The sequence below is a fragment of the Nuphar pumila genome, chromosome 11 (assembly GCF_984573655.1).
Source record: "Nuphar pumila chromosome 11, dmNupPumi1.hap1.1, whole genome shotgun sequence".
In the NCBI taxonomy this organism is placed as follows: Eukaryota; Viridiplantae; Streptophyta; class Magnoliopsida; order Nymphaeales; family Nymphaeaceae; genus Nuphar; species Nuphar pumila.
The window spans coordinates 115334516-115406604 of record NC_143259.1 but is presented as its reverse complement, the minus strand read 5'-3'; the positions used below and the strand labels follow the sequence as shown (position 1 = coordinate 115406604).

General features: G+C 38.3%; 1 protein-coding gene across 1 annotated transcript; it reads right to left on the bottom strand.

Annotated features, from left to right (window-relative positions):
* Positions 1–42640: 42640 nt before the first annotated feature.
* Positions 42641–45884, bottom strand: LOC149822977 (putative GPI-anchored protein At4g28100). The gene is made up of 2 exons (XM_089981346.1): positions 44131–45884; positions 42641–43202 (listed from the first exon to the last, which is right to left on the bottom strand). Exons 1-2 carry the CDS (start codon positions 44728–44730, stop codon positions 42870–42872), a joined length of 933 nt encoding a protein of 310 aa, XP_089837472.1. The 5' UTR covers positions 44731–45884; the 3' UTR covers positions 42641–42869.
* Between the last annotated feature and the right edge of the window lie 26205 nt (positions 45885–72089).

Here is a 72089-nt window from a genome sequence, read left to right as displayed (position 1 = left end):
CATTGTTATAGGTTGTAATGGCGACGTAGAGTTAAGGCCGATAACGGTGACACAGAAATGTCACCGTTATAGGCCTGCAAAAATAAATTTTTTATATTAGTTTTAATTTTTTTTTACATTACATTAAACAAAACAACATTCATTCAAATATGCACTTCAAACATCATCAAACATACATCCATTTAAATATAAACATATACTTCAAATATCAATTTAAATATAAACATACATGTCTCCAACCTCCTCAAACATTCATCCTCTCCAACCCCCTCAAACATATATAAACATACACTTCAAACATCAATTTAAATATAAACATACACTTCTCCAACCTGATCCAACATTCATTCTCTCCAACCCCCTCAAACATATATAAACGTACACTTCAAACATCGATTCAAATATAAACATACACTTCTCCAACCTGATCCAACATTCATTCTCTCCAACCCCCTCAAACATATATAAACATACACTTCAAACATCGATTCAAATATAAACATACATTTCAAACATCAATTCAAATATAAGCATACACTACTATTTATACATCCTGAAATATACATTCAAATATAAACACACAATAAAAAAAAAAATAACACACTTTAAAAATAAACATACAACATCTCCAACCCCCTCCCCTACATTCTCTCCCAACCTGCAACAAATACACTTTAAAAAATAAACATACATCATCTCCAACCCCCTCCCCTATATCATCTCCAAACCTGCAATAAACACACTTCAAAAAATAAACATACATTTTCTCCAACCCTTGCACTACATCTTCTCCAAACTTGCAACAAACACGCTTCAAAAATCAGTACAATCTGATAATTCAAAAAAGAATTGTAAAAAGCAATAATTATGATAATGTTAATAATGATGATAGCTGTATCAGAATTCAGTTTGATAACTTACAGATATTTTAATCACAATATGATTGAAGGCTCAATAATGCTTTCACATTTTTTGGCACTTTAATGAGAATTTGAAAAAACATAAAGATAAGATTAACAAAACATATTTTCACATTCAAGAAGATATCAACTTCAATATATATATATATATATAGAATCAATTTTAAATAATAAATTAAAATTAGTTTATATATATTTAAAATCAGTTTATATATATAAAGATAGCATACATCTATTCAATTATAAGCATACACTTCAAACATCAATTAAGAGAAAAAAATATTTAGCACTATACTATATGAAAAAAAAACTTAGAGAATAAGAAACTTACCCTCATATAGATCTCTAGAGGTACGAAGATGATCCACTAGTTTATAGAACGTACTTGTCATCAGTTTCTATCCATCTATTTCAGTCTGTATATAATAAATTAATAATTTATTAGAGCCATCATGATAAGCATTATACTATATAAAAAAACAAACTTAGAAAATAAAAAATTTACCTTCGTATGATAGCTCTGGAGGTACGAAGACGTACCAGGCTTGATAGTTTTTGAAGCCTTTTGTTGCTTGATTTGCTTTTGATACATGAAGGTCAGTCTGATTGTAGTTAAGATATTTGAATTAAGTTGTAATCTTTATCTTTCACAAAATTATGCATCAGAATATTTATCAATCATCCTCTGAATCATCTCGGTGTAACTGCATGAGATCTTTGTCAATGGTGTGGGGAGCAATGAATCAGCCCCTCCACAATTGTCCTCCTGATATACATTGTTGTTATGCTATTCATTTGGTTCAGATAAAGAAAATAGAATCTCATACACATTTTTTGGTATTATCTTCTTCGTTATATGCATTTTGCTCTTTGTAGGAGCTCTAATATCAAAATACTTACATAGCTTGAGAGGCTAAAATAAAGGGATTCTCCTAGTATGTTAGGTAAGACATGTTAACACATGTAAAATATTGATTCATATTCATATATGGTGACCCAACAATATTCAACAAGAGAATCTTTTATCAGTGACATTTATAATTAAAAACACAAATTTCTAAAATTCTATAAAATGCTTTTAAATTCTAAGTTTCTAAAATTCTAAAAAAATCAAGCGGCAATGGAATAAGAATTGCAAACCTAGAATTCAATGGCATAAGATAGATAATTAAAAGGTAATATCTTCTCTTCTGCAAGCCTTAGTGCAAGTAATCCCTAGATGCTGACGACTTAAAAATGAAAAAAATAAATATGAATTATTCAAACTAAAACTATCATATGATGCTTGAATAGAGATAAATTGAGAAAACAACAACAACATGAATGGCTATTCTTCTTTAATGAATTTAGCATATTATTGCTAAATAAATTGTTAAAGAGATAATAATCAATATTGACTGACCACCTTTCAAATTGTTATTAAAAGTTTTGTGACATCTTGGTAGGCGGCTGATTGTTGAAAACTCATGAAAATGAAGTTTTTTAATGCAATTTGGGAATTCAAAGTCAATTGTTAAATAAGATGATATTCAATCAAGACCATGAGGGCTCCGCTGATTTAGTTAGGTTGAAAGGACATTGGGAGATTGCATTGTGACAAATCTCACAAAAAATTAGAATACACAAAAACATATGAAAAGAACTTTATTTCTATCTAAACGATCCAAAAGGTCAAAGAAGATAAATGCAAGCTATAGTTAAATAAAATTTTCTATAAATATTCTTAAGCAACCAAAGGAGAAAAACAAGGAGTAAAAAAACCATTGCAGTTAAACAAAAGATAAAAAAACAAGAAGATATAAAAAAAAACATCAAGGATTAAAAAAAAAATTAAAATAATAAGCTAACATATTCCACCTAATCTAAAATCCTAACTATCATCAATTCTCATAGTTCTGATCCATGAAGAACTTAAACAAGATATTTTATGACTATAAAAATTCAGATAAAAGAAAAAATAACTCCTCTATTGTCATAGTTCTCACCCACCCTCTGATCAATCCAAATACAACAATTTGAACACAGAGAAAAGAAAAGCGAGATTGACACTTACCCCAGGAACACACACAGAGAGTGAGTAAAAATGACATGTTTCTCATGTACAGTGATATTATTGCGCGAAAAATAAAAATTCATACTAATATATTGTTAGTTTTTATTTTTTGTTTTTTGTTTTTTGTTTTTTTCAGGTGTGGAGCCTTGGATGTGCCAATCAAGTAGCTGCCAAACGAAAGGCCACTCTACCTAGATGGACCCCAAAATCCTTTGCAAGCCATCCACTTTCCATATGAACAACACCCGGTCTTAAAAATGGATGACTATTATTTGTTTAGAATGCCTTTCATTTGGTGGGCTCTTGGGTGTTGTTTATCTTGGCCATGAGGGACATCTGAGGCCCCCTCGATGGTTTTTTTTCCCAAATAATCATAAAACTAATCATCTCTTAGAGAAAGAGAGAGGTACCTTGCAGGGAGGAGGGACGCGGTACTCCGGCAAGTAAAGTGTAGAGATATTGCATAGAGAGGAGCGAGTAGGCACTACGTTTCGAATCTGACAATGGTCCAATGATAGTGCAGAGAGATTGTAGAGAGAGAGAGAGAGAAATCAAGAGAGAAAAAGAAAAAAGGTATGTCGGGTCTTTTTAAAATACTAAGCTATAACGATGACATTTCTGTCATTGTCAAGGCTATAAACGCGACCAACATGTCATAAAAGTTTTTGTGTCACAGTTATGTATCAATAGTGGCGATATTATATGCTCGTTAAATATTGTCATAAAAGCTTTTTAACAATAATAATTAACGGCCATCTAATGTTGTCATTATCGATTAGGCTATAACAAACGCGATTTATATCATGCTGTTATATATCAATAGAGGCAATATTATATGCCCGTTAAATATTATTGTATAAGTTTTTTAACATCAATAATTAACGGCCATATAATGTTGCTGCCTATAATGGTTGTAGGTATGTTTATAACGGTGATATATTTAACGATCATATAATGTAGCCATTATAAACATACCCATAACGATGATATATAAAGGCATCATTGTGGACATGCCTTTAACGGCGACATTCATGTGGGGCCAAGGCATTGACGGGCATATCTAAAGTCACTGTTATTGCTAATTAATCATAGCGACATTTGTTGTCGCCATTATAGAGTTGCTGCTATTGACCCTCATCCTCGTAGTGTCTTGTATGACCGAAGCAGTTAGTACACGTCACCTTGTGTAGGGACCCAACCCCAGCTTTCAATGTCACCCTAAAAAAAGAAGAAAATATCATGGATTTGAAATCGGATGGGGAAGGGTCAGACTTCAAATCCTTGGCTTTCAGACCCTCGGATCATTCAAATGTGTCCTCATAGTTATTTTAGATCAGGACAGCCTCGCCTTCCTGCTTAAGGGTGACCGTGGTTTGTCACTTGATATGGGACGACTATAGTTCAAAATCCACAGGGGCCGTCCCTTGCTACCAGGTCGAAGCTGGGTGTATTCCGCAGTTGACAGTGGCCAGCCAATGTACAGTCAGTGATAGGGATTTTCCCTTGGCATTTCTGACCCAAGCCAGCCTGAGCCCAGATAGGTTGATCAAGTATGGACTAGGTTTAAATAACCCGCTTAGTTCCAATCCGACCTGACCTGGACTTGACCTGACCCATTGCCTGCGCTACTTGCACACAAACACTACGGTGAGAGTCAACCCAAAATTCCTTGGGTGGTTATATGGCAGTTGCTCAAGGAAATGACTGGCCGTTAATTATGTCCATGACTCAAGTCTGATCCAATTTTGAACCATGAAGTCATCTCTCTCTCTCTGTCTCTCTCTCAATTCGAGCCATGACTCATCACTGAACCAATTTTGAACCATTAAGTCCCCTCTCTCTCTCTCTCTCTGCCAATTTCCCATGACTCACCTCTGAACCAATTTTAAACCATGAAGTTCTCTCTCTCTCTCTACCACAAATTCAGAAAGAGACAAGATATCTGGCGATTCGAAACTTTTCTTTGTCATGTATTTCGGTTGGTAACGGTATTTTAAAGGTTCCCTGTTGCTTTGCTGCTCTTCTTTCCATCCTCTATTCTTTTCTCATTCTTCAAGTTATCATATTTCTTCCCGAGACCAACAATGTTATTCCTCAAACTTGTCAACTTTTTCATTGTCATTGAAAAGCCCCTCTCATGAATTGATAGTTTTTCCATGTTTAATTGTAAATTTCCCTTGTAATATGAACTCTTCAATTTTTTTTGCATTACAGAGTCAGACCCCGTGTTTTTCTTCTGTTGTAAATTAGTTTTTATTCTTTGTCAATTGGTTTTTATTTCTACTGTAACTTTTAAGTGAACCAGTCAATCTAGTTAGAGGATAATTTAGATCAAATCATGATATTCAAGTTAGGACGGCAATTGGCCAGCAACGGCCTAAACCTGAAAAATCCATTGATCTTCCGGAGATGGGCGCGTTGTGTCTATCTTAGATGGGAAAAACCTTCTGTAAATTTTGTTAAACTGAACTATGATGGAGCTGTTAAAGACAAACCAGCCAAGGCGGGCATCGGTGGAATCATCAGGGATCATGAAGGAAAATTCTTGTTGTGCTTCGCCGAACCGATCACAAGCACTACGAGCATCATGGCTGAGATGTTGGCTGCAAAGCGGGGAGTCGGACTGGCATGTGAAAATGGTTGGTCTAAGTTATGGATTGAAGGAGATGCTAAGACAATTGTGGATGTCATCCGAGGCAAGAGAACCAGAGACATTGAGTTGGAGAAGCATGTCAATGATGTGCAATGCCAGTTTTCTCAGCTTGAAGATTACAAGTGTACTCACATCTATAGGGAGGGAAACAGGATAGCTGATACACTAGCAAATATGGGACTCAGAATGAAGGCGGGTCAAGTGTGGTACGGTACACCACCTAATCAGATCTATAAGCTTCTTCGTGAGGAAGCAACTGGTGTCATCTTCCAGAGAAGAATCAAATGATTGGTGCAAATATTGTGAACAACTGATCTCAGACCTATATGTTCATTTGCAATAAATTGATTGACTGAACAAACTTGTAAGGATTCTTTCATATTCACAGTCAAGTGTTACTAATAAAATCCTTTTGGATGGTCCAAGAGAGAAACCTGACATCACCGACCACACATTGGCTGGCCTCCGGTTGGTAAAAACCTTGAGGTCCCCTCTATCCACCAGGGATTACACACAGCTTTGACCTTAATTATGGCAAGTGATGTCACCTGTGGGTTTCAAACTTGTGACGTTGGTGACATTCACAAGTCGCCCCTACAAGATGAGCAGAACCCTTGTGGGCATGTTACTATTAAAATTGTTATTTTGCATTTGCTAGAGTTATCATGTGTAGCTGACAACTCTATTCCTGAAAATTGGAAACGAATTCAAATGAGGCCATTGACTGCAGAAGGTTACTAGGGACAAAATATCATGTCTAGATTGCGAATTTTGGCACAGTTGTAGAAGGATCATAGATTACTGTAAACATCAAACGTATTGCAGTTTATGAGCATGGACAAGATACCAAGTTATTTATGAGAAATGATTCACTACAAGAAAAATGCTAATTAGCGACGGATTTTTTACGTCGCAAAGTGGCGACGGATTAGCGAGAGAAAACCATATGTCGCTAACATTTGAAATATTTATGAAATTAGCGACGAAAAAATTTCGGTCGCCAAATCCATCGCTAAGTAGCGACATATTTGCGACAAAAAAATTATGTCGCAAAACCCATCACTTTTAGCGATGGATGCGACGACGAAATATTTTTCGTCGCTAGTTAGCGACGATGTGTTCGACGGAAAATTTCATCGCTAATTGTCGATGTAAAACGCTTGCTAGGTAGTGACGGAGTAGTGACGGAATGTTCCGTTCGCCCATCCATCGCTAAATGTCGATGTAAAACGCCCATCTAGGGCACAAAATTATTTTTTTCCTGGCTCTCTCTCTCTCTCACCTGTGTCGCTCTTCGTCGACCGCCCCCTCCCTCTCGCTCTTCGGTGACCACCCCCCTCCCGCTCTCCATCGACCGCCACCTCCATCTCTCCGGCTACTGCCCCCTCCCTCCCGCTCGCTGTCGACCGCCCCCTCCCTCCCTCTCTCCGATCGTCGACTGATCCCTCCTCTGCTCTGCCTCTCGTCTCTGGCCCCCTTCCTTGCGAAAGCCGGTGATTGAAGCCGCCGGTGGCCTCCGAGCTCGGCAACTCATCGCCTCCTCCCTTGTCCCCTCCCTCTCTCCGGCGACCGCCCCATTCCTCTCTGGCGTTCTAGCGCACGCCGACGGGAGATCCTTTCACCTTTTTTTTTTTTGCTGCAATAGGCCCGTGATGCCTTCTATGCTTGCCTGGAGAAGGAAGCCGACAAGAAACCCACTGAAATCGCTTCTGTCGGCCTTCTCTACTCGGCTGATTGCAAAGGCGCTCGCACCGAATTCGTAAGTCAGTGTTGAGCGACATGGGTAAGCGCATCAACACCTTCCCTCTGGTGGTTTTTGCTTCTATTGCTTGTTCGGATGGTCATCATAGTTACGTTTGGTCGAATCGATGTTCTGAGGAGTTTTTTGTTTTTGTTTTTATTTTTTTTATCGGCCCTCTCGCAGTTTTCTTTAGTGTTTTTGTTTGTTTCTTCTTGCTTGTGTGTGAGAGCGTGGACCTTCGATTGAAAATCAGGTGAAGCATTTTGACCGTCAGTATTGTGCGAAGAAAAAAGTGTAGAGGTTGCTCGATTCCGACGATCCGAGAAGGGGGTCGATGACTCTTCCGCAGCCTTACACGTTCAAGCCCTGATCTTTTTGCATACTTTTTGGGGATTGCGATGGTGGTAGGTTGCGAATTCTTTGATCTATGAGTTGTTTTTCTTGATGCCCTTGATTTTGATGCGATTAGTGTGCCTTTTTTTTGTTTTAGAACTGATTATGAGCTTGTTCCTCAATGTCTTTGTGATTCCAATGGTCGGGTTATCAAATGAGTTATATATGCAACCCATTGCTGCTATTCTTGAATATTTTTCAGTTTTTTTCGAAGTCACTTTACCGGTAAGCCAAAAAAAGCCTCTTTTATCTCCAAAGGCAATTCCATATATTGCCATTCTGTTGCACCAAGGGGGAGTCAGGAAGGTGCAATCTCCAAGCTTGTCAGCAAAAACATATAATCAACTGAGCAGAGAACAACATCATGTTAGCATATCTGGTTCGTGGTTTTGTTTATCGATGCTAACCAAGTGAAGGTAATGGTCATTGATGAAGGACCTGCCTACTACATCGCCATCTTAGGATAAGTGAAAGCCCCTGGTGCAAAGAGTTCTCTTTGACAGGATCTCACTGCCAAAAGAGAAAAAAAACTATTCATACATACATCCTTAGGCTTTGTTGCCAAAAGAGACTGCAACTGTGAGTTCTGTATATAGTTTTATCTTAATTTTTCTTTCCAGTTGCATTTTACAATCGTTCTAACATAATTAAAACTGTAATGTCAGTTGTTGGAAGAGGAAGAAGTGGAGGTGCCAGTATCACCTGTCAAAGCGCCTCGAAAGGAAACAAAGGAACCCACTAAAATGGAGACATATGATGTTCCAAGTGATGTTGCTCCTGTGGCCAGTGGCGGTAGCGATGTAAATATGCTGGATGCCAAAGCTTGCAATGATACATCTGGTTTGGGTGTTGAAAATGGTGTTCCAGAGTCTGATGACAAGCCCACACAGATGAATACAGATGCGAAACACAACCTTTTATTACTACTTGTTTTTTCACAATGGGATTTTCTCTGAATTTTACTGCATACTCTTTTGATATGTAGATAACAAAAAATGAAGCCAAGGGAGGGGTTATGCAGCTAATAGTTGGTGGTGGAAGGACAACAGATTGTCCCGAGTGACGTGGATCTGTCATAGTTGGCGTTCGCACTGTGAGTGAGGGTGGCAGAGTTGGTATTTTTTCAAGGGAGCAGGTATACTCTGCCTTTTTAGAATTATGATCAGAGAATAAGTCCAATGTTAATCTGTTGCTTTTTAGATTGCTCTATGTAGAATTATGCATATTTTGTTTAACACATATTCTTTGTTGAATCAATGGCTTTTTTGTTATTGCTTAGTTGTTACCTCATAGGATTTTTGCTCTTTCAGCAAATAGCATAGCAATTTTTCTTGCCTGCTGTATTTGTGGTTTGTTTTTGTTCTTTGAACTAGATGAATATCTTTATAACAAACCGACATAGTGTGATTAAGATTGTGACTAATATCTGGAAGCCCTGTAGAATTCATCTGAATGTCATGTTTGATACTTGTATCCATTCAACTGTTTTTGATGTGTTTGGACCGTATTTTGGTCAGTGTCCAAAATCTTGATGTTTGTTTTTTTTTTCTTTTTCCTCTCCTTTTCTGAATGGTAGGTACTTTGCTAAGCGTCCAATATCTTGAAATATTTTTTTTTATTTTTCATTTTTCCTTTTCCTTTTCTCCCCTTTTTTGGAAGATAGTTACTAGTCCTTTTCAATATACTCAGTTTCAACATGTCTTAGTGAGACTATACTGTGAGTTGCAGCCTATAAAGATGCCTATGTACCATGTTGGTTAAAGTTCAACAAAGATATATTTTTTTTCATGATGATGAAACTCCTCAATGGTTATACACATTTGGGGTTGCTAGATTCCTTCATTTTATATGCGTTTTACCCTTGATGAACAATCTAAGTTGTCATTTGAAGTGCATAAAACATCTACTAATTGGTTATAGTTTATGTCATGCAGTTTTCTATTAATATATATTAATATAGTATGCTTTTGTGGTAAATCATAGATATCCGACTAATGATAGTTGTAATTCTCTAATGAGTTGGTAATGTTGAATACCCTAGCATAAATTAAATAATTAAAATATGGGTGCCAATTCTCATTTTCTATGTTCATGTTGCTTTAATTATCTACTTGAAAATACTCTTTTTATACATGATTTGATCTGGTATAACTCTTCTGTGTTAATCATCTAATTAATTGCTCTTTGGAGTCAACTGAGGAGTTTATCTGCATGAAATTCCGGTTTACTCTACGATATGGTGGGATGTGTGCTGCTTTCCAGCTACTGCATATGCTGCTCGAGGTAATTCACCTTTCTAGCAGAAGAATGGAGTTGGCAGAATGAAGCTTTATTCAAGTTAAGGGAAGTTCAGGTAATCAACTAGGATTTTCTCTCTTTGTACTGTGGTCTGTCACCTTTCCATTTCATCATGTTTGGTCTCTTCTTCAATATGAAATATTCCAAAGTTCCATGCACAAATATCATATACCTCTTATTGTCACTGAGAAATATTGAAAGACGTAGCCCTTATAAAATATGTTCAAAAGAATAGAAATTTCTGACAATATATGAATATGGATATTTTTAAATCAGTGGTAGGAGGAGATATTCATTTCTTGTAATGGCATAACTTTGTTTACATATGTCAATGTAAAATATTATTTTTTTGCATCACTTTTTTTGTAGCTCTCATGTGATCTTGGTCTAAGTAATCAAGGTATTGTTTGAGTGTTTGGAAGGGGAACATATTCTATTCAGATAAGCTCTCGTGTGATCTTGGTCTAAGTAATCAATGTATCTCAGTATTCTGTTGATTTGAAATGTTACTTTCAAACTCTCAAATGGTATTGTTTGAGTGTTTGGAAGGGGAAGATAGTGTGCCCGATATAAATTCATTGTGAAGTTCCTGCATCATATATAATTTTGTTCCTCAAGCGATTATGCAGGTTATTGGGTGGATTCTATACTGAAAAATATCCAAAAAAATAGCATAGTATGAAAAAATCTCATTTTTAAATATTTTAAGCATATATTTTCTATATTTTTTGTTTCTTTTATATTTTAAAATTTTCTAAAACTTGTTTCTTTATATTTTTGCAAGAAAAATCATGCAAAACTATTATTTTTTTATTTTTTTTCTTATTATTTATATATTTTTAATCTATTTAAACTCTCGATATCAAATAGTAGTTAGTTTTCTCCTTTCAGAATTCAAATAGAATTTTCCGTTGAACATCTGTAAGTGAAAAAAATAGTGAGAAATAAAAGAATAAACTTAGTATATTAGACCCTATGCTCATGGAGAAACACCTTACTCAGACACCACAAAACTAACATGTCACACCAGTTAACCAGCTGAATTTTTAATATAAGACTCGGTCAAAGTTGTGGAGCCTAATTCAGAGTTTTTTTCCTTACAGGAGGGGGGTCCGGGGGTTCCCCCTGGCGCGGGCCCTGATTTATTATGGATCATACCTGGTTTATGTTTGAGACCCATTTTTTTTCTTGGGCTTATGTTTGAGACCCGATTTATTATGGATCATGCCTGGTTTTTTACTAGCAACTTAGTTAAAACTACGTAAAAAAACCTTTATTTTTGGTCAAATGAAGAGTTTGACCATCATTTGATTAAAAAATTCAAGGCATGTACGCCTCGGCTTGATGCGTGTGCCTCAAGGCGTATGAGGCGCATGCCTTGGGGCTCTTTTTTTTATTTTTTATTTTAAATTTGTGATGGATTAGCGACAGATAATATCCGTCGCTAAATGAATTTTTAGTGGTTTGCAATGGATTATATTTCGTCTCTCATTTCGTCGCTAAAATAGCTATAGAATTAGCGACTAAATATGATCCATCGTAAACCCAAATCGGTGCTTATTTCGCGATGGACTCGCGACGAACATGATTTGTCACTAACCCGTCGCAAATTAGCGACAGAAGTAGTGACAGATAAATTTTGTCGCTAATTAGCGACCAAGATTATGTGACGGACGATATCCGTCGCTAACCTGTCACCATTTTGTCGCTAAATTGTTTAGCGACGGATATCATCCGTCGTTAATCCACGTTTTTCTTGTAGTGATTGTTCCAATTTCTGTTCCTTTTCTTTCAACCTTTGGTCCCAGCAGCGTAAAACTCCATGGGTGCCCCCTTACCCCCAGGGAGTCTCCGACTTCACCTTGCCGAAGGGGATGCCCGCATGGGGAGTCGATGCCTACCTTACTAATGTTGGTGCCGATAAAACATTAAGCCCTTGTTTGGATCCACATAGAATAACAAGTTGAGCCGTACAGTTTGTGTGAGAAAATTATTTGATCCCAGGTGTGAAAATTAACGATAAGAAATAGCAAATAGATGAAATCAAGAACATACTGATCTGGGGTTCATTCTCGCTAATAATTTTCTTATGCTTTAACCAACTTTAAATAAAATTATTATTCGACTCTTTTTCTTGCGAGCCGTGTAGTCAGATTAGTTGCTGACATCAAGTTGCCAATCTGTTTGATGGCTGGACTAGAGTTGGTCCATCACTGAATGAAACTAACCAAAAGTCTCCAAATAATTATTAGACAGATCAATGGATTCAGTTATGACGTATCCTCAGTATTTGGTAATGCAAGTAAACTTGACAAGGTGCTTAATAAAACATGCAAAGCTTAATTACATCCCCTAAGCCACTTAAATTCACAAGCTTACTTCGATATTCTAATGGATTCACGCTACTTAATTAGGTTCTAGGTGATTTTGATAGTGGGCTAACATTAATTGAACTAACCAGAGATGGCTGGCTGAATGGCAAAGTGCCATCAAGTCTACCAGTGGTTTGTAGTCTTCACAAAATCAAGAGCAATCTATGAACGCCACACATCTTCAGATGAATGACATTGAGAACGTCTCGAATGGATGGCTAAGAGTAAATACAAAATCCAAGGTGATTGGATGCCATTCATCTCATGTCTTGGCCATCAAGGATATCAAGTACACCAAAGTATTTGGAAGGTGTTTATCTGTCTAAAGACTCTAAACCATTAAAAGACCTCCCGTGGTCAAATTCAATAGGCAACACTAATTGATCTGGGTGAAAAATAACTCTTTAAAGCTTGGTTAATTAGGTTACTACAATTTGGATTAAACCAAAATAGCATTTGGAGGAGAAAAACTCTAATCATATTTGAATCCATTTGTGTATTATTTATGAACAGTAAAAGTAAATGCTATGCATAAATATTATTTATAAACAGAAAGAAAAAAAATTGAAAGATTGTTTGGATGGTACATTGTTTAAAGCAAGTTAAAATTAAAAACATGTTTGAATATCCCATATGAATGGATAAGCATAGATATATATATATATTTATTGAGTCCCCGTTTGTGTCCGTGTCTCTTTACATAGTTTGAGAAAGAAAACTACTGATCAACATTAAAAAAACAAAAAACATACCTTTGATCTCAGGTGGTTCTAACCAGACCCGACTCACAAAAAGCTGGCCAAGCCCAGATAGGAAAGATCTGAGCCAAGTCGACCAGGACCCAGGCCGGGTCTGGGTCAAGGTCAAAACCCCGAACCTATACACCTCCCACAGTAAAAACAGAGGTATCAAAAGTAGGGGTGGCAAAACCTGACACGACCCGCCAACCCGCCTCTTGGGCGGGTTCAGGTTTGGAAAAAATGAACCCGTTTAATAAACGGGTCGACCCGCCTAACCCGTTTATTAAACGGGTCGGGTTCGTGTTAGGGGTCTACCAACCCGCCTGACCCGTTTAATAAACGGGTTAGGCGGGTGGGTCAACCCGCCAACCCGACCCGTCAACCCGCCAACCTGAGAACCCATTTACCCGACCCAACCCATTTATTAAATGGGTTGGCGGGTCGTGCCGGGTTACCCGTTTATTAAACGGGCTGGGTTCGTGTTTGCCACAGCCGACCCGTTTAATAAACGGGTCGGGTTCGGGTTGAGGTATGCTGACCCGCCAACCCGACACGATTGCCACCCCTAATCTAAAGTGCTTCCAATTAAGCAGTTTGCTGTTTGGCTTGGATTAGACAGAATAGTAAGAAAAGTGGATAAGTGTCATAACAACGCTCCATATCCTCTCATAACACATGCCATCAATGAGCAATTCTACTCAAATTATTTAAAATCCATATCCTTTTTATTGGGAGGAAAGAGTTGGGAGTTTCACTAGCAGAACCGATGCCGTCAAAATAGATTTTTCAAAAACTTCAGTAAAATCGGTCTAAATTGAATCAAATCGGATTGTTTCAAAGATTGTTTTTTTTTCAATTTTTCTTTTGTGAATATATTTTTTAAAAACATGTAAGTGAATCGATTCAAGGTGGAATCGGCCTGTTTTGAATGAAAATCAGCCAATTTTTTAAGAGTGTCGAATTCACCAGTGCATGGTTTCAACAAAAGGGAGATTTCAGATCGATTTTAGCAAGCATTGAGCAGAACTCTTAGTCAACTACCCTCATCTCCAAGCTTCTGTTTGCAGGAAAGCATTGGAGTTTCACTACCAGAATCCATACCAAAACATCCCCGCACTAAATTCTCGATGGCTCTGATTTTGAAGATCTTGGAATATTGGTAGGTATTCCAATGATTGCAGATTGTATAAAACGGTGGGTGACATTAGTAATGTCACTCACCAACCACAACCACTAACCCCCGCCCCGTTCAAGTGGGACCAGACCCAACCTTATAGGGTTAGGGTTTGATGATAAAAATATGGTTCGATTAGAAACCGGGTCAAACCCAAAGGGTCCGATTAGTACATTGAGGTGGGTATGGTTGGCAAAATTTCATACCAGACACGGGTCTGACCCCGGTTCTGATTAAGGCCCGTGATTTTTCAATATGAAAAGATAAAAATTATTATTTTAATCGTTATAGGAACTGAGTATGGTTTTTCTTATAGAGGCCCCAATAGGACCCGGGTCTAGACCCAGTAGCAGCACCTCAAAGATAGATCCGATTCGGATTCACCTCCATCTAAACCCGATCCAACCTGTTGACACCCCCTAAATATTGCCCAGATTTCTGCAGTCTCCAGAGGCCAAACCATCAGCTGGAACAAAGAAAAGTTCCAAACAGCTCTCCAAGCTCAACCTTATCAAGCAACTGCTCCATTTTATATTGCTTAGACGTGACAGATTGATACCACATGTTGGGTTGGTTCACATTAGGGATGGCAGTGGACCTAGGGAAATCGGGGCCCCACCCCGCCTCGCCCCGTTTGGACCAGGGATGAAGGGTATGAAACGGGGATGGAGGCGGGGACGAAGGTTAAAATCCATTCCCGTCCGGGGGTGGAGGCGGGGATGGACATGCACTTTTCCCCGCCCTGCCCCGTCCCCGCCACGATCCCCGCCCCGACCACTTTTCCCCGCAATATCCCCGCCCCGCCTCATCCCCGTTTGAACCGGGGATGGAGGACATGAAACGGGGATGAAGGCGGGGATGGAGGATAAAATTCATTCCCCACCGAGGATGGAGGTGGGGGTGAAGGATAAAATCTTGAGGCGGGGCGGGGGTGGAGACCTTGTCCCCCGCCCCGCCCCACTGCCATCCCTAGTTCACATGAATCTCATTTGTATAAGCAGAGTGAATCTCATTTGTATAATCAGTCGAACATGAAAAGGTAAGCGGTGAGAAAGTGAATCTCATTTGCCTTTGCAAATGAGTCACTTTCTAATTTGCTTGAGATTCAAAATCACAAAGAGACCCCATGATTCTGAATCACATGTGATTGTGAATCATGTTTTGAAAGATCTGCCAAACGTGCCCATCTCTCTCCGATACCATGAGTCAAGCTGTTACTTTTTATTAAAGGAACTGAGATTCACCAACCCGGGCTCCGCTTGTCTGGTAGGAGCAGCTACGTGACCTTGTGTTGGGACGTTGCAGGTTCAAAACCCAATTGTATAGTTGTATAACTGGTAGGGTCTGCCTAACCCCAGCTTGCCTTTAAAAAAAAAAGGAACTGGGATTCGTTAAGCAGTTCACAAGAAGTTGTTGTCTGAATGCAGTACATGATTACCATGCTGCCAGTACTAAACATGTACATGCGAGGCCTGTTAGTAGTACCCAATGCAGTACCAACCCACCCACCATACATGATGCATCATATCTCAAACCTCTCAAAATTGCAAAACCTTATGAAGAATGAAAGTAACTGGGTTTTTTACAAATCTGCCAAACTACTTTTGTATCTGAATTAGATTCACCCAAAAGAGAGAGAGACTAGAGGAGCTAAAGTACTTTTGTATTTTTCAAATTCCCTTAGGATTCTCAACAAGAGATGGTACTGTGTACTACAACAAAATTTCTGTACTTTTTTACATACAATCAAGCAAGCATATGCATAAAGAACACCATGCCGGCAACTCCCGGAAGCATGCAAGATCGAATTTGGGAAGAAAAAATTTATAGAACCAAATACATCATTGAGTGCAGCGTTGATGAAGTTGGGTCCCCCACTCAGGGGGGGCCATTCTTTCACCGGCGCTGCACTCAATAATGATTTTGGGGTGTTGAATGTTGCAAAGGAGAATCATCCACCGAGATGCATCAATACTTTGAAGGTGAAGCAGAAAGGAAAAACCGAACTAACCAATTGTTTTTACATGTGATGCAGGAATTTCACCATCGGTGCACATTGAACTCCATTTTCATCTTTGATTTTTTGATAGCCGGAAGGCAAAACCGCCCATTCTCTGTTCAGAAGGTACAGTCGGTTTGCCTGTGCCCTGTTCAGGATGTCTCTTAGAGCAAAACCCCAAGTCCCTTTTCCCACCCGAGGGAGGATCAGGAGCGATGTGAGTGCACTCTTTTTAGTGTGCTGCAGCACCTGATCACCTGTCTTGTGACATCCGTTCAACTTGGTCGTCACGTATATTATCCATCTGATGATCATATTACTACCAAAAAATCTGATGCCTCTTCACCACCGAGGTGTTATCCCATGTGTTAAGCTGGGTCCTGTGTGAAGCTGAAGGCCCAAGATCGAATCCCTCTGACACATGGGGCGGCTGTTGTTGTTCTCGTAGGGATCCGCCTTACCCAGTTTGCCTTTCAAAAAAAAATAAAAAATCTGATGCCTCTTCTGCTTTGCAGGAACACCCAATGGATGAATGCTTAAAGAATTGGTGCCAAAGCTTGAACACTGCTTAAAAGAAGTGCATGAGAGACCCTTTTCCTGCCCCCACAAAGATAATAATATGAGAAGTATGCTCCATTTTTAGCGCTCACAGGGCGGGAACCCTCCTAAATTGGAACCACCGTGACCACATCTAGGCAAATCCTTTACCAAGAACGATACCAGCCAGATGGCGGTGGCTTACAAACAATAAGTTTAGAGTTCAAATCCTATTGCTTACAAGTTTGATGCAATCGTTTATTTTGTAAATGCGGTCATTCGAGCTTGGCTCGATAGATTTAGGATCCAAATTATACTGCTTTTGGCTTTGAAATTTTTTTTTGGGTAAATGAGCTGGCTCGTGGTCGGGTTGTTTAGGTGGGGGTTTTCATGAGCTCAAGCTCAGCTCAGCTCGACACAAGAGATGAGCCCGAGCTTGAGCACCCTTTGTTCGGTTCATTCCGCTTGTTGATCCAATCCAATCAAACCTACTATAAGAAAAACCATACTTGGATCCTATAAGCATTACATAAACCAAACCTGGACCATACCTGATAAAATAATATTTTTTTTATCTTTTTTTATATTGAAAATTTGTGTATCTGAGTCCGAACTCAGGCCAAGCCTGGTGTGAAATTTTATAAACCATACTTGGCTCCATATATTAATGGGACCCTTTGAGTCTGACCTGGATTCTAATCGGAAACTCCTTGTTTATCTCCAAACACTGACCCTATAAGGTTTGGTACAAGTTAGGACCCGGACAAACCCGACCCATTTACACCCCTATCCGCATCTCATCTTAAATTCAAATGTGTACTATTTGGATCCAACATTAATATGATTCAGATCTAATTCAGACTCAACTTGGAACTACAACTGATTTGCATTACTGCCGGGCTGCCTACATTCTATTGAACCCTTCAACTTAGGAATGTCAACGGGTCGGATTTATCTGGTATTCTGTTGAAGCTGACACCATTTATTAGGATTCAGTAACTAAAACAACAGCATCCAATTATGATCAGATTTAGATATGGTTTTCGATATTTGCTATCAAATCCAATGAATATCTGAATCCTACTACATGCAAAAAAAGAATTCAATATTTGTTTTTTTCTATCTAAATCCGAACCCAAATCCATTTAGCCAATATTCAATTAGTTAAATCTAGTTATGTCAACATCAACTCAAATCCAAATCGTTTGGCAGTGGCCCGGAGAACAACGGGGCCTCGTCTCGCCCCGTTTGGACCAGGGATGAAGGGCATGAAACAGAGATGGACTTACGCTTTCCCTCGTCTCAATCCCTGTTGTTCCCCGCCCCGCCCCATCCCATCCCCAATCCTTTAAGGAATGACTATAGACCGAGGGGAAACGGGGCCCCACCCCGCCTCACCCTCGTTTGGACCAGGGATGGAGGACATGAAACGAGAATGGAGGCGGGGTGGAGGTTAAAATCCATCCCCGTGCGGGAATGAAGGTGGGGATGAAGGTTCAGATTTTGAAACAGGGCGGGGTGGAGACCTTGTCCCCCGCCCCGCCCCGGTCCACTGCCATCCCTACTTAAGGAGGCGTTTGTTTCATGCTCTTTCATATGAAAGCAACTCTCTCTCATAGGAAATAGAGTCTCTTTCTAACAAACAACGAAACAAACATGTCTATAAGAAATATATAGTATGACCCACATAATAAATACAAAATTGCAGCAAGTAAAAATGACTTCATGCCTCCTCTAATGGATAAAGCACTTTCCCTCCAAAGTGGCTCTTTCAAAGTAAAGAGGTTTCTCCTTTGTGGGTGGGAGTTTTACAAACAAACCCCCCTAAGGGACCATTTCTTTTCACCCCATTTTTACAAAAAAAACATACCATTTTTATATCTTTCCATGTGAAAGAATTTCCAGAAGAAAACCATGCAGGCAGAAATTTTTAGAAAAATGTGCATTTTCTTGTGAAAGTCCATTCTCATCCCTTATCATGTCGCAAGAGAACCCAGTTTGCATGAGATGTGGTCCCCCGTTCACATTTTCATAGGAAACAAGCTATCTACTAACGAATTAAATCTTCATATTAACCCCACACCACCGGGGATAGTAATGTTTGGAAGGAAAGGCACTCCCCTTGTAACAAACGGGTCCTCAATCTATTTTCTATTTAGCTGACCCTCAAACAAGGCATACTCTTGAACAAGCTACTCATTTGACTCTTGGTTGGCTTCGTTGACCGAAGTGTTCAACATGTTCCAATGTTGATCCTCTCTCAACTTTCTTATCCGAATAATCTTTAGTTCTCGTCCACCCCCTCCCCCCTTTCCTTTGGAATAGGGATTAATATAAAAGAATTATGTACGAAAATAAAATTAAAATAGTCTACTTAAGTTACATACCATTTCACAATTTTCATAATTTTTGCATCCATAAATATGAACAGTTTCTTTATAGTATTAACAAACATTTTGCGACAAAAGAAATGTACTCACCTTGATTTCACAAACTCCATTTTCAAAACCGTTTAAAAGATGTGAAATGCTCATTTCAAGCATCGATTGTCCTTCTGCACAAGAAGGTGAAGCAGAAGTATGTTTGATCTCTATAGCTCAAAGTTCACTATCAAAAATTTTTGGGTCCAGGGTCCAAACTTCTCATGAAATGAAATGTGCAATTCATATCAAGAAAATTTATGAACACTTATACCAAAAATAATAACAACAAATATAAAACCAAAATAAAAGAATAAATGATCAAACGGATTTGAAAACTACGTTTCTCGAACTCTGAGTATGTTTGTCTTTTAGGCTCCAAATGACATGCTATTTTCAGCCAAGGCCAACTCTTGGGGAACGTATGACAATTCAATAGCAGCTTCTTCTTTGTTTAGTAGTACCATTATATATATGACAGTTTAGGAATCAAGACAAGAGAGAAGCAAAATAAGTGCAAAGTTGGGGTGTTCATTATCTCTTGAGAAAACACTCTGATAGGGAATTCTCAGTTATAAGGGTCAGTCCTTATTTATAGAAATTAAGAACAATATACATGTTAAAGAGATCTTAGGATTTAGATCAAATCCAAATAGATTAGTGGTCATCTAAAAGAACGGATAAAGTTATCCCATAAAAAGATTTTTGCTAAAAATACATGCAAAGGGGGTTGGCATAGCATAGGAATAAGACCTATAACCTATATATGTTACACCCTCTAAATTGTCCAATGTGGAAGATCTAGAGTTTGGACTGGTAGGAAGCCTCGGGCTGGCAACAAATTGATATTGCAGTTGAAACCCAACCAAAACTTGTGGATTGTACTTGTGATTTCTAAGCCTTGCTTGTAGATGACGTGTCTAGAGTTCTAAACCCTGACTGATATGATGAGGAAGTGGTCTAAGGTGTCTCATGGTTATGGGTTAGAAGATACAAAGATAGACTAGGTCAATCGACTAGCTAGTTAGGTGTAATTTGAGTTCGATAAGCGGTTCAAGTAAGAATTATGGTTCAGATATGAAAGGACTTAGCCCATGGGTTCTTGGGTTATCTACAAACGTGTGTTAGGTCTGATATAGGTTCTAAGGCTCAGAGATATCTGGTTAGGTCATGGGAGAAATTAGTGAGGTTGAGTGGGCCACAACTACGTGTTTTTTCAAATCATCATGGTGTAATTTTGGTGTGTCGTGTCCCAGACATGGGTACGATCTTAACTAAGGCTCAGATCAATTCTATGGGTTGTGTAGCAGGTCTATGGAGGTCTTTAAGGGGTCTACAGGTTAAGGTGTGGTCAAGATAGGTGCAAGAGATTAGAAAAGGCAAAATAGCCCGCAAAAGGAGATTGCATTGCTCTGTTGATACAGTCTTGGCCTAAACAACTTATGCGGCTTTAGAAAATATTAGAAATTAGTCTTAAGGTATGATAGAGGTTCATGAAGTAGTATAAATACCTAAGACACATTCATAAGGAAGGCTAAGGACTCCTACATCAATTTTTAAGATAGGAATCACTCTACAACAAAAATATGAGTACAAGAAGGGCTTGGGCCCTTGGAATGGATGAAAGATCAGCCTAAGGAGGCTTGGCTTCATGTGGATCATAGAAATAAGGAAAAACATAATAGAGGAGAGGAAGAGAGAAGAAGAAAGAGAGAGAGAGGAGAGGGAGAGAGAGAGAATAAGAAGGGAAGAGAGATGTCTAGAGGGAAAGGGACGTTTAGAAGAAGAGAGTGTCAAAGAAATCAATTTTTTAATCAATCCATAATCTAAAGAAGTTATCTAGACCTTTATTTAGAGCATGAAGGTTTACAATAAAGTTTTAATCGAACTAATTTATAAGATATAAAAGAGTCTTACTCTAAAACAAGAAGGGCAGTCAGGTACCTATTCTATAATGAGTCGGACTCTTGCTTTATATTAAGTAAAGGTGGGCATGGGATCATTGAAAATCCAACGGCTGGCACCACCATGGTGGTACGAAACCACCATTTATTCTCCCTTTAACTAAATATAATGGAATTCGTTTTTACATAATCACGTCTACATTCTTATTAATTTCAAAAGTGCTCTCAAATGTGAAGACTCGATGCTCAAGGCCTAAGTGGTTCAGACCATGTCTCAAAGTCTCAAATTTTAGGAATTTCCCTTCATCAAAGCTTTAAAAGCAAGATGAACACTGTCATGTTCTATTTTAAAAAGGAAATTTTCAAAAACTAACCTAAGTTTTAGGAGATAATAAAAATATGCCTAAACTTTCAATATTGTTTTTTTTATGACAAGGAACCCTCACTGAGAACCACTGAACTCTTTAATGGGCCTGCCCCCTGTGAGATAAACTCTGGGTGGGGGTCACCGATACCGAAGCACTTACAATTAGGGATGGCAGTGTACCGAGGTGATGGCGGGGACAAGGTCTCCACCCTCGCCCCATCTTAAAATTCTGCCCTCCATCTCTACCTTTATTCTTGCACGGGTTTTGATTTTTAACCTTCATCCTTGCCTCCATCCTCATTTCATGTCCTCCATCCCTGGTCAAAACGGGATGCGGCCTCGTTTCTCTTCAGTCCACTATCATTGCTAAAGAGTAGTTTAGTATTTTACTAACGGGATCGGGGACAGGGCAAGGCGGGGCAGGGAAAGTGCAAGTTCATCCTCGCAAGGGTTTTGATTTTAACCTCCATCCTTGTCTCCATTTCGGTTTCATGTCCATCTCCGGGTCCAAACTGGCAGAAGCAGGGCGACGCCCCATTTCCCCAAGTGCACTGCCATCCCTACTTGCAATTTCAAGACAATGTGAGGGCTTTATTCATTGTTTATCAAAAGGCCTAAGGCTTACTTAGGTCCAAGTTGTCATTAAATATGTGCAGTAATCACATGCTTTTATTATTTTATAAACTTTAAGGTTGTTTTTGAAATTCCACTAGAGGGGGGTGAATAGTGAAATACGATAAAGATCGATAAAATAAAATAATTAGGCAATAAGGCACAACACATAAAACACAGAATTTATACTGGTCCGGTTAGTACCCAGACCTACATCCAGTCCCCAAGCAAACCACTTGAGCTTTCCACTATAACATCCGAGTCACCGGATAAATAGTACAACACCCTCTTCCTCAGAGGTCTTCTTCTCTCAACAGAGAAGGATAACACCCTCTTTCACAGAGGTCTTCTTCTCTCAACAGAGAAGGGCAACACCCTCTTTCACAGAGGTCTTCTTCTCTCAACAGAGAAGGGCAACACCCTCTTTCACAGAGGTCTACTTCTTTCAACAAAGAAGGAAAACAGTGAATAACAGAGTTACAATACTTCCTATAGAACCTTCAAAATGATATGAATGCACGAATGAAGGATTCTCATAATGTTCTGTTTGTCACTCAGAGGATGCTCTTTGTCAAAGAGCTGGACTTGACTTTTTCTCTTTCCTTTCTTTTTCTTTTTCTCTTTCTTTTTCAATGGCTCTCTTTTCAAATATCGAATAGGAATTTTTCTCGTTGTAAGCTCACACGTCTATTTCATTCCATATTGAATAGTTTATTTGAGTGTGTTTATATAGCTTTTGAAAAAGTAGTCGTTGCTTTTTGAAATCGTAGCTTTTTTGAGATGTGAAATGTCATGTCATTTTCAAAAACATCTTTAGAGAAATTCGAGAATGCCTTTTTCCATAAACAGTGAAGTATGGGGTACACTAGTCGTTGTAATATTTTAGGTAATACATATTTTATGTAAAAAGTCTATTTCTTACAATAGTACATTGAACGTTGGATTGTAGTTTTGTCTTTATTCTAATTAATGATTTGAGGTACATAAGTACTTCTTTACTTTAAATGAGTGTAAGTACACTGAGTGCTTTGATATATATTTGTACATAGTCATGTCAAGTGTTTTCTTTATGTTGTGTTTTTCAAAGTCTTCAGAGAGAATAAGGACTAAAAGAAAGTCGACATTCCTTGAGAAGGATATTAACAAGGATTTGTTACAGGAGGTATTTAATGCTTTGTACAAAGAGAATGATGACTTCAAGTAAGTCGACATTCTATGGTTTTGTAAAAAGGTAACTAGAGTCTTTTCAAAAAAAACATATTATATTTGTATTTCTTTGTGTAGCCGATTTTGTGTTTTTGTCTTCTTCTTATATTAAAAATATTTCTTTAAAGAAGGTAACTAGAGTCTTTTCAAAACTATATTATATTTGTTTTTCTCTATGTAGCCGATTATATGTTTTTGTCTTCTTCGTATATTAATAACATTTCTTTAAAGAAGGTAACTAGAGTCTTTTCAAAACTATATTATATTTGTTTTTCTCTATGTAGCTGATTTTATGTTTTTGTCTTTTTCCTACATTTCTTTTTCATGTTGTCTTATATATAGTGTAAGGTACAATTATTACATGACAAAATGTCTTTTTCATAAAGGGTTGTAAGAAGGTACAATTATTACATGACAAAATATCTTTTTCATAAAGGGTTGTAAGAAGGTACAATTATTAGTTTTCAAAAAGGAGCTTTTTGAAACTATCGTATACTTTTATGATATAGTTTTTATGAATTGTTATATACTATGCAATATGCATGCTTCTGAAGGTTCTGTTACATATGACTCTAAAGAAGAAAAATACAATCTTCAATCTTGAGGTAGCCAAACTTTTTGGATGCTCTTTAGTAATGCATGGCTCATCAAGCTTTTCTTCAAGGAGTATGATTGCACCATAGTTGTACTTGAACAGGAGGACTCCATCCTTTTTGGGTGAGATATCCTTGCATCAAATACTCGTTAGATTTATGGCAAAACATATCCAGTCATAATATAACATTTTTTCAAGAAGGCATATTATCATATTATATAGAATCAAATGAGACAGTGTATCATATTATGTGACATCAAAACAGAGTTTCTCAACAGTTTTTGAATTTTTCTAACAAAATTATTGTTTTGAGGGCAAATCAGTAATTTAATCTCACTAACTCAACTAGGGTTAATGATAACCCAAATTAAATTGATAGAAGTGGTATTCTGATTAACTGAACACAAATTTAGGTGTGTTTTAAAATTTTTAAAAGCATAAGTGGGTTTTCGATTATTGCCAAAACTTGACGTTCGTTTTTGAAATTTTTCCTATTTAAAAATTGACAAACCTATTTACGAAAATTTTGTACAATCGGCAACATAATATCATGAAGGCTTATCGGCTATCGAATCGTTTGGCCAACGATTCAGGTGAATAGGCCCATACCGATTCTCAAGTGAATAGTTATGAATCAGCTAAAAAATAATTAAAAATTATTCCATGTCAATTAGGACATGGCACATGTTAAAACTATTAGAATAATATTAAATTTTTACTTTTAATTTTTTTTTACATTTATTAAAAAATAGTCGATTCAGGTTAGCATCGTATCAATTTTTTGACGATACAATACGAATCTGCCGATTCATGCGGATTGGCACCGTTACTAACAACATTGATAAAAACGACCAAGATTTTCACTAAACTGCACGAGAGAGAAGGTGCTTAGAATATTCGCATCATCATTCAGGCAAACAATAAGTGCTTGCTTATCTCAAGCGTGTGCATAAATTGAGAACTTCTCAAAATTAGCTATATATTCATTTTCCTTAAAACTAATCTTTGTTCCATTCTACATAAAGATTATCCGATTGAAGTGTTTACTTCGATGGATAAGGAAGATGGTAGGTCTGTCGCAGTGGCAGAGCCAGGGGTGGGCATGGGTGGGCGGCTGCCCACCCTAAACTTTGAAACTGAGTCGACTCATGACTCGGGAAATCGAGTTGAATCGGGACTCGTGAAACCGAGTCGATCGGGACACGGGCTCTCGATGAGTCTAGAGCCTGCCAAAAGGGGCGAGGGGTAAAACCCTCACCAGTTTTTTAAAGCTCTGGCCCTCCGTTCCGGCGTTCCTCTTCTGTCACAGGCAAGGCGACAACCCCATTCGCCGGCAACCCCTGTGCTCTGCAGTGCCGTCGGCCTCCCTTCGGTGAACCTGCGGTGGCGGTGCCCCCCTCCGAGCTTCTCCCTCTCTGCTGCAATCTCCGGCGACGCGAGGCACCTTCTCTAATCTTCGATGACCATCGCTAGCAGTCGGTCGTCGCACTGTCTCAGGTAACCTCCCTAGTCCCTACCACCTCTCTCTTGCTTTTCTTGTCGATCGACAAACACGATAACCCTGTTTGCGGTTTTTGAGAAACCGAAGCCTTCGGTTTCTCAGAAACCGCAAAGCATCAGCAAGGGTGTCTCTTACTGAGAGGTGAGATCTCCGGCGGTTCCTCGTCGAGAGAATGGGTTTCTAGTTTTTTTTTTACTTCTAATCCGAACTGGGGAACATGAAAAATCTTGTTTGGTGTATTTACTTCAGAAAAAAGAAGAAAAAACTATTTCAGGTTATTATTTAGTGAGTCTTTGTGGAGCTATGTGATGGATAGGGATGCTAATGTTTTTGACAGTTTAAGTGAGCTATTCGTGAAAAGTTGGTATATTTCTTAAATTTGATTTATGTGATATTGATATATCATGTTAAAGAGCTATTTAATTTTCATGGAAGGAACAAAATTGTCAATTTTTCTAATGCACAATGTAAAAGGTATTTTTAATTCTAGTTAGATGCATGTCTTTACTCAGGAAGGTATTTCAAATTAGACACAAGTTTTTAGTATTTAATCTTATAGCTTGGACTTGTTTGGGACAATATATTTTTCTAGCTTCTTTTGGTGTCCAATTCTAGTCCATCTACAAGGCCTAGATTCAAACACTCGATATTTCTGCTATACTAGGCATTGTCTAGGTTTTGAGTGTGTTTCTTAACTATCTTTTGCTATTTGACTCTTCAACTAGTAATATTTCACATTTTGTGCCATGTATGATTTGATTTAACTAGTAATGTTTCACGTTCTGATGTATGTTTCTTTGTAATGAAGAACTTTGTTTAAGTTGAGGTGGTATGAAATGCTTGGTCCATTTTCTAAATAGGATTGTGATGAATGAGCCCATTTTGCAACAATAGCACAACCCTTAAAACTCATTTATGATTAGATGAGCTTTGTCAGCCTGCTGTATCAGGTAAGTGAGCTTAAGTGACATTGACCTAGGCCAACTTGGTCGATTGATACAGAATAATGTTTTTGAAATTTTAGCCATGTTTTATGTTAATTCTGTTTGTTACTACTTATGAAGCTTCTCTTGTTTCTTTCTGGTTGAGTGATTAATGAACTTTATTGTTTAAATTCTTCTTCCATCTCTCTCTCTCTCTCTCTCTGTAATCTTGACCCTCACTTCTTTACTAAAGGCTTCCTTATACTATGACTTCACGGAGTGTGTCTCTTACTGCAGAGGCTGTTTTCTGACAAGGACTTTGGTTAGTACGGAAAGTCTGATAGTATATAAATGTTTAAGTGATTTAGATTGTGTATGGTAAATTTATAGAAACTTATAGGATGCTATCCTAAACTTTCAAGAAAAGTCATCAATATCCCTTTATATACAAGTCATACTAGAAACTTCATAAAAATGGTTGTATTCTTGTATTTGCAGTCGTATCCATGTGACATAGGTTGTAGGCATTCTGACAGCTTGTTATGAAAGAAGGTTAAACCTATTTATCTTGATTTCAATGGCCAATTTTATGTGTTATGAGTTGGCTAAATGAATTATCATTCATCAAGAACTTGATTTTTTAGACTGACACTGGACTTTGCTTCCACTGCCTCCTCTGATTGCCAACAGGGGGCTTCGCCCCCTGCCTTGTTCTTGTTCTTGTTGTCATTTCATTTTACTCGGTCTTTTTTTGCAATGAGATTTGGCTTATATAACATTGTCATATTTTTTTTTCGTTACGTAGGAATGGATAAGTTTATAACGAAAATGTCAATCTTTGATAAATCTTCTGTGACTCGAGAAGGAGAACCAAGTCAGAAAATATGCAAAACAGAAAATGATGAAACAAAGTTACCTGCAGACCCTGCACTTCGTCCTTCTATTTCTAGTTATCATCCTAATATTCAAGATAATGTTCGTAGAGCATATATGATCTGAGGTCCTTGTCAACCTCGAGATTGTATGTTTCAACTAAACCATCAAAAACGAAGGTTCATTCCAGCTTGGTATGATGAGTATAAGGATTGGTTGGAGTATAGTACAAGTAAGCATAAAGCATATTGTTTGCAGTGTTATCTTTTCAGGCCAAAAAGCACAGAGAAGATTAGTGTAGAGGCATTCGTATCTGAAGGATTTGATAACTGGAAAGACAAGAAGAGGTTTGATAAACATGTTGAAAGCTCTGGCAGTTTTCACAATTCAGCACGAATGAAGTGTCAAAATTTGATGCCACAAAAACAACATATTGATTCTATACTTTATCAACAAAGTGTTCAACAGAAAGATGAATATATACTTTGCCTTTGGGCAACTGTTAATGCAATCAGATACTTGTTAAGTCAAGGATTGGCATTTCAAGGGCATGATGAAGCTGAAGAATCTCTTAATAGAGGAAATTTTATTGAGTTGTTGAAGATATTTGCAAAGATCAATGATGACATAAATAAAGTTGTATTAAAAAGTGTTTCAGAAAATAACAAATTGATATCTCCTGATATACAAAAGGATATTGTCAAGGTTGCTTCTATACAAACCACAAATGCTATTATCATGGAACTTGGAGATACTTTTTTTTCTATTTTACTTGATGATTCTCGTGATGTATCAACTAAAGAACAAATGACTATTGTTTTACGGTTTGTTAATGAAAAAGGTCGAGTGGTTGAGCAATTTCTTACTCTTGTGCATGTTCTTGAAACAAGTTCTCTATCACTCAAACAAGCAGTTGAAGAAGCATTCTGTAAGAATAAATTAAGCATATCAAGTTTGCGTGGACAGGGTTATGATGGAGCAAGTAATATGAGAGGGGAGTTTAATGGATTGAAAAGTCTTATATTACATGAAAATGCATCTGCATATTATATTCATTGTTTTGCACATCAACTTCAATTGGCATTAGTTGGTGTTGCTAAAAAAAATTCATTGCGTGATGTGTTTTTCAATATATTAGGCAGGTTGTCAACTTTTTTCTCCACTTCATGCAAGAGATCTGAGCTTATTCGAGAAGCATAATTTATGTGAATTGCTGAAGCACTTGCATTGGGTGAACTTGAAACAGGACGAGGATTAAATCAAGAAATAAGTTCCAAACGACCCGGTGATACTCGGTGGGGTTCTCATTACGATGCTTTGGTTAATTTACTCAATATGTATTCTTCTGTTATTCAAGTGTTAGATTTCATTGCAGAAGATACATATTCAGGAAAAAGTTCAGATGCAATTATTTTATATTAGTTGCAAGATTTTGAATTTGTGTTTTGCCTACATTTAATGTGTAAAGTTTTGGGAATAACTGATGATCTTTCACAAGCACTTCAGCGAAAAGATCAAGACATTGTGAATGCTATGAGTTTAGTCACTATATCAAAACAGTGCCTTCAAGGTCTGAGAGACAATGGATGAGACTCTCTCATAAACAAAGTGTTCATATTTTGTAAGAGATTTGATATTCTGATTCCTGATCTAGGAGACTCATATACACCTCAAGGACGACCAAGACGTAAGGTTGAAAAGATCACCACATTGCATCATTATCGTATTGATGTGTTTTATGTTATTATTGATTTGCAGCTTCAAGAGTTGAATGATCGTTTCACTGAAGCAAATACAGAGCTCCTCCTTTCAATGGTATGCTTGAGTCCAAAAAATTCTTTTTCTGCTTTTGATAAAGATAAGTTGATTCATTTTGCTGAGCTTTACCCTAAGGACTTTTCTAAAGTAAACATAATTAGACTGGAAAATCAATTGGATATATATATATATATATATATATATATATATATATATATATATATATATATATATATATATATATATATATATTACAGACATGCGAAACAGTGATCAATTTTCAAATTTAAAATCTTTAGCAGAGCTAGCAGAGATGATGGTAGCAACTCAAAAACACATTGTATTTTCTCATGTGTATCTATTGATTAAGTTGGCATTAACTTTGCCAGTTGCAACAACAAGTGTTGAGAGAGCATTTTCAGCTATGAACAATATCAAAAGTCGTTTGCGTAATAGAATGGGAGGTGAATGGATCAATGATGCTTTAGTTACTTACATAGAGAAGGAGACATTTGATACCAGATGCAATTATGAATTGCTTTCAAAATATGAAAAATAGAATATGCCAATTGTAAAATTTTCATGAATTTAGTTGTTTGAATTTCTTAAGTAAACAATTTTTATTTTAGTTTAAAAGTACAATTTAAGGTTTTATCTTATTATGTTCATAAATTTAGTTGTTTGTGTTTGTAACAATTGTTATTTTAATTCAAAGGCTTATTTAAGTTTTATCTCTCCACGAATGATTGTTCCTCCAGCGAAATTTTTTTGGCTCCGCCACTGGTCCGAATAAATGGATCGTCCTTCAAGACCATAGCATTGTCTTCGAGACCCGAAGTCTGCCCACCCAAGGAAAAACTTCAGGCTCCGCCACTGGTCTGTCGATGGGTTGGGTTTGTAGTGGGTACTTAATCCGACCCGAATTCGAATTCCAAGGTATGGGCATGAAAAGTGCCTAGCCGAATAATACTCGGGTTTACCTTAACCCACCCTGTGCAATATGTGAGTCGGGTTTGGGTTATGATTTTTGCCAGGTATCCTAGCCGACCCGAGTACTTTATATGTGTAGTAAATTTCTGAAATTATGCGGGTCTGAGTTTTTAGATTCCATTTTTGTAATCCATGTAAAACTCGAGTTTGGGTATACCTTGATGGGTCAGCCCTAGAAGATGGGCATATGCAGGCATAGAAATGGTATACAACTTTTGCCATATACCTGTTTGGAAACAACAAATTAAATGCAAACAATTTTCCCAAACGCACGGCGAGGCATCTCAGGAGTGGAACCAATTTGATGAAAATTTATTTGACGTCTAATTGTACGGTTAAACAAGAAAAGTTTCTTTCTTGGAAGGTGCAATTTTGATAATAGTTGATATGGGTGTCAACGGGCCTGGTTTACCGGGAGCTGACCCGAACCAAATCCTATAGGGTCCGGGTATGGTGATAAATAAGAAGACTGGGGTCCGGACCTGAAGGTTTGATTAATACATGGACTCGGGCATAGTTTTTGAAATTTTATACCAGACCCGAACCCAACCCGAGTTCCGATTAGGACTGGCAATTTTTCAATGTAAAAGTGATAAAAAATATGGTTTTACCGGGTATGATTTGGGTTTGGTTCATGTTGTTCTTATCGGATTTGGGTATGGTTTTTCTTATAGTAGACATGATTATACCCAGGTCCGAACCCGATACCATACCCAAAAATCTTTCTACCTGGGTCCGAACCCGATACCATACCCAAAAAAATTTCTACCTGGGTCCGAACCAAACCTGATCAGTTGACACCCCTAATATAGTTGATGCATGAAAACTAGTATGAATAGGAAGTGAATGTTTGAGGTTGGGCATCGAGTGGGGAACATGAGGGCTCGGATTCTCTTGTGCATTCTTGTTGCTTCCATGATGATGGTGTTATCCATGGCTGTCTTGCCTCCCTATTAAAAGGGGAAGGTCCCTTATTAAAGACGGAGGGTCTAGTATACTACTGCCTCCCTCGGCCAAGTACTGGATCTTGTCCCCTATTCGACGTGTATTAGGGATGGAAGTGAATCGGGGAAACGGGCCCTGCCCCACCTCGCTCCATTTAAACAAGAAATTAAGAAAGACATGAAACGGGCGAGGATGGAGGTTAAAATCAAAACTCATGCAGGGATGGTGGACTTACGGTTTCCCCCGCCCTGTCCCGTCCCCACCCGATCTCCGCCTTGCCCTGCCCTGTCCCCGATCCTTCTTTAGGGATGGCAATGGACCGAGGGAAAATGGGGCCCACCTCGTCCTGTTTGAATTGGGGATGGGGGGCATGAAACGGAGATGGAGGACATGAAATGGGGATGCAGGTTAAAATCCAAACCTGTGCTGAAATGGAAGGCAGGATTTTGAGATGGGGGCGGGGTGGAGACCTTGTTCCCCGCCCCTGGTCCACTGTCATCCCTAACTTGTACCCACTAAAGTTGGATCATGTGCAATCACATACGCCCATCTTTTCCATACAGCCTACCAACTATGGGGCTCAGCAGCAGATGGTGGGGGCGCCCAAGTGAAGCAGCACATTTCAAATGTGTAATGTGATTGCACCTAATCTTTTCCCCTCTTTATATATGTTTCTTAATGGATCTGCGACAGCCCGAACCTGCTTTAACAAGCTTTATTAAAAACCTTCTTCACGGTTTTGCTATTGTGCAATTTATGAGTTAAAATAATTAACTTTTATCATTGGAATGTGGTTTTACTGATACTGATGTCTTTGTTGTTTTGAATGCTTTGTTGTGGTAAAGGGGATTGCAACTATAGATGCAAATGTTGATGGTGCTGGCGATATGGCCAGAAAACGTCCATCTGCTTACTTTGTTGTGCCAATTAATCAGAGGTTGTTCGCAATGAGAAAGAAAAAGAGGGTCCTAATTGCAAAAATATGTGTGTGTGAAATGTGATTTAATAAAAAGTGCAATTGATTAAATAAATAATGGTCCCTTTTGGAAGGAATTACTACATGGAAATTGTCATCAACATGAGAATGAAAGCTATACCACAAGTTTACGTGTGTCCATGCATGCGTGAATTCTGGTTAATTGAAATAAAGAAATTGAAAAAGGAAAAAAAATGAAGAATTGAACAAATCTCATATGAAGAGAGAAAGAGGGAGAAAAAAACCTGAGAGAAAAGGCTAAAGAGAAGAGTTGATCTTCCAAGCTCGTGTATAAAACATGCCCCTCCAGCAACCAATTCTTCTACACATTGTCATATGCTATCTCTATATCCTACCAAAACTGTACCATAACTTGGCATCTAAGGGTAAACTACTGTTTCCGACCGCAAAAATGATATCTAATTTGTTCTGTAACTTTTTGAGCCGATCCGAGTGGCGCCCAAGAACCCTTCTGCAAACTCGGCTTGTTGGCATGTTGGAGCCGATTTTATGAGTCTGAACTCATAGATTATCGAGCCAACACAAGATCATTTACAATCATCTTGGTTCATTCAGACTTATAAAAAGTCATGTGCAAGCTTTGAGCAGGTGATCAAAGTCACCAACAACAAATACAGGTTGCAGTTTTCATGTCTAGCTGGATCAGATATTCTTCCCTTCACATCTTGCAAATGGGGCTTTCTTTGAACTATGACCTGAGTATTATGATGCTTAATTCCTTAATTTCTTTCCGGCCCTCTTTGTTTGGGTGAAGTGAAGTTTCACAATGGTGCTTAGAAGGTTTACTAGTTTCCTGATGAGACTGAATGAAGGAGTTTTCACTTCTTTTTTTACGAAAAAGAAAATCAATAAAAAAAAACTTGTTTTCGATGATATTTTTTTAATGAAGAGTTCAACTAAATCGCAGTAAGTGGAAAGTAGAGAGATTGGCAATTGCCAATCTAGTACATGTGATGCTTCCTTAGTTTCTTTTCTGTCCTCTTGGTTTGGGTGAAGCGAAGATTTGGCAATGGTGCTTGCGCTAGTTTTACTAATTCACGATGAGATTGAATTATGGAGTTCTCACTTAGTTTTTTTATTAAAAACTTTTTTCGATAAAAGATTCATTCTTCGATGATTTTTTCTTGATGAAGAGTTGTACCAAAAGGCAATAAGGAAGTATATACAGAGAACAAAGAAGAAGAAGATAGGTTTAATAGTCCCGGCTCCTCCAAGCCTACGTCCATGATCCCAAAATCTTTTCCCTTCTCTTTTTCATGAAAAACTTGTATTAGGTATTCGGGTTTGACATCCACGGACGCATTCATGATGCCATTGATAGTTTCAATTTGACAAAAAGCGAAGGCAAATCAGAACGAGAACCAGTAGTGCAAGTTCAATGGTCATCGATCTCCTCATGACTCTCACATCGCCGAACTCATCGCCTCTTTCAGCACATCGATTTGACCTTCCTCATGGGGGCAGTGGTCAATGGTGCAACCAACGACATTTCCAAGCTCATCATCAGCCCTATTATGTTGAGTATTGGTGTTGGCTTCATGAATCATATAAGCCTGTTTTTCTTTCCTTTCCTCTCCTTTTTCCTGATTCTCTTTTCCTTATGGTCTATTCGAACATTTTTCTCAGTTGGTCATCATTGCTTTTGTGGATAAAACTATATGACACCCTTGTTTTCCTTGTAATTGGGCTTTCTTAGAGATATGACCCGAATATTGTGATGCTTAATTCCTTAATTACTTAAGTTCCCGTCCTCTTGGTTTAGGTGAGATAAAGTTTGATCACTATGGTTTATCAGGTTTTTCTTTTCCATTAAGGATGGAGAAACCACCCTCGGGATCAGGCTAAGCCTGCCGTACTTACAATCTCTTTACCGATGGTGCACTCCTTGCCCCAAGAGAATCGCCTGGCTTTGGCTGAGAAAGGGATAATAAGCAAAAGAGCTTATCCCGTGACTTTTATCCCTTGCTCCAATGTAAGGGGTGTGACACTTGTGGGAATGAAACACAGACCCCTGACCACTGACCACCCATCTAGTGGCCAACGCCCCTTCCACTACATCAAACCCCTTGGGGCTGACTATGGTGCATCAGTTGGTTTAACAATTTTAGCGATGTAACGGAATTACGAAGTTCTCACATCTTTTTCGATGAAAATATATTTTTATGATGTTCTACTAAAATGCTGCAAAAAGTAGAAAGAATGCAAGTTTCAATCTAGTATATGTGATGCTTCCTTACTTTCTTTCCCACCCTCTTGGTTGGGTGTAGTGAAGTTTAACATTGGTACGTGGGTTTTTTTTTCTTTATGAAAAACAATTTTTCTCAGTTGGTGTTCCTTGGTTTTGTGAATAAAACTATTGGATATCCCTGTAACTGGTGCTTTCTTAGAGCTGACTTGAATTTTATGATGCTTAATTCCTTAATTTAGTTTAGCTTCCGCTCTCTTGATTTAGGTGAAACGAAGTTTGATGATAGTGCTTGGGTTGGTTTACTAGTTTTGCAATGTTGTCGTAATACTAAGTTCGCATTTTTTTCAGTGAAAAAATATTTTGATGATTTTTTTCGATGAAAGATGTTTTTTTACGAAAACAGATTTTTTTGATGAATTTTTTTTTCCCAAAGTGTCAACAGGAAACGATGATAATTTGACTCCTGAGTTTCACTTGAGCCACCTTTTATCGCTGCCATGGCATTAACAGCAAGCTGAACGCCACCATGTTCTGTTTGAAAATTTGGCAAACCTATGGAAGAAACGACCATGCTTTTCGCTAGATTGCATAAGAAAAGGTACTTAGAATATTCTCAGGCATACAATAAGTGCTTGCTTATCTCAAGAGAGTGCATAAATCTAGAACATCTCAAAATTAGCTATATATTCATTTTTCTTAAAATCAATGAGGCAAGAGATGGCTAGTTTTTATTCCATTCCACAAAGATTAGGAGATTGGGGCAGCAATCTTCTACTGTAATATAGAGGGAACATGGTATACGCGGGCATAGGAATAGTATAAACCTCTTGCCATAATTAGGGGTGGCAAAACCTGACACGACCCGCCAACCCGCCTCTTAGGCTAGTTCGGGTTGGGCTTAAGCCAACCCGTTTAATAAACGGGTCGACCCGCCTAACCCGTTAATTAAACGGGTCGGGTTCAGGCTGGGGGTATGCCAACCCGCCAACCCGGCTGACCCATTTAATAAACGGGTTAGGCGGGCGGGTCAACCCGCCAACCCGTCTGCCAACCCGTCGACCCGCCAACCCGACCCGCCAACCCGTCGACCCGCCAACCCGACCCGCCAACCTGACCCGCGAACCTGAGAACCCGTTTACCCGACCCAACCCATTTATTAAATGGGTTGGCGGGTCGTGTCGGGTTACCCGTTTATTAAACGGGTCGGGTTCGTGTTTGCCATAGCCGACCCGTTTAATAAACGGGTCGGGTTCGGATTGAGGTATGCTGACCCGCCAACCCGTTGGGTCGACTCGCCAACCCGACACGATTGCCACCCCTAGCCATAATTAGCTAAACAGATTTATGAGGTTAGATTATGTCAGAACAACTCTCTCTCTCTCTCTCTCTCTCTCTCTCTCTCTCTCTCTCTCTCTCTCTCTCTCTCTCGCGCGCGCGCGCGCGCACGCGGGTAGACTGACTCTTATCAAGCACGTTCTTTCTGCTATGTCAGAATTTTTTATGTCTATGTTCCTGATGCTTGTGGGGGTCAGTAAGAAGCTAGCCCGGGTAGTGGCGAACTTCCTGTGGTCTAGGCGATGTCCCAACAACAAACGACACCTCATAGGGTGGGACACTCTTCGACTTCCCCTATATAGGGGGGGGTTGGGAATCAAGGATCCCTGGCTGAGGAGTATGATTCTTGTCGTGAAGCAGAGCTGGCTTGCGCACCAACCTGGGTCCCTATGTGCAAGCGTGCTTCTGGCTAAATACGGAGGTGTGGAATCCTTGGTAGGTGCCACAAGCGGGCGTCACCGAACATTGTCAAAGCTTCGTCGATCATGGATCCAAGCTTGGTCTGCGGTTTTGTCACATAATGGTAATGTTGACTCGCAGTCTCAGTTCGTTGGACGCAACTTTGCTCCGAATGGATCCTTTCGCTCAAAAGAGGGCTACCTCACTCTCCTTCCGTCGGGGGTGGACCGGTTCCCGACAAGCCTGATATGGGGCAAGGGTCCAACACCGAGATCATGTTTCCTGGCTTGGCTAATCTTACACGACCGGGTGAAAACTGACAACTTCCTCAAATCCATCGGTTTTCATCTGGCGAGTAAATGTGTGTTTTGCGAGGCGGCTGAAGAATCTGCGTTTCACCTTTTTTGGGAGTGCTTTGTTTTTCAAAACATCTTTAAGGTGACTTGGAATAAGTCGGGGGTCAGTCTGGCGGACGTGTATGTCATTATTCACATCAACATCCCTGATCTACAGCACAATCTGCTTACAAGGTTCACTCATGATCCAGGGTGATGCTCGTCGACTAGCTGTAGTTGTTTCTTGTCTCTCTTTTATCTTTTTTTCTTTTTCCTTTATCTGTTTATCTTTTTCCTTCTTGTTGGGTCTCCTTGGCATGTCTTGGGCCTGTTGGGTTATCCGATAGGTTCAATGTTGGTTGAACCATGTTTTTCGTAATGTTGATGGTTATAGTTCGGCTCTCTCTCTCTCTCTCTCTCTCTCTCTCTCTCTCTCTCTCTCTCTCTCTCTCTCTCTCTCTCTCATTGTGAGATTCAAACTAGATTATAGGTACAACCTTTTTTACCAAACAATTACTATATATATATATATATATAGTGTGTTAGTATTTGATGCCTTTGAAGGCACCAAATTATATGAAACTATTGAGCTAAAAATTATAGTACAAGCTTTGTCAACTCAATCTGACCACATAGATGTGTTCAGGAAGGTTTGATTGCTAAGGATCATGCCATGGATGGTATTATTTCTATCCAAAAATATGAATTTTTTGTCATAAAATTTTAGTGCATTACCACCGCTGCCATCGATTTGCTCAAGGATGCAATGGGGTCGAACACAAGACGACTTGATTTAGAGACTGAATTGAAGGGAACGAATCATACCTTTTCATTGAAGCGGAAGCGGGAAAACGGATCGTTGAGCTCAACGGATGCGTTCCCTCACTTGGAGAGAACGGCGAGTTTACAGTCCAAGTGCCTCACGATGTTCAATCACTGTAAAGATGCCTTACCGTCTTCTTTTCTTGTGAGATTCAAACTAGATTATAGGTACAACCTTTTTTACCAAACAATTACTATATATATATATATATAGTGTTAGTATTTGATGCCTTTGAAGGCACCAAATTATATGAAACTATTGAGCTAAAAATTATAGTATAAGCTTTATCAACTCAATCTGACCACATAGATGTCTTCAGGAAGGTTTGATTGCTAAGGATCATGCCATGGATGGTATTATTTCTATCCAAAAATATGATTGTTTAATTTGTCATAAAATTTTAGTGCATTGCCACCGCTGCCATCGATTTGCTCGAGGATGCAATGGGGTCGAACACAAGACAACTCGATTTAGAGACTGAATTGTTAAGCAGCGTCAAGCAATAAGAGAATCGGTTATGGATCGATGAACCTAGTTGAGAGGCAAGTGACAAAGGACTCCAGCCAAGGCCAACTAGGCGAGCACCCTTATCAAACCCTTGGTTGTTATTGCCACAGCCAAAACCGATATTCTTAACTGATACAATTCGGTCCACCGAGACGAAGGTGAATAATTTCTCTGAGTAAAGGTATCCTCGAGTGATAGAGCCACCCTCATACCCATATGAGTAGTCACATTTACAACTGGTGTGGTTCAATCTGTCCTCAAGAAGGGCAGCACACAGTCGACTTGAGTATGGAAGCAGTCTGTATCATACTTTTCAAATCGAACGGTTACTGACCGATCCAGATCCGTCACTAAAGAGTCTAATCTGGTGCTTTGCTTTAGTTGATTTCCTTGCTTTTGTATTATGTCTGGGTAGGGGGAATTCATGTTGGAGCAACTGACGCATGGGTTGCACTGAGTCCATATATTGAGAGTCACTATCAGTATCGATAATCGCAGAGAAGGATAGTGGGGGAGCTTCTATCGTCATATTCATCAAAAACTCACCCAAACCAGCTTCAACTGGAACTTCAATGTCGGCATCAATATGTCATTTCCGTTTCATCTGCTGATCAATTCGCCATCATAGTGATTGCAATTGATGTTTCCCCCGGTGTACTGCTCTTTGTAATCGCTCCGAGAAGGTGAGATTCAAGTGTGCATCAACATAAACTAAATCAACTTCAACATCAAGGGCTGTTGCACCAATGATTTTGGTGGTGAAGGAGATTGGTGGTGAAGATCAGGAGGAGAAGGAAGAGGAAGAGGAAGAAGCAAGGTTGTTAAATGCGATGAGGCGAAGCGAGGCGTTGAGCCTGCGCTTCGCCTCTGAGGCGTACGCCTCTCACAACTGGACTGGAAGTGAAGCAGTGGGAGGGGAGGCAGTAGGAGAAGGACCACGCGCCCAGCTGGTACGGAAGCGAGGGGGGGCCGCGTCCGGTGGTCGGAGAAGACTGAGCAGCCAACGGCGAAGTTCGCCACCGGGGAATTTGTAACCGGGGAACTGTGATGAGAGGCAATTTGTGCATCACAGCAACGCCTCAGTACCTTGAGTGTGCGCCTCGCCTCTGAGGCGTACGCTTCTCACAACACTGGGAAGAAGAGAGATAGATAATGACACGGTGGTGAAATAGCGATAGTTGGCGGTGGTGTGAGTTGAATTAGATATTGCAATTGTGCACATAATCGTGGGTATTAATAACCTGGGAAGAGTAATTTATAAGGAAATTAAGGATTTGATCTTGTTTGAGAGACCTAGTCCAACTAATTAATATGGTTAAATTCAATGTTGTTAAAAGTGCGTCTCGCCTTGAGGCAAGGCCCTCTGCGCCTCAAGGCACCAGTCATAGCCGTGAAGAAGAAGAAAAAGATATTTTTTATTTATTTGTAATTTTAGATTTTGTTTTAGTTTTTTTTAAGTTTTCAAAAAAAAAATTCGAAATTTACGCTTTACGCCTCACCTCAGTTTTTGGTGGAGTGCCTCAACGCTTTTCACGACATTAGTTCAATTCTATGTGGCCAGGGAGTCCAACTAATTACTGTCTTCCTAATCATAGGCACTTTTGCATACACTCTCCTCAGGCTATTTTAAATGAACAGCAAGTTGGTCCTAGTCCTACAAGGCCACTGCAATCAACTGAGTCCAAACCAAGTTTCGGATCACGATTCTCCACCTTTACCAACAGAGATAGACCTGAGAATGTTCCCATATTATTATCAGCTGAGACCAGGGCCGGAAATCTTATTCCTAGGTTTTTGTTTTTGGTAAGGGAAAATTGTGATAAATTAGAAAGTTTGCTTTTTAGGAAAATATTGCGAAAAACTCATGCCATGCATTTGTACGTATAGAGCGTGGAAGGATATAAAAAGTAAAATTGTATAGAAGCACGGTGATATTGCATTAATATTGCAATAATACTGCAGTATACTAGAAATTTAGAAATAGGTAATAGCATTGATTTTATGGTGGTTCTGTACCATGATATTGTATGGATCTAGCCATCAAATGGTACATCTACCCGTACAGATGTGTTTAGCATGGTGTATTTACTAGATTAGAAGGTTTTATCTTGTCTAATACTTCATAAGATTCAATTTATATGACAGTAAAAATCAACGGCTCATAATTTATGAAAATAAGAATGATTTAGAAATGGTATAAAATAGTATATTTCAGTCAATTCTAACACATGAAAAATAGTAAATAGACTATGTTAAACATGATCCAAATGTTAGATTTTGCATTTGGAGCTTAGATCTTTGTAAATCAAGTGTGTACCACCATAAGTTATGGTGGTTTGGTATCACCACAGAAGCACTAATATATATATAGTGTAGCACTAGTGACTGAGCAGCTCACCTAACCCTATCACAAAATATTCAAGTGATCAAGTTTGGACCTTGACCATGATTAAATCAATTGCAAACGCTAATATTTAGTTTAAAAAAATAGTAAAATAAAGATTCCCTCAGCGCCAACAATTTATTCTGATTAATCAAAATTTAATAATGAGAAATTAAAAAAATCACCGATATATGTGAGTATGACTGAGACCCAGTCCAAGACTCACCAAGTATTATTCAAATTGTTCAAACTTTGGTCCTTCACCATGATTAAATCAATTCCAAATACCTGATACTTTGTATTAAAAGGAGAGAGAGAGAGAGAGAGAGCAAATGAAGATTCTCTCAGCACCAACAATGGTCTCGTTATTTACCCCAACTGTTAAGAAAACGTTACTCCGAACATCAAGGTGTTAGAAATGATAAAGTTTTTGTCTCTTCATTGCCTTGAATGAAGTCGCAGACAAACATTCAGCTTGAGGGCCGGCGGTGAATTCTCCCATCAAGCATGTGAATCCACTTAACTGTAAATATGTATTACTTGCTGTAACTAAAACACAGTTTACCAAAGCCCCATGTACAGTAAATTCCTCGCCCCATTAATACAGGCATCTTGTGAATCCCGAATTGAATGTTCCTTTATAATCAATAGGTACACCAGTTTGGACCTTACTTGACTACCCAAGGAGGCTGAGAATATTTTGTTTCCATGATGAATGGGAAAGCCACCCTTAAGATCAGATACCCTAGCTAGTCACACTGGCTATGTCTGCCCTACTTACAGTCGCTGTCTCAACAATGTAAAGCTTTGGAGCACCCCTTGTCCCCTTGCTTTTGGCATAAACAAAGGGCATGATACCCGTAATCTTGATACCTCATGTTTGTGAGAATGGATTCCTAACTATCTGCCTAGCAGCCAAGGCCCTCTCCCACTAGGCCAAACCCCTTGGGGCCGAGGCTAAGAATATTTAATGTGAACAAATAAAGAAGCCCTTGACGAACACTAGTATTGTTTGAACTGGATGCCAACGGATTGGATCTTGAACCGGTTCGAAACATTTTCATTAATCTCGTTCTAGAGATTTTTCTCAGAAAAGGAAAGTTCACAATAAATTGGCTCTTTGTCAAAAAGACAAATTAATGAAAAAATTTCGAACATCTAAGGTGCATTTGATTGCGTGGAGAAAAAAGTCTTTGGAACATTTACTCTCACTTTGACATGGTGCCACCATCGCCATCAAACAGGTAAAAAGTTGTCTCCATTTCATGTTTGGAGTCCAACTTTTTCTCCATTGACAAAAAGTCCACTTTGGATTTATTATCCACTCTAACAAACACGCCCTTATAGATAAAAATTTAAGAACGAATAATAAAAGATGTTAAATTGTTTAAAATTAAACTCTATAAAAAAACACAATATTAAAAAAGATGAGATTTTAAGTTTGGTTGCATCTCATGTGATTTCAAATCACATGAGAGTCACTTCAAATGTGATTTCAAATCACATTAAAGGCATGTTTGATTGCCTTGAATCATGATAATCAAAATCACGTGAAAGTAAATCTCATGAGATTCCACTTCTTATATATGTTTGGTTGGTTTGTGAGATTCTTTTTTTTTTTTTTTGGTAAATTGACCCTAAACCCTCTTCCTTTGAGCCCCTTCGCTTCTTCTAATCTCCCTTCCTCTGTTTCACACACACACACAGCTAGCCGCCCACCCCTTTCCTCTGTTTCAAGACCTGCCAGCTCGCTGTCCAACCCCACCTCCCCTCCTCTGCCGATGTCTCCTCTATCCACTTCTCCCCCGCCCCTCCCCACGACTTCCTCCTCAACTCCTCCACCCCCCTCACCGACTTCTCCTCCACACCCCGCTCCTCCATCCCCAACGTAATCTTCTGGCCCGATGGCAAGCTCATCGTCAGTGGCTGCCAGTCTAACATCATTCAGGTCTTCGACACCACCTCCCGCCTCACCCTTAATTTGCTGCCTGTCCGGCCACCCGCCTTTCCTCTCTGCTCTTCTTCTTCATGAGAGAGCAGAAGGCGAGGGAGGCAAACGTTATACCCCTACCTGTGAGATTGTTTGGTTGAATCTCATGTGATTCAACCAAACATGCCCTCAGTTTCTTATTTGCATGAGATTCCAAATCAGTGTTTGGTTATCTGTGCAAATGATATTCATTCATTCTCTCATTTGTATGATATTTCAAATCACATGTTTGGTTAGCTGTGCAACCAAATATACCCTTAATACCCAATTGGAAGATAACATAAAAATCAAATCTTAGATTTCACATTCTTAAATTAAAATAGCATATATCAATCAAAGCTAGTGCGGGCCCCACTACTTGGATCCTCCAATTGGAACCCAATCATATAATCAAACATATTATATTAAGCCCCGATCGGGTCATACATGACCATTGACTGCCCTAACTAATAGGACACTGCCCAAGAACATGTGGGCAAGTGGATCAGATCCGAATCTCTTTGTTACCATGCCGATTCTTACTTTTGGTTGGCACCGTAAAGAAAGATTTGGCATCATGTGTGTGCGTGCGCGCACGCAGAAAGTACCAAATACTCAGTGCAGCAACATTTTAAACCAATTAAAAGTACTGATCCAGACCAACATCTGCATAGGTCCAACCCAGATGCAACTCTTTATGAGGAAAGCTAAAAGAAAAAAGTAATCCAAATTCCAAACACAAAAATGGTATATTCATTCATAAAAGGGACATGGAATGCAAGAGATACTACAACCACTGCATTATCAAATAGATCCATGTAGAAGACACAAAACAACCAATACAGAGAAACGGGCCAAGCAGTGGTATGCTACTTTGTACATGCCGAAGATGATCCATTAGTCCTACAAGATCCTCATGACCCGATCCATATCATGACTTGGGACAACCCCAGCCTACCTCAATGAAACCATAAGGCAACCAGCAGAAGAGTGGCATGCAAGAAGAGAGTCACTGCTGGTGTGGGTGAACTGATGGTGGAAGACGAGTCTGCCTTCAGGAACTGGAGCGAGTCTACGGCCAGCGGCATGTTCTCTTGGTCCGGGCTGCATTTGGACTGGTGTGGAGGGTGAGTGCTGTACATGATTGCCCGGAGCACGGCGGAGACAGTCGGAATGTAGGCGGTCTTGTTCTTCGCCAAAAGCCATGTCAAGCCCATCAGTTGGCAGTCCCTGCTGAACATCTTGCTCGCCCGGTCATTGCCGTCTTTGGTGGTGTTTTCGCCCTCTTTAAGCTGCACCAAGGCGATAACCAGAAATCTACTCAGTTAAGATGGGTTTGGTAGCATTTCTAGAGCATATATATCGCAATTTCCTAGCTCCTCATACTTTTCTGGACAAGTGGTTCGTTGTATATGAACGGTTCCAACTTATCCAGAAAACGATATTAATTTGGGCGCGTGCTCCATAACGAATATCCCGACTTATCCCACTTTCCTATATCCCGACGCATCCCACTTTGTCTGAACATCAAAACACCAACAAAACAAGGACAATCAGTGTCCACAGTCGTGATGCATACGGCAGAAAGATTCCTGGAACATCTCAGAGAACCAAATTTCTCCAAAATCAAGAAAAATAAAAATAAGACAAAAACCCAATAGATATTCAATAAAAAAAAACGTTTTGAAAAAACCAAAAGAAAAATACAAATGAGAGTAAACCTACAAACCGAAGAGTTAAAGCTTGAGCTCAAAAAAAAAGCCTAGCTAAACCAGACGAACACGACCAAGAGGAAGCTCAATTACAAAATATATATATATATATATATATATATATATATATATATATATATATATATATATATATATATATATATATTTTTTTTTTTTAAGTTAAAAATAATAAGATTTAGACTTAAACTTACTAAACCAAGCTCATACTAACTCATTTATAAAATAAAACTTATAAGGAATAGGATTTGAACTCTAAACTTACTGCTTTCTGTCTTCAACCATCTTCATTCTATAATATAAAAAATATATAATATTTTTATTATTAACAAAGGAGTCTATACGAACTGAACAGAGATGAACATTGGGTGTTCATGATCGAGCTCATTGCATCTATTTCATGAGTTCTAACGAGCTCTTTATCAGCAGAAAATGAGCCGAGCCACAAGCAGCTCATCTCATCTTCCCAACCCAAGCGGTAGGCCCTTACCTTCTGGAGAGCATTGAGGCAGCGGGTGCACCCGGCGTAGGACGAGTTGCGGCAGCTGGACTCGAGGGCGCGAACGGCGGCGGTAGGGGAGGCGCTGTGTAAAGAAGATGAGACATTGAACGCGGCGGGGCAGCTGAGCGAGCCGATCTGGTGGAGCCGGATACCGCAGAAGCAGAGGACCGGGTCGCACGTCACGTTGGGCTGGGGCAGCGCGATGTCGCGGCTCTGGAGTGAGGCCTGCAGCGAGCTGACGCACTTCTGCGAGTTGTCGGGCATCATGGGCAGGTCCGATGAGACCGGCCCCGCCAGCTGCAGCGCCGTCCGAGCGTGAGCCGCAAAGAGCCAAGCCGCCAGGACCGGGCAGCAGCGGTTCCGGTCCAGGCCCTGCCCGCAGGCCTCTTTAACCCCGCCGAAGAGCTCAGCCGAGAGGTCCAACCGGCACGTCTCCGCTTCTGACTGAACAGGGAACGCCGGGACGGTTTCCGTCGACTCGCCCGGGTTCACCGGCTGTGAGGCCGAGACCGGGTAGGTCGCCGAGTCGCCCAGACGGATGAGGAGAACCGCCAAGAGGAGGGACGGCAGGAACTGGAGGGAATTCATCGGCGGTGGATTCCGGTGGGACAGGAGGAGTGGATTTGCTAGGGTGGATTAAATCGAGCTCGAAGACGTGAGCGCGCGGGAAGAGGACCCGTCCTCTGTTTCTGCTTAGTGAAAGAGATTTCTTCTTCTTCTTCTTCTTCTTCAAGAATACTTGGGAAAGCTCGCAGAGAGAGATTCGTTCTACGTTTTGCTTTCTTCTTCTTCTTCTTCTTAAGGAAGTTTTCAGAAAGGTTTCTGCGGATTCACCGTGGGAATCGAGAAAATTCGAGTGTTTCGCTACTTTCCTTCTGATTCACAACTCGCAGAACTCGATCAAACGACGTGAACTCGGAGAGTGACCAGTTTCTCTTGGTAATTTTTTCTGAAGAAAATGTTCCAATTTACGGAGTCTCGAGAATGAGGCTTCTATGAACTAACTTTCCACAGAAAAGTCCCAGAGGAAAAACGCAGAAGCCACGCAATGCCGAGAATGAGACGATGTCTGCGCAAATTTTCACAGGAAAACTTCAGAGCAAAATCTCAGGAACTACAAGAGAGAATTTTTCCACTAATTTTCCACGTAAAAACTCCAGAGAAAAATGCGAGAAAACTGCGCAATACGAAGAACGAGCCTCCTCCAGCTTAATTTTTTCGAGGAAAAACTCGAAAAAAAAAAACACAGTTGAGGAAATGACGCTCGCGCGTCGAAATCAAGCCGAGAAAGATTCAGAAGAAACTCTAAAGAACCACCGAGAATAGATCAAAATCTCGCTGAAAAAACCCAAAGATCCCACGGACGGGTGTTTCTCTGAGCTCATTCAGAAGAGAAACCAACCCACATTGTTTCTCAACACTTAAAGAAAGCACAGAAAAACACCTTTTCGCTCTCTACCCAACCTCGAGCGCGAGCCAGAGAGAGCAAAAAGGCTGAAAATTTGCGACCTTTGACGTGAAACACTCACGAGAGAGCAATATCCGCTCCTCTCTCAATGCAGAACCAAAAAAGAGAGATCCCAGAAAAACGCAGAGACAAAGAAAAAGAAGAACAGTTTTCCTTCGTCGCTTCTGTAGCTCGAGGGATGACTTCACAGAGCGAAAAGCCGAGAATATCGCGAACTCGGCCACTAAATTGCTCGAGTGAGAGTCAGAAATCCACAGTGAGCATCATCATCATCATTCCGGCTATTACCTGCCACTAAAAAGTAGTAGGCCTCCCTCCTCCTCCTCTTCCTGCCGATTCACTGAAGAGAGAGAGAGAGTGTGTGTGTGTGTGAGTGGTAAATCTGAAGATTCTTAAGCAGAAAGAGAAAAAAATATGTGGATTGATTGAAATTTTCTTTTCAGTAATTTTCAAGAAAGCACTTCAGTTTTCTGCATAATTTAGAAAAGAGCTGAAAAGTTTTTATGCAGTGTCGATCTTAGTTGTTGTCTCCATCATAGGTCGAGGTGGGCAACGGACCGGGCGGCCCCATATGGCCAAGCCGACCTGCCCATGGTTCTAGGTCGAGCCCGTTAGCTATCGGGCCGAAACCTACGTGGATTAGGTTCGAGTCCTATTTATTAATTTTTAATAATATAAAATTTTAAAAATTAATTAATTGCATAATAACTTGGTAACTACTATTATTTATCTAATTAGTTGTAATAATTTTATAAAGACTAGAAACAGGTTGTCAATGGGTCGGCTTTGATTAGGATCTGATCCGTCCTATTAATATATAAAGCCGAGTATGGTTTGTAAAATTCTACACCAGACCTAGGTCCAACCTGAGTTCCGAGGTGTTATTTTGAAAAAAAAAATTGTTTCTTTTTCTTTTTATGTTGAGTGGGGCCCAGCTAAGTGTCGTGCAAAAACGACTGCATGGTTTTTTGTTGGTTTCTACCACCGTCCTTTCTGCAGTTTGCTCATTCCCTGAGGGATTTTGGAGGCTTTTGGCCACAAACGCATGTGATTTCCCGCGGGACTACAAATTCTCTCTTTTTCTTTCTTTCTTTTTTTTTCTTATTTAATTGTTTTATTTTTTCCTATTTAATTGTTTTATTTTATTTTTTCAGCGTCGTTCTTCTTCTTGTTTGTGACCTGTTCCTGCTACGCTTGCTACTGCTTGGGATTTTTTTTTCTTTCTTTTTTTGGTTTTTTTTGCTCTTTCTATGTTAGTGCACGCCTCGAGAGTGGAGGTGGCCGAGGGTCTTTTGGGTCATTTGAGTTTGGATAAAACGAGACCCAAATAGAAGGTCCGGATCCGTTTGGGAGGCCAGACGAGGGAGCTCGATAAATCGGTTCGTGTCTCAATCCAAGAGTTGGACGTGATTTTGAATTAAAGTCACAACTATGGGTTTAAGGATTTTCGTGGCAAGGTATAATCTAGTAATATTTAAAAAGAATAAATGTTTTTTTAGAAAATCTTGCCATATTCAAATTTTAAAATACATAATAAATTATGAAAATAGAATGATAAAACATACAAAATGTTAATATCACATTCGTAATGCAATAATATCTTCACAAAATCATGATATATTTAAAAAATGAGTCACTAGAACATGAGAACTAGAAATATAGGCATTTTCAACACTTTTTTTGCAAATCTAACCATGTGGATGGGTTGGGTATGGTGAATTTGCTAGGAATCAACCATTGGGTCGTGTATTTTAGATAAAAAATGTAATTTTTGAATGCATGAATATTTATGAAGATTATGATCCATTGATTTTAAAGCCTTAGAAAAACTCATTTATGCATCAAAATCGATGATTCAAGAGCGAGTTCTTATAAAACCATCATGTAGATCACGTTCAAGACAAAAGGAAAAAAATTCCATGAAATCACGGTTCACACATTAGTTCTCATATTTTCAGTTCTCATATTCTAATGATTCTTTCAAAAATATCATGTTTCTTTCATAATTATATCGGGTTTTATAGATATCATAACATTTTCAAAATATTAACTATATTTGTACTGTGCCTTGAACCAGGGTCAGTCCCTCAATCCCGCAACTCCCTTTATTTTTAAAATAAAGAATCATCTTTCTTTTCGTTACGTTTTGTTCTTACAGCCATTGAGGAACCATTTTCTCACGTTTGCAATCACATGAGAAAATGAACCATCCTCTCAATGCATGAGAAAATGGTACTATTTTGGGGGGTAAGAAAATGGTTGAAGGCCGGTTCATCTCGGCAATGAGCAAGTTCGGGCTCGTGAAAAAAGCTAGGTTTGCTAATTGGTAGCGTTGGGCTAGGTGGATATGGGCAAAACGGATCCATTCTAGTCATATTGAGCGTGGATCTACGTTTCCCCACTCCTGCCCAATGTTGTCAGTATCGGTGTGTATTCGGTACTTATTGTATATGCAGAAAATCAAAACGCATCACCCCTGAATCGGCTATTTTTTAATAAATGTAAAATATACTAAAAATAATTTTTAAATAATTTCAAAAATATTATTTTAATGATTTTAACGTGTGTCATATTCCGATTGACTTGTAATGTTTTTTTATTATTTTTTGACTGATATTCAATTGAATATTGGTATGGGACGGTACAGATGAATAGTTGGCCAGACGATTCGGGGCGATACCCATACTGACAACATTGCTCTTGCCAACCTACTGCCTTCACAACAGTTATTGGATCAAGTTCGGGAAATGATCCGGTATGTCCAACAAGACTTGGTCCCAAATCTATTTTGATTAAGATAGGATAGAGCCCAACATCATTGGCAACCCTATTTGGAGTTTTTCTTATGTACAAATGATTTTGGTAAGCACATTTTTGTTTCAGTTAAGAGGCATCATTGTCAGCATAATTCAAAAATCACACCCATGTATTATGTCAACGGATTGGATTTTACCCAATATCCAACTGATTTCAACTTCATTTAGTAGCATTTGTTTAGCCAAAACTATATCCAATTATGCAGATATGGTTTTGACTTTTTGCTACCGAATCCCACAAATATCCCGATTTAGTGGATAAAACGGACATGGAGTACTGAATCTGAATCCAAATTTGAATCCATTCAGCATCCAATTAGCTGAATCTGGTATTGGCCACGTCCGATCCAAATCCGAGCCCTTTATATCCCTAAAGGTTCCTAAACATGTTATGGTATAAGAAAAAGACAGGTTTGACATTAAACGTACTAGGAGGTCATTGCTACGTACAATAGTAAAGTGCTCTAAGTTGCCAGTGAGAGATCACAGGTTCGAATCTTAGTGCAGGCATTTCTTTCAAAGGGCAAAAGGTTACATCCATCTTCACCTTGCCCCTCCCTCATACCCAAGGATGCAGGACCACAGTGGGCATTAGGGGTGGCAAAATCTGACACGACCCGCCAACCCGCTTCTTAGCCGGGTTCGGGTTTGGCTTAAATGGGTTCGTGTTGTAAATGGGTCAACCCGCCTAACCCGTTTATTAAACGGGTTGGGTTCATGTTAGGGGTATGCCAACCCGGCTGACCAGTTTAATAAACGGGTTAGGCGGGTGGGGTCAACCCGACCTGCCAACCCACCCACCAACCCGTTTACCCGAACCCGTTTATCCGTTTACCCTAACCTGACTCGCCAACCTGCCCGCTAACCCGCCAACCCGTTTACCCAACCTGACCTGTTTATTAAACGGGTTAATCGTGTCGTCTCGGGTTACCTGTTTAATAAATGGGTATGGTTCATGTTTGCCACAGCCGAAACGGGTTGGGTTCGTGTTGAGGTATGCTGACCCGCCGACACGCCAACCCAACCTGATTGCCACCCCTAGTGGGCATCACCCTTTTGGACAGTTCAAGAGAAAAACCTTCCAATCACTGACACATTGGCTGACTTCCGGTTGGTAAAACCCTTGGGCATTCACCTCAACTACGACAAATGCATAGTATATTCTAATTGCTGGAGGCTAAAATCATGGTATTTGTTACAAACCAAAGATAGGTTAGTAGCTATTAACTACAACTAATTTCAAAAGGGTTTTCCTTTAATCTGCATAAACAAAACTTTGTTGCTTTTTAGAAAAATTTTAAACAGTAGAGTAAGTTTAGTTCTATCACATAAGATTTACTTTCAAATACATTTGAACACTACTTCAAAAGCAATGAAACATAAAACTTTTTTGGTATAAAACTTAAAAAAAATAAGCCTCATAAAAAACGAGTTAACAAATAACCCAAAAGTGAGATTTAAGAAGTTAATCTCATTTGTATGGGATTCACTTTCTCATAAAATCTCATAAGATTTGAAATCGCATGAGATTTTAAAAGTGAATATTTTTTAACAGTATTTTTTTACTTTTCATAAACACAACCAAACCTACATTTAGGGGAACGTTTGGTTGCTCCTTTAAAGAATGACTCTAGGTGAAAATGTGATTCTTAACCACCGCGAGGCCAGATTGCCTTTCAAAAAAATAAATAAAATGTGATTATGAATCTCACGCAACTTAGAAAGTGACTCTCATTTGCAAAGGCAAATGAGATTCAGTTTCTAAATACGTTACCTTTTTGTGTTTAGTTGAAACCCCATGTGATTCTGAATCATTCTTAAGGAGCAATCAAACATGCCCTTCCTTAGTGTCATTCTGAAAACTTTTCCTTTATCCTTTTGTTAAGCGTTTGTGTGCAGTGAAAGACTCCGCTTAAGGGTTTCAAAGGAGTCTTATTCTGCTGAAACAGGATCGGACACCCAGAGCTGGACCTGTCAAGAGGCCAATGAGACTTGGGCCTCTGGGCCAAAAAAAAATTTAGGGGCTCATTTTTAATAGGGATTCAATTTTCAATAAGGGCCCCAAAAAAATTGGAGGCGCTGCCCTGAAACTCCTACTATTAATAGGGGTTCAAAAAATTCTGAGGCATTGCTCTCGAACTCATACTATTAATAGGGGGCTTATTTTTAGGGAGCCCATTTTTAATAAGAGCTCAAAAAATTTTGAGGCCCTGCCCCCAAACTCCTACTATTAATAAGAGGCCCATTTTTTCCATCGCCTCAGGCCCCCTAAAACACAGGTACAGCCCTGCGGACACCCCCTTCCCAAAAGGAGAACTTTCAGTGGAAAGAGGGTATCACGTTGAAAATGGCCTTTTTCTGCCGGGTAAGAGAGGGGTAGCCATGATGGGGCCCACGAAAATGCTTCGTGCCTCGTGCATTTTTGCTAAAAAAACACCTATTTCAGTGGCACACAAACGTGTCCTAAGTGTTCTAGAAGGAGGCAGATGCTTGAAATGTCAAATTCACGGGTCATACAGTTGTGAGCAGCCTCATGTCTATTTGGGCAACTTCACATGGTTTCGTGTTACATATGTACAAAAATATAGTTGAATTGGGTAGTTACGTGTGAATTTCAACAAAGCATAACTAAGGGAAGGACCCATATTCATAAATATATTCATCCTTTTCACCATTAGCACGTTACTTGACATAGTGATCTGTTTGTTTCAGTCCCACCAAAGAATTCACAAAATTTTTCCTACATTTTGGAATTTCTTGGCCCTGGTGGTTACAACCAACTCCACATATAGGCACAAGAGAAGAAAATTAGAGGAGAATAAAAAAGATAGAAACAATTTTGTTGAAATCCCATGATTTCTTGAATTTGCAAAACCCAATGGCAAAAACAAAATATCCAAGATCCGGATTTTTGCCAAGACTTGGTTGTCTCCAAACAGAATGTGGAAAACGAGACCCACCAATGTTGAGGTGTTTGGGTTTGGTAGGACAAAAAGGGCAATTGCACATAAGGTTACCAACAATTACCAGCAGAAAATTAAAGACCTAAGTTTGAACTCTAGTGGCAGACCAGAAAAATGATGCTTTTTTTTTTAACTGTGACAGTTCATTGGCAAGAAAATGCCTGGAAATTAAAGTTGAGACTGAACTGATGTTCTGGTGTCCTGATTGTCCAGCGATCCGTAGTCAGCAGCCAGAGAGACTCAGTCATGACCTGGTTTGATCCAAAGGCTAATGCCCCAGTCCCTATGTCACAGAGATATGGGTACGATCCCACACGTGATGCGGGTTCCATGAGTAAGCTGGAAAATAGAATATGAGGGCACATAACTTTTGAATTTTTACCAATAAAAACTACTTTTTTTTTATATCCGAATTTTTTTTTTTATATATTTACACAGAGAAACCGTACCCAAGAATAGAGACCTAGCAGCGCTGGCTCTGCCTGCAGAGCTTACGGTTAGAGTCCTTGAAGCGTAAAACTCCGTGGGCTTACGGCTTGCCTCCAGGGAGTCGCCACTAGGGCTGGTAAACGAACCGAACAGAGTAATGTTTGGGCTCAGCTCGTTTACTAGTGGACTGAGCTAGTGGCTGGGCTCATGTTCGTGTTTAGTTTAGCCGAGCTCATCTTGTCCTTGAATGAGACGAGCCGAACACAAGCTGGCTCGTGTCAAAACATTCCATGTTATTTATACATATTATATATATTTTTAAAAATTATACTTGAAAATATATATAACTTTTTATAAATTAAACTTAATAGTCCATATTTTATGTATATATTTTTCATTCATCTTTTTTTATATTTATTTTATGAATTTTTTCTTTTATATATTTAATAATATATATATTATCTATAAAAATATACTTTTTATCTATACAATCACTATCGAGCCAAGCAGAGCTGAACACCTTGTGTTCAGGCTCGACTTTTTTAATCTTAAAGAGCTGCTCGTGGCTCGGCTCACCAACTATACAAACTGATCATGAACGAGTTCCTTTACCAGCCCTAGTGACTATACTTCAGCTTGCACAAGAGGTGGCACCCACGAGATTTGAACCTAGACCGCATGCCTAGCGGCTAAGGCCCCCATCCAATTGTGCCAAACCCTTTTGGGGGGGTATATATATCTGAATATTTGAAAATGCAGTTTTTATTAAAATATTAAAAGTTTTAAAACAATATCTGCATGTGTCGACGTGTCCGGTCTTGTCCACTTTTTTTTTAGAGGAGTCTGGTCATGTCCAACTTGTGTCTCCAAGGACACATGCAGCCAAAATGGTGTGTCCTTGTGACAGCTTAGAGAGAGAGAGAGAGTTGATATAATGAGTTGGGTATTTCTTAGGGTTTGTTTGGATTCAAGAACTTTCAGTTTCCGGGATTGGCAGTTCTACCAGGTCCACCATGTGAAGTGATGGCTCTTGTTTGGTTATAAAAGTTACAATAAAACACACATCGTAAAAAAAGATTGAAGCCCCATTCTCTGAGTAATTAGAGCTGTCAAGTGGGTCCAGTCTTACATCGATCCAGCCTATAACCCGACATTGTTTGAGTTGGATATAGCCAACTGGGCCCGGTGGGTTCGAACTTGGAATTGGATATAGACAATTGAACATTATTTAACCTTAAGCTGCTTTGAACACTTCTTACATCTTCACTATTCTAATCACCAAGGTTGCATTTGATTACTTTAATCTCTATATCCCAAATTCTGAGTTCAAACTGGATCTGAATTCCACTGCTCAGAGAGAGAGAGAGAGAGAGATGAATTTGGGATTAATGTATCTCTAGCCTGAACTCGGAGCAGATTAAAGATCTTTTTGAATTTCATGTTTGAAGATCTAAGATTCCAAGTAACTATGATTGACATATTTTGAGCAATGAATTTGACATATTTCTCTAGTTTTGGGTGCTAAAATGGAGTATGATCTACATAGGGATGGCAGTGGATCGGGGCTTCCCTATCTACATCAATATCAATATTTCTTATTATCTTTTTAAAAATAAAAAAAAAATTGCTGATGCCATTTTTCATCATTTTACAGGTCGTATATTGACTTTGATTTATTTAGTAAATGTGATAGTGGATCAGCAATAAACGATGTAATTTTTGCAACCTTTTAAGCAAAAAGCAAAAAAGAAACTTTTCACGTGAAAATTTGAATCAAGACGAGATTAGGTTTTGATTTTTCCCTGCAAGCCGATAGCGACCCACCACTTTACACGTACTCAAAAACCGGAAAAAGTGAGAAGTGAGAACTTTTCTTTATTTTCCCGAGTTTACCAACGTTCAAGACCCAGACTCAGTACGGCTTGGCCAAGTCTGACCTCAGCCCTCTGCTGCTGAGCCCACATTGTAGCCCACTAAGGGTGCAAATGAATCAGATTCGGTCCGAACCTCTGAATGTATAATTGGATCTCAGATCCTAACTTATGTTGACAGCAGCTATTCATCTGAAAACCTCAAAATCAAACTTGGACCTTTGTCACTTTGGCAACTCAAGAGTTGGGTTGAGATGATCCACAGATAATAGAGATACAAAGAGGGTGTTTGAAATCTGTCAGATCTCAGATCCAACGGTTCAGGTTTTTCGTGAGATGCCAAATTTGACTGATTCCAATGCTGAATCTCCTATCCTTGATTTTTGGATCTGGGAACCATTTTTTAGCATAGGTTGATAGGTCTTTCTCTTAATTGGATTTGAGAACCAATGGGTTGAAGCACACCTAAAAGGAGTCGGATTTGGGTCGAATGTAGGCACTATTAAAACTTAGTGTAATTTTAAAAAAAAAGGAACCTAAGTTTTGATTTTTTTTTAAAATACGCCTAAAAATTGTAGTGGTTAGTTGAAAAAGCCCCTGAGTTTACTACCCGTCAAGTTTGATGTTAAATGTGATGTAAAATTATCATTTTACCTAGACATCATATTTTAAAAAAATGCAACAGAGGAGTCTTTAAAGGGTTAATAGTAAATAAACTCATCTTAGGTTAGTGATAACCTAAATAAAATGGATGAAAGTTGGTATTTTTACCAACGGTGCAAAAATTTACGTGCCTGTTTAAAAAAATTGAAAACTTGTATTTTTTTACTAATGTCCAAACTTTATATGCAATTTTTAAAATGTTTATAAATCTCTTATACAGTTTGACATGTACATTTTAAACGGCTATTTATCATGAAAAACTGTGTATTTCTGTTTTTAGTTAATTTGTATTTATATTTTCTTATAAAATTTATTTTATATATTTTTAATTTATTTTTTATTGCCAAGATTTTGCAAAAAAAATGTGAGATTTATGAAAAAAAATCAAATTCTTGCAAATTTTTGAAAAACGATATATATTTTACAGATTTTAACTTTTGTCACTATGATTCTGTCAATTTGGATGCAAATACAAAAGGTTAAGATTGTCACTAGCCAGCCCGTTCCTCAACGTCGTGTTGTCTTGACCATACTTGATGTGAACCTTTATACTTTAGCTTTACCAGGTCCAACTAAACAGGTTCACGTTCGATAATATGTATGGTAAGCTGCGCTAACGTGACTAGGTCTTCAATCGCAAATGTGGTTTTTCGAATTAAAAAAAAACTAAGTAGGTCTACATTTATTTGACACCTAATCCTAATAAACTGGGGGAGACGCAAGGGTTTTGGCATAGTGGGATGGGGGCTTAGACCATTTGATGAGCAGTCTAGGTTCAAATCCCATGGGCGTCACCCCTGCCTAAGCCGAAGCTTGCCGACTCCCCTAGGGTTGAGGGGTAAGCCCTCTGAGTTATACGTCAACATAGAATGGGACCGTATTAAGTCAACACGGCTAGATCTATGTGCCTAGGGCGGTTTATCTGAGTAAAAAAAAAGAGAGAGAGAAAGAAAACTAATACACTGGGAGAACATTTATCATTCAACATTACCAAAATACATCCAACCGAATATTGGATGAGAGAGGAACATAAGAGTAAGACAGCCACCATCTAGATGGTGACTCTGCACAGTTCAGAGTACAAGTAGATCCAAACCCCCGTCTCTACTATGTAATTTAAGAGTCAGATACACATCAAACATAACCCGCTGACGTAGCCTTTCAAAATTGAATTTGATGCCCCTGAAAAAGATATTGTTTCTTTCAGTGCATATCACCTACCATGCTGAAAACAACCATACCTGCCACAATAATCTCTCCTTTTTTTTTGTTTCGTAAACTCATGGGACCAAACAAGAGGTCCCGATAGGTAAGTCGTGTCCTCTACCGCCTTCTCGCAAAGAATACACAGGCTTGGAAACTGAAGCTCTTGTTTCCTGACATTAATCTGAGTTTGAACACGATCTAGAGTCACTAACCATGCCAACGCCTTTGCCCTTGGAGCGGGCCCTCTTACCCCATATACAATCAATGGAAAACCAATCCATCCCGGATGGCAACAAAGAATAGTTGGGGGCCTCAATACTCATTTGAGCTCCCAAGTCCCAACCTAGCTTCTATCCCAGTCATGACTCAAGAGGGTCCCAAAGGATGGGTTTCCATGATTCCAGAATATCCTTTGATAAGGTCATCGGTGGACGACCAAAAGCTGTAGGGTTTAGGTATTTGAAGGGCAAAAAGCTTCTCTTGATAATAATAAACAAATAATGAAAAAGGTAGAAAGGGAATAATGAAGATTTTTGCAAATAAAAGGGAAAAAGAAAGAGGACAGTTGCGATTTGATTGAGTCATGTTTCACCTTTTCTTTATAATATTTTCAATTATAGAATAAAATAATCTGGATAATAAAAAAGGGGTCCTCGTATCGTATAACATATACCCCAAATTATTATCCGGAATTAAAAATCCTCATGTCCCATTATTCCATTGGAATAAGGACAAGGGATCACAATCAAACCACTAGGGGACGTCACCATGGGGCCCACCTCGGAATTGCCCTACAAAATAACCTTGGTTGGTGTGAAAGAACATGAGAGGGAACCGTAAAGCTTGAGTACTTTGATACCCTAGAGTGTGTAGTAAATATCACTTTTTTTTTTACAATTCTCAAGGACCGTGCATTTTGAGATGGATGGTTTTCAGGACGCATGGAACTATTATTATTATTATTATTATTATTTATTTATTTATTTTTAGTATGATCTTAGTTTAACAATTAGGGTTTGGGTTAACCTAGTGTTGGAAATTGGCATCATGATCAAGGAGAGAGGCCATAGTAAACTCTAAAGTCCAAAGGTCTTACCATAGAGATCCAACACCATGGTACCTATTTGTTTGTTTTTTCCTTGTCCATATTTCAAATTTAAATTGATCTAACCTCTTTCTCGATCACCAACAAAGTCTTTTATTTTCTTTTCTTTTCTTTTTTCAAACCAAATGAAAAAGATTTCATTAACATGTTATATAAAATATACCACCTAAAAAGATGGTGCTTTTTGTGACTGATCCACCATTTTGATAAAACGTTTGGTTCAATGTGTAACTTGTTTAGGGGTTGAATGACTAGTGACAAAAGGTGTAGGGTATCTTTATGACTCAGACAAGTCAAAAGCTAGGGCAGCCCTTCTGACCATGGTGCACTACCTTTTTTTTATTTAATCTCTACAATGAAGGAAAATAGAAAGTAAAAAGATGCATGGATTACAATCATACACCACGATATCCTTAATACTATTTACCTTTGTTGGTGCCTTTCTTTTACGTGAAGATCTTGGTAATTGGGAGTAAAAAGCTGATTGTGGAAAGCGTAATGATGCATTAAGACGATCCATTTGAAAAGACAGCAAATCAAAGCACCAGTACTTGTAAACAACTGAAAGGAAATGGGAGGAGGGTTTCCTTGCTTGGAATGTGTGCTTGGCTCCCCTGAAATTTTTCTAGGGATGCTCCACGAGGTCTGGTTGGGGGCAGACTTGGTTGGGCTTAGGGGTGTCAACGGGTCGGATCTGCTTCGGACCCAGATCTGTTTTTGACTTGCGCGTACCTGGACTCTATCAGTTCTGTTATAAGAAAAACCATACCCGGACCCTATGAAGATAACATGAACACCCCGGTTCATACCTGATAAAATAATATTTTTTTCATCTTTTTGTACTGAAAATCAAGGGTCTTAAGCAGAACTTGGGTCTGGCCTGGGTGTGAGTCGTGTGACATAAAATTTCATAAACCATACCCGGCTCCATATATTAATCTGACCTTTTGGATCCAACCCAGATTCTATTCAGACCTCGTATTTTATCACCAGACCCTGACCCTATAAGATTTGGTACAGGTCAGGTCTAGACCTGACCCATTGACACCCCTAGTTGGGCCCAGTCTGTTGGCTAGGGATGGCAGTGGACCGGGGCGGGGGCAGGGGACAAGGTCTCCACCCCCTTCCTGTTTCAAAATCCGAACCTTCATTCCCGCCCCAATCCCTGCACGGGGATGGATTTCAACCTCCACCCCCACCACCATCCCCGTTTCATGTCCTTCATCCCCCGTCCAAATAAAAGAAGTTTAAATAACCAGAAATTTTTCCATATCAATCTGAACAGCCTGAACACCAAGATTTCTCATTTTCTTAAAGATGAGTATTTTTCAATTCTAAATCAGATAAGCATCCTAATTAGATATGGATCTATTAGACAAACATACTAATTATATATGGATCTATTATAGGTCCAATATCCAAATACAATTTATAAAAAAATATTCAAATAAAAAATGGATCCAAAATGATCCAAATCGGCCTATGATCTGCTTCGGTCTTGCATCATAAGTCCAGCTCTGCTTTTCATGGAGCCGAGCCTGAGCCCGGTTTGAGTGAAAGTTATTATCCAAAAACTGGCGCCAACCTGGTCCATATGAACTGGGCCATTACCCTTTTATTACATAATCCACATGGAAGAACCAAGGAACCGGGCATGTGTGAGATTTTAACGAAAGAGAAAAAAAGAGTATTAAATCACATAAAGCCATCCAATTTATCAACCATTCAACAAAATCCCTTAAACTTTTACATTTAACCACTAATCTCCATCATCTTTTTTAAGGGATATATATCCATTGTCCAGTTAGGCTGGATCCAGGTAAGAATGGACCACTTGACAGCTCTAACCACTTGAAGGTTGCTACCTGAATCTCTATACGAGTGTGGCTTTAGAGGTGTGCATTTTGAAAGTTCTGCCATAACCTAACAAACACCATCGCAAGTGCTGTTCACATGGTTAGGGGTGTCAATGGGTTGGGTTTGACCCGGACCTGACCCATACCAAACCCTATAGGGTCAGGGTTTGGTAATAAATGATAAGGTCCGATTAGAATCCGGATTGTACCGGAACGGTCAGATTAATATATGAAGCCAGGTATGATTTGTGAAATTTCATATGAGTTCCGACTAAGATCCATAATTTTTTTATGTAAAAAAGATAAAAATATATATTATTTTACCAAGTATCTGGTTCATATTATCCTTATAGGATCCAGGTATGGTTTTTCTTATGGTGGGTCCAACTGGACCCGGGTTCAAACAGGATACCATCATCTCAAATCAGGTCTGGGCCTGGTTCCACCTAGGTCTGAAATAAACCAAAGCCGTTGACACGACCAAGAAAATTTGCCAAACCCAAGAAATTGAAAGTTTTTGGATCCACACAAACCCTAAGGATAAAAACAATATTGGGGTTAATGTATTCTCAGGTCATTCTGATTCTTACCAGTAATTATGAAGCGACCAACATGACCCATCTTATAGTATAACTTGTCTGGGCTGAAACGACTCAACGAGGCACTGTTATCTCTCTCTCTCTCTCTAGGTGTTGATGTAAACAGGTCGGTTTTGGTTCGGATCTAAACATTACTGAATCTAACCTAGATTAATTTTGCGTGATTCACAGTCAAGTATGGATTCAGAAGGAAAAAAAACCTAAAACGGCTAATTGGATCCAATATTTACATGTATTCAGATTTGGAACTATGTTGGATGTGAATTCAGAATCTGATTAGGATCGTTGATCAGATATGATACTCTATATGGAACCTGAATCCAACTAAACATATCCGGATTCTGTAGGATATCTGATTTGAATCCAAACCCTTGTACTACGGCATTAGCATGTGGTTCAAGCAAAGTCATGACTAATTTTCTCTGACCGCTGACTACAGATGGCTGGGAGGTCATCAGGACACCAGAATTTCAGTTCAGCCTCTTTTTCATTTTCACCTTTTTTTTCTGTCACCAAAACTTATGAATTGTCATGGTAAAAAATGTCAATTTCTAGTGTACCACTAGAGCTCAATCGTTTTATGTTCCTAATTGTTGGTGAACCTTTCTTCAATTTTCTGTTGTTCTACAAATGCCAACATCCAAACATGTGGGGGGCAAGGGGTAAGCCCACAGAATAATTTTATGCCATGCATAATCACAAATTTGCATAGCCAATCTATCCAATATGTCTTCTTTCTTCAATGAGAGTGGCACAAAAATCACTTGAATCACGAACACGAGGATGAATCACCCTTTGCTAAGGAAGCACAAAAAACGAAGTAAAAACTCTTAAAGATCTAAAAGCTTCCAAGCTTTGATATCATATAATGAAATATTGATCTTCCACAAAAACAAGAAAGCTTACAATAAGTGTCTATTGGAGACACTACATACACAGCCCATAAAAAGGGTATAAATAAAAGAACACAATAAAAATAATAATCTTTATTTCATATGAAAAATGCTTAAGAAGCATTGATTACAAAAAAGAGAGTATCACCCCTATTTATACAAGAAAAGAGAGGGGGTAAGGAGCTCTTCTCAAAGAGTCATTGGACCTAGTCCAACGGCTCTATTTAGGTCAACAACTATAACTCTTGTCAAGATCTAATGTGATCTTGATTAGATAAAATAGTCTAGTTCAAAATGAACTAGACAAAAATAAAAAATATAAATATAAATATAAATAAATATTGTATTATTATATTATATATATTATAGTTTTATATTTTTAACACTCTCCTCAAACTTACGGTACAATAAGCGAAAGTTTGTTTAAGAGGCAATAATATCTAAGAGCAATAAAAAGTTTGGTGAAAAAGTTTGCTAATTGATATTCTAATGTAACACAGAGCAGATCAATGGTTTCATGTAGATATTTCGCTATAATATAGTGACAATCCATTTCAATATATTTGATGCATTCATAAAATGTTTGGTTGCTGGTAATATAAATCATACTCTTGTCGTCAGAGCACATGTATGAAGCTTGTGTCACTTCAACTTTCATGTCAGCTAGCAGACGTTTGAGCCAAAATTTCATTGTCGTGGTGGCCATGACTCAGTATTCAGGTTCGGTGGACGAAAAATAGTCCTTCTGCTATTTTTTGCATCGTCATGAAATCAATAATTCACCTAAGAAAACCCAAAAACCAGTGGTTGAGTGTCTATTATTGGAGTCATCTCCTAGTTAGCATCAGTATAAGCAATTAAATCTAATAACGATGAAGCAGGTAAAAAAATGCCTCATGAAAGGGAGGACTTCATGTATCTAATAATACGTAAAACTGCTCTAATGTGAATAAAAGTGAGAGTGTGCTGAAACTAGCTAGTTGTGTTTACAATATGTGTTATATCAGGTCTAGTAATGGAAAGATAGGAAAGTGTTCCAATAAGTTGTCTGTAAAGAGTGAGATCATCAATAGGTTCTCCATCATCGATTTTTATTTTGATGTTAACAACTTCTGGAGTATCCACTTTCTTATCATATGTAATTCTAGACCTGAAAACAATATCAAAAACAAATTTAGATTGAGATAATAAATACCCACGAGGAAAATAAGCAACTGCAATTTCTAAGAAATATCATAATAAACCTTAATCAGTCATTTCAAAATGAGTTTTACGAAGCTTTTTAATGTTTTCAACTCTCTATTTGTCGTCTCTGATGATGATCATGTCATCTACATAGAGGACAATAATAATCCATGCATCAAAAAATTTAATAAACAAAACAATGTCAGTCAAACATGATCGAAATCTAACTAAACCTGTCATACCAGGCTTTTGGTGCCTGTTTAAGACTGTAAAGATCCTTTTTTTAAATATAGAGCTTTACCCTTAGACATACTAATATCAGGTGATGCTTTCATATAAACTTCTTTAACTAGATTTTCATTGAGAAAAATATTTTTAACATCCATTTGAAATATTGACCATTTTCTAATAGAGGGTAAGGCTATTAGTATCTTTATAGTGGTCATTCGGGCAACTGGAGTAAATGTTTTTTCGTAGCCAATGTCATACTCTTGGGCATATCTCTTGTCCACTAATCTGGCTTTATACTTTTCAAGAGTTTCATCAATCTTGGTTTTAACTTTGTAAACTCATTGGCAACCTTTAGGTTTTTTGCCTAGAGGAATATCTTCAATAGTACAAGTGTTAACATTTTCTAATGCTTTCAATTCGGCCTTCGTAGCTTCTACCCATTTTTACAATTTTTGGCTTGAGTATAGTATGACGGTTCTACATATGATTGTATTAATGCAATAAATGCCTTATATGTGGGTGAAAAGGATTCGTAGAACACAATTTTTCTAAGAGGTTTAGAAATTTTGAATGACCTTCTCGTTTGTACTTCAGAGTATTTTTCTAATGCACATGACAGATTAGAATCTCTACGTCTTGAATAATATAAACTGATGTTCCTATGGGTATGCTCTCCATCATCAACATTATGTTCATAATCAATAGTACCTTGATTATGGACTAAATTGTATTCATGGTTACATTCATGAGATTTTGAAGTCAAATCTATCAAAAAAGAATATTTGGTTACTTCCTTGGTCTTTTCAAATTCAAAGAAACTTTTTTCTTTCAAGAATACATTTTTTGATATATATAATTTTTTATTTTTAAAATCAAAACAACTATAACCTTTTTTATTATTTGCATAACCTAAGAAGGCATAAGAAATGATACGATGAAAGAGTTTATCATTCTTGTTGGTGAAAACAAAACATTTGCATCCAAAGACTCTTAATCCAGAGTAATCAAGAGATAATTTAACAAGCTTCTCAATTGGAGTTATATTTTTTTAAAGAAGAAGATGATATTTGATTAATGAGATAGGTAACCGTTAGGGCAACTTCTGCCCCCAAAACTCTTTTGGAACTCGATTTGCTATTAATGAAGTCCAAGTGGTTTTCAAAATATGTCGATGTTTTTGTTCGACCAGGTCATTTTGTTGTGGTGTGTGTGGACAAGATCTTTGATGTGTGATGCCGTGTAAATTGAGATAGTTTTTAAATTCTTTTGACACAAATTCTTCCGCTTAATCGATGAAAAAAAAATAACATTTTGAAATTAGTTTTTAGCCATTTTGTGAAATATTTAAAAATATGAAAAAACTTCAGATTTATGCTTAAAGAAGTAAATCCAAATATGCCTAGAGAAGTCATCGATAAAAATTACATAATATGCATATCCATCTTTTGATATGATCGGTGAAGGACCCCAAACATCTGAATGTATTAACTCAAGTAGTCTAGATGAAACAAAAGTTATATCATGAAATGATAATCTTTTCATTTTGCCAAGAATACAATGTTTACAAGTAAAACTTTCAGAATTACAAAATTTTCCTAAACTTGGAAAGTGTTGGATTTTAGATATATGAGGATGGACAAGTCTTTTGTGCCATAAATCCAACTCTAATTTTTGAACATTATAACAGAAAGCATTTTTGGATAATTCCAAAAAGTTTATATAATAAAGTCCTTCTCTATGGCCTTTTTCAATCAACTTTCTTGACTGACGATCCTATACCCAACAACCAGGAGAAGAGAAAGAGATATTATACCCATAATCAGATATTTGATAAACAGATAAAAGATTTAGATTTAAATTTAGTTTAGGAATATATCTAACTTCTGGAATAAAGAATTTTTTAGATTTTTGAACATTTTCAAAATTTTCTATTCTTTTAATTTTAAGAGATATACAATACGCTGTGAAAACTTTTGGCACACTTGAGTTATTGTTAAGATATTCAGGAAAACTATTAATATTTGGGGTCATATGAAAAGAAGCACCAGAATCAAGGAGCCAAGAAAAGTTACGTGGATTGGAGAAGGATGAAACAACTGCTCTGGTTGAGGCTTCAATTGAGGACGATGCTCCTTTGAGAAGAGGGTGAATGATTTCCATTAATTGAGTCATAGATACATATGCATTTTGATTGATTTGATCTTTTAATTCTGAACCAACATATGCAACTTTCTTTTCTTCTCTTATCTTTAACTTAAGACATTAAGGCCTATAATGCCCTGGTTCATGACAATAATGGCAAATGACTTTTCTCTTATCAAAATCACCATTTTGCCTACCAAAGTGAAGTGACTTATAAATACATATATAATTTTTTGGTCTAAATACATCTAGAACGAAATTGTCTTAATGTTTTAGAGTATTCTTTTTTAGTCTATTTTCCTTCATAATTAGTTCATTTATAGTATTAATGAGAGAGAGAACCTTTTCTCGATGTCAAAGAGCTGATTTGGTTGTTTCAAATTTCAGTCTTAAATCATTTACAGATTGATAAAAGTATTTCATATCGAGTTGCTTTTGACGAAGCTTAATATCTTCGAGACAATGTCATTTTGGCTCAAGAAGAGCCAACTCTTACAAGTTTGGATAACTCATTGAAATATTTCTTAATACTTTTGTCTTTTTAAGTCAAAGTTCAAACTTTGTCTTGCAAATTGCATACATGTGCAATATCTTTAAGAAAATACATATTCCTAAGATATTCCCAAGCTTTATCGGCATGCTCAAATTTGGCAAGACTAGAGTATTTCTTTATGTTAATGCTATTAACTAGCCATGACATATTTTTGACGTGTCATATCCTTCATTCTTTTTATTTTTTCTCATAGGTAGCCAAAGCCTTATTTTTCTCTCTTCCCGTGAGAGGTACTTCTTTCTTATTCTCATTTTTTGTAAGAACTAGTTTTGTAGTGTTATTCACTAAGCCGTCACGCGTAAATCGCTATTTAAATCAAGACCAACTTGTCAGGGGCGTATCTCCCTAATCGGAGATCGGATTTCCGATCCGTAAAAAGCGACATCTTCGTTATTGAGTCTAGTTTATTTATGCCAATTTTTAATAATTTTTATGATAATTTCATACCTGTTTTTGGTCAAAAACCAAGACCCTGTCACACTCTATATCGTTTGAGTTACTCATGTTTTTAGTTCATTTTGCAAGAGTCATATCTCCCAAATGGGAGATCATTTTCCAAATCTACAAAAAAGGTTTTCGTCTTTTATTTGTCTAGTTTATATCTAAAATTTTTTAAAGCTGTTTATACATATTTGATATTTTAAATTTGTTAAAATTCGGGACTGGTTACAGATTAATCTTATTTCACCATGATTAAACAAAACAGTTCCAGTTTTTTAAAAATTTGTAATATCAAATAAATATATAAAGTTATAAAAAATTTCAGATATAAACTAAACAAATAAAGCAAAAAAAAACCCTTTTTACAGATTTGAAAAATGATCTCCCGTTAGGGAGATATGACTCTTGCAAAATGCACTAAAAACATGAGTAACTCAAACGATATAGAGTGTGACAGGATCTTGGTTTTTGATGAAAATAAGGTATGAAATTATCATAAAAATTGCTGAAAATTGATAGAAATAAACTAGACTCAATAACAAAGATGCCGCTTTTTATGGATCAAAAATCCGATCTCCGGTTAGGGAGATACGCCCCCAATAAGTTGGTCTTGATTCAAATAGCGATTTACGCGATTTGTAGTGTTATTCAGTAAGCATACAAATCGCGTAAATCGCTATTTGAATCAAAACCAATTTGTCAGGGACGTATCTCCCTAACCGAAGATCGGATTTCCGATCCGTAAAAAGCGGCATCTTTGTTATTGAGTCTAGTTTATTTTTGTCATTTTTCAGCAATTTTTATGATAATTTCATACCTGTTTTTGGTCGAAAACTAAGACCCTGTCACACTCTATATCGTTTGAGTTACTCATGTTTTTAGTTCATTTTGCAAGAGTCATATCTCCCCAACGAGAGATCATTTTTCAAATCTGTAAAAAGGGTTTTTTTGCTTTATTTGTCTAGTTTATATCTAGAAATTTTTATAGCTTTTTATACATATTTGGTATTTTAAATTTGTTAAAATTCGAGACTGGTTACAGATTAATCTTATTTCACCATGATTAAACAAAACAGTTCTAGTTTTTTAAAAATTTGAAATATCAAATAAATATATAAAGTTATAAAAAATCTGGATATAAACTAGACAAATAAAGCAAAAAAACCCTTTTTACAGATTTGAAAAAGATCTCCCGTTGGGGAGATATGACTTTTGCAAAATGAATTAAAAACATGAGTAACTCAAACGATATAGAGTGTGATAGGGTCTTGGTTTTCGACCAAAAATAGGCATGAAATTATCATAAAATTGCTGAAAATTGACAGAAATAAACTAGACTCAATAACGAAGATGCCGCTTTTTATGGATCAGAAATCCGATATCCGGTTAGAGAGATACGTCCCCGATAAGTTGGTCTTGATTCAAATAGCGATTTACGCAATTTGTAGTGTTATTCAGTAAGCATACAAATCGCGTAAATCGCTATTTGAATCAAGACCAACTTTTCGGGGACGTATCTCCCTAACCGGAGATCGGATTTTCGATCCGTAAAAAATGGCATCTTTGTTATTGAGTCTAGTTTATTTTTGTCCATTTTCAGCAATTTTTATGATATTTTCATACCAATTTTTGGTCAAAAACCAAGACCATGTCACACTCTATATCGTTTGAGTTACTCATGTTTTTAGTTCATTTTGCAAGAGTCATATCTTCCCAACGGGAGATCATTTTTCAAATCTATAAAAAGGGTTTTTTTGTTTTTTTTGTCTTGTTTATATCTCAAAATTTTTATAGCTTTTTATACATATTTGATATTTTAAATTTTTTAAAATTCAGGACTGGTTACAGATTAATCTTATTTCACCATGATTAAACAAAACAGTTCCACTTTTCTAAAAACTTGTAATATCAAATAAATATATAAAGTTATAAAAAATTTCAGATATAAACTAGACAAATAAAACAAAAAAACCCTTTTCATAAATTTGAAAAATGATCTCTCGTTGGGGAGATATGACTCTTGCAAAATGAACTAAAAACATGAGTAACTCAAACAATATAGAGTGTGACAGGGTCTTGGTTTTCAACAAAAACGGTTATGAAATTATCATAAAAATTGCTGAAAATTTACAGAAATAAACTAGATACAATAACGAAGATGCCGCTTTTTACGAATCGGAAATCCGATCTCCGGTTAGGGAGATACGCCCCCGACAAGTTGGTCTTGATTCAAATAGCGATTTACGCGATTTGTATGCTTACTGAATAACACTACAATTCGCGTAAATCGGTATTTGAATCAAGACCAACTTATTGGGGGCGTATTTCCCTAACCAGAGATCGGATTTTTGATCCGTAAAAAGTGGCATCTTCGTTATTGAGTCTAGTTTATTTTTGTCAATTTTCAGTAATTTTTATGATAATTTCATACCTGGTTTTGGTCGAAAACCAAGACTCTGTCACACTCTATATCGTTTGAGTTACTCATGTTTTTAGTTTATTTTGCAAGAGTTATATCTCCCTAACGGGAGATCATTTTTCAAATCTGTAAAAAGGGTTTTTTTTGCTTTATTTATATGACTCTTGCAAAATGAACTAAAAACATAAGTAACTCAAACGATATAGAGTGTGACAGGGTCTTGGGTTTCAACCAAAAACAGGTATGAAATTTCTATAAAAAGTTCTGAAAATTGGAGGAAATAAACTAGACTCAATAACTAAGATGCCGCTTTTTATTGATCGGAAATTCGATCTCTGGTTAGGGAGATACGCCCCCGACAAGTTAGTTTTGATTCAAATAGCGATTTACGCGTGACGGCTTATTGAATAACACTACAAATCGCGTAAGGGTAAAAACTTTAAATCAGGCTCCACAACTCATCAAGTTGAATGATGTTACCTACGCTGAGAGGAGCCCCCAAACCCTCCTCCTATAAGGGCAAAAACTCTAAATCAAGCTCCACAACTCATCAAGTTGAATGATGCTACCCACGCTGGGAGGAACCCTTAGACCCCCCTTCTGTAAGGGTAAAACCCCTAAATCAGACTCCACAACTCTTCAAGTTGAATGATGCTACCCACGCTGGGAGGAGCCCCCAGACCCCTCTCCCGTAAGGGTAAAAACTCTGAATCATGATCTACAACTCATTTAGTTGAATGATGCTACCCACGCTGGGATGAGCCCCCAAACCCTCCTTCTGTAAGGTTAAAAACTCTGAATCAGGCTCCACAACAGTCAATGTGCAGGTGAGTTGGTGCTTGATGGAGCAATGTTGGATCTTCTGTTGGATGTGCACAAAAGCAGAAATAGAAGGGAGAGAGAGAGTGAGAGGGTTGATGTTCATGGCCTCCTCCAGGGGAGAGTGAGAGGGTTGATGTTCATGGCCTTCTCCAGGGAGAACTCTTTGCCTCCATTGATTTCTTCTCTAGAGAGAGAGAGGGTTTTACAGTGTTTTACGGAGAAAGAAGAAGAAGACTTTGAAGAGTCAACAACATCCTCGTCTTTCTAGATGGAGGACATGTTTGTCCTTTTTTTGAACTGTTTGTTTTTTCTTTTTTGAATGAAGGGCATTTTTGTCATTTTCTCAAACCATCACTTTACGAGAAAAATAGCAAGAAAGGGTACTGAAGTCTTTGCAACCACACCAGACTCCAATGCTTAGTGATGTCAACATACACGGAAATACGAGCCCCATGTGCTTGTATACGTGGTGCTCATTCAAAGCCCCGAACACAGACGTGGGATTTAGTGAATCATCGGGGGGGGGGCATACACCACCCTTTCGCAAACCTGAGCTATGAAACCTGTTACTTTTGACTTAGACAAAGAATGCATACCACGGATAATTGAACTCTTGATGTCCTTAAGCTTGAGGGCCTTACACTACAAGAAAATACGTTGTTAGCGACGGACGTTAGCGACAGAATCTTTCCGTCGCTAGTTAGTGACGGATTAGCGAGCGACAAAAATCCATCGCTATAATTAATGAAGCTTACGAAAATAGCGACGGACGATATTCCGTCGCCACATCCGTCGCTAAGTAGCGACGTACTGTTTTGTCGTTACGGTCGCACCATTTACCGACGAAGTTAGCGACGGAATCTAGTTCGTCGCTACTTAGCGACGGATGTGGCGATGGAATATCGTCCGTCGCTATTTCCGTAAATTTGATTTTACGTTGCTTAGCGACAAAATTAATTCGTCGCTAACTTTCGAATAACCCTAATACCAGGCAGCTTTTCCTTTTCTTCTTTCGTTGCTCCCGCCGTTCGCCGGTCCCACTCCCGCCGTTCGCCGGTCCCACCGTCCGTCGGTCCCACCGTCCGCCGGCTCCGCCGCCCGGAGAAAGGTAAAGGACGCCCCCCCCCCCCCCCCCTCGCATTTTCCGGCAGGGGGTTGACCCCCTACCGGAAACGCAGGGGGTCGACCCCCTGCAGGAAAGTCAGGGAGTTAACCCCTTGCTGTTCCGGCCGAGGGTCGACCCCCTTGCCGAAAACGCAGGGGGTTAACCCCCTCCTGGTTCACGCACACTACAACAAAGCAGTAGATTAGCGACGACCACATTCCGTCGTGAATCCGTCGCTAACATGGTTAGCGACGGATTAGCGACAACGAGGCGACAGTATGCTTACGTCGCGAATATTTCGACGCTAACTGGCGACGGAATTATTCCATCGCCAGGTCCGTCACTAATTGCGACGGAATAACGAGCGCTATATTCCGTCGCCAATCTGCCGGTACTAAACGGCGACCATGGCTTGGCGACGGATTTACTTCCGTTGCTATGCCGTCGCTAGATTAATATGAATAGCGACGGATGGTTCCGTCGCTAATCCGTCGCAAACACGAAAAAAAATTAAAAAAATTTATTTGAAAATTAAATTCTGAGAACTATACAATTTCTATTTCCTATACAATTTATATTTCCCGTAAATAAAAAAACAAACCACACAAAAAAATTCATATAACAAGAATCTACAACAATTAATCGTTCCACCTTAAAATTAAGAAGTTTAATTATTTACAATTCAACAATTACAATTAGGAAAAATAAAAAAAATAGAACTTCTTCAACACAGTCCTCTAATCATCGCCAAGATTTTGTGCGTCTTCTTGTTCATTGTCTTTATCTGTCCCTTCAGCTCCACTACGCTGATTATCGCTAGCAGCCTACACAAGAAAAGAACAGTCAGTATTGATAAACAAAATATAATGAAATAAATTACACACTATATGTGATTCTATCATGTGCTCATGTGTGATCTAAGGCAATAAAAAAACTCTATATGTGATTCTATCATGCTCATATGTGCTCTAAGGCAGACAAAAAGTTTTATATATATATATATATATATATATATATATATATATATATATATATATATATATGATTCTATCATGCTCATATGTGTGCTAAGGCAGTCAAAAAATTGAATATATGATTATAGCATGTTCATATGTGTTCTAAGGCATCTAGAAAAACTCTATATGTGATTCTACCATGCTCAGATGTGCTTTAAGGCAGGCAAAAAACTATATATGTGATTCGATCATGCTCATATGTGTTCTTAGGCAGTCAAAAAACTGAATATGTGTTTATAGCATGCTCATATGTGTTCTAATGCAGTCAAAAAAACTTTATATGTGATTCTATCATGCTCATATGTGTTCTTAGGCAGGCAAAAAAACTTTATATGTGATTATAGCATGCTCATATGTGCTCTAATGCAATAAAAAACTCTATATGTTATTATAGCATGCTCATTTGTGCTCTAAGGCAGTCAAAAAACTGAATATGTGATTATAATATGCTCATATGTGTTCTTAGGCAGTCAAAAAACTGAATATGTGATTATAGCATGCTCATATGTGTTCTAATGCATTCAAAAAAACTTTATATGTGATTCTATCATGCTCATATGTGTTCTTAGGCAGGCAAAAAAACTTTATATGTGATTATAGCATGCTCATATGTGCTCTAATGCAATAAAAAAACTCTATATGTTATTATAGAATGCTCATATGTGCTCTAAGGCAGTCAAAAAACTGAATATGTGAATATAACATGCTCATATGTGTTCTTAGGCAGGCAAAAAACTGAATATGTGATTCGAGCATGCTCATATGTGTTCTAATGCAGTCAAAAAAACTTTATATGTGATTCTATCATGCTCATATGTGCTCTAAGGCAGACAAAAAGTTATATATATATATATGTGATTCTATCATGCTCATATGTGTGCTAAGGCAGTCAAAAAATTGAATATGTGATTATAGCATGTTCATATGTATTCTAAGGCATCTAGAAAAACTCTATATGTGATTCTACCATGCTCAGATGTGCTTTAAGGCAGACAAAAAACTATATATGTGATTCGATCATGCTCGTTTGTGTGCTAAGGCAGTAAAAAATTTGAATATGTGAATATAGCATGCTCATATGTGCTCTAAGGCAGGCAAAGCAAAAAAATTTATATGTGATTCTATTATAAATGATATATAGCATGTTCATATGTGTTCTAATGCAATAAAAAAACTCTATATGTTATTATAGCATGCTCATATGTGCTCTAAGGCAGTCAAAAAACTGAATATGTGATTATAACATGCTCATATGTGTTCTTAGGCAGTCAAAAAAATGAATATGTGATTCGATTATGCTCATATGAGTTTTAAGGCAGACAAAAAACTGAATATGTGATTATACCTGAGAGGGACCTGGAATCGAAGATCCCCTATCCTGAATAGCGGCCTTGATCTCATTTCGGAGAAAGGGGGCGATGGTGTATTTGAAGTAGTTATTCAGTGATTCATTAATGATCTCGCGTACATCATCACCGGAAAGAATAGTCGGCTGCTTGGAGCTTATGTCGGCGCAAGAAGTCGGTGAGCCGTAACTGGAAGAACCAATAACTGGTAAAGTGTTCATATTACTCCCAAACCCGAACACGCGACCTTTTTTGGGTTCACCTGCTGCAGTCACCCATGCTGTAGGATCAAATGATGGATGCTGAGTAGCGTCATCGCCATATCGCTCTACCATTTGTTGCTCATATGCCTCCTACAAAATAATGTTTAAAGTATTCATTAATAATTAATGATAACATTATGATAACTTGCATATATATTGCAATGATTATTAATAGAATTAATACATACCGTTGTCGTTCTCGCCTTCTCTGATACGAAGACTCTCGTGGTCTTCTGTTTATGTGTTTCTACAAACACATCCTTATATGGTACACTGCCTCTTTTTTCTGCTTCCTGCGAAGTTAAATGACAAAAGATTTAGTACACAAGTTTGCAACAATACTTATAAAATTAATATTATATATTGATGAGTTACCATTTTCTTTATGTGGCTCCCAAATGTCTTAGATCCACCTGTGTGTAGATGGGCTTCGGGCATCTTCGATCGATTTTGTGCAGCCTTCGCAGAGCGATTTCTAAATGCATCTCCCGCCCACTTATCGCACATTTCATCCCAGTAATATCTCCTTATAGTAATAGGACCATGGCCTTTCCA

Bases quoted from the DNA above. Each gene is read 5' to 3' on its own strand.
- LOC149822977 (XM_089981346.1), bottom strand. From the start codon at position 44,730: ATGAATTCCCTCCAGTTCCTGCCGTCCCTCCTCTTGGCGGTTCTCCTC. The intron at 43,203-44,130 runs GTAAGGGCCTAC...GCCTTGGTGCAG, and splicing joins GCCTCAATGCTCTCCAGAAG to CTTAAAGAGGGCGAAAACAC.